Source organism: Ascaphus truei, chromosome 4, assembly GCF_040206685.1.
Source record: "Ascaphus truei isolate aAscTru1 chromosome 4, aAscTru1.hap1, whole genome shotgun sequence".
NCBI lineage: Eukaryota > Metazoa > Chordata > Amphibia > Anura > Ascaphidae > Ascaphus > Ascaphus truei.
In genome coordinates, this window is record NC_134486.1 from 180,934,790 (window position 1) to 181,006,878 (window position 72,089).

Here is a 72,089-nt window from a genome sequence, read left to right on the forward strand (position 1 = left end):
CCCCGGTATAGTCAGGGGTTAATGGGAGTCGTCCCCGTCCCCCCAGTATACGCCCAGAACCATGGACCCGGTACTTGTGGTTCGGACTTTCTCCAAACAGCCATAATGTTGTGAGAGTGAAATTATGTCTAAGTCCAGCTTTGGTACATTAGAAGCAACTCTGAAACTTAACCTAAGCGTTTTTCGAAGCTACTTTTTGGCTAACTTCTTATAGGAAGGTCTAGGAGCTCTGAAAATGAACGTGCGCGTCTTTCACTCTTCCCGAGGTACTTAGAAGAATTTTGTGATATGTTTTATTAAAATGGTGTATAAGGGTATATATATAAATATATTATATAAAAAAAATTTATGCACTGTATATGAGCTGGCGATTTCTAAGACTGTGGTTCCGAGAGGGGGTAACCAGGCTCACTAATAAAGGTCAAGCCACTTGGCTGCCAGAATGCCCTGCTTCAGCACAGACCAGAAAGGCATTGTGATAAGCGTATCCCCGGTATAGTCAGGGGTTAATGGGAGTCGTCCCCGTCCCCCCAGTATACGCCCAGAACCATGGACCCGGTACTTGTGGTTCGGACTGTCTCCAACCAGCCATAATGTTGTGAGAGTGAAATTATGTCTAAGTAAAGCTTTGGTACATTAGAAGCAACTGTGAAACTTAACCTAAGCGTTTTTCGAAGCTACTTTTTGGCTAACTTCTTATAGGAATGTCTAGGAGCTCTGAAAATGAACGTGCGCGTCTTTCACTCTTCCCGAGGGACTTAGAAGAATTTTGTGATATTTTTTATTAAAATGGTGTATAAGGGTATATATATAAATATATTATATAAAAAAAATGTATGCACTGTATATGAGCTGGCGATTTCTAAGTCTGTGGTTCCGAGAGGGGGTAACCAGGCTCACTAATATACAGTAGGTCAAGCCACTTGGATGCCAGAATGCCCTGCTTCAGCACAGACCAGAAAGGCATTGTGATAAGCGTATCCCCGGTATAGTCAGGGGTTAATGGGAGTTGTCCCCGTCCCCCCAGTATACGCCCAGAAGCATGGACCCGGTACTTGTGGTTCGGACTGTCTCCAACCAGCCATAATGTTGTGAGAGTGAAATTATGTCTAAGTCCAGCTTTGGTACATTAGAAGCAACTCTGAAACTTAACCTAAGCGTTTTTCGAAGCTACTTTTTGGCTAACTTCTTATAGGAAGGTCTAGGAGCTCTGAAAATGAACGTGCGCGTCTTTCACTCTTCCCGAGGGACTTAGAAGAATTTTGTGATATTTTTTATTAAAATGGTGTATAAGGGTATATATATAAATATATTATATAAAAAAAATGTATGCACTGTATATGAGCTGGCGATTTCTAAGTCTGTGGTTCCGAGAGGGGGTAACCAGGCTCACTAATATAGGTCAAGCCACTTGGCTGCCAGAATGCCCTGCTTCAGCACAGACCAGAAAGGCATTGTGATAAGTGTATCCCCGGTATAGTCAGGGGTTAATGGGAGTCGTCCCCGTCCCCCCAGTATACGCCCAGAACAATGGACCCGGTACTTGTGGTTCGGACTGTCTCCAACCAGCCATAATGTTGTGAGAGTGAAATTATGTCTAAGTCCAGCTTTGGTACATTAGAAGCAACTCTGAAACTTAACCTAAGCGTTTTTCGAAGCTACTTTTTGGCTAACTTCTTATAGGAAGGTCTAGGAGCTCTGAAAATGAACGTGCGCGTCTTTCACTCTTTCCGAGGGACTTAGAAGAATTTTGTGATATTTTTTATTAAAATGGTGTATAAGGGTATATATATAAATATATTTTATGCACTGTATATGAGCTGGCGATTTCTAAGTCTGTGGTTCCGAGAGGGGGTAACCAGGCTCACTAATAAAGGTCAAGCCACTTGGCTGCCAGAATGCCCTGCTTCAGCACAGACCAGAAAGTCATTGTGATAAGCGTATCCCCGGTATAGTCAGGGGTTAATGGGAGTCGTCCCCGTCCCCCCAGTATACGCCCAGAACAATGGACCCGGTACTTGTGGTTCGGACTGTCTCCAACCAGCCATAATGTTGTGAGAGTGAAATTATGTCTAAGTCCAGCTTTGGTACATTAGAAGCAACTCTGAAACTTAACCTAAGCGTTTTTCGAAGCTACTTTTTGCTAACTTCTTATAGGAAGGTCTAGGATCTCTCAAAATGAACGTGCGCGTCTTTCACTCTTCCCGAGGTACTTAGAAGAATTTTGTGATATGTTTTATTAAAATGGTGTATAAGGGTATATATATAAATATATTATATAAAAAAAATTTATGCACTGTATATGAGCTGGCGATTTCTAAGACTGTGGTTCCGAGAGGGGGTAACCAGGCTCACTAATAAAGGTCAAGCCACTTGGCTGCCAGAATGCCCTGCTTCAGCACAGACCAGAAAGGCATTGTGATAAGCGTATCCCCGGTATAGTCAGGGGTTAATGGGAGTCGTCCCCGTCCCCCCAGTATACGCCCAGAACCATGGACCCGGTACTTGTGGTTCGGACTGTCTCCAACCAGCCATAATGTTGTGAGAGTGAAATTATGTCTAAGTAAAGCTTTGGTACATTAGAAGCAACTGTGAAACTTAACCTAAGCGTTTTTCGAAGCTACTTTTTGGCTAACTTCTTATAGGAATGTCTAGGAGCTCTGAAAATGAACGTGCGCGTCTTTCACTCTTCCCGAGGGACTTAGAAGAATTTTGTGATATTTTTTATTAAAATGGTGTATAAGGGTATATATATAAATATATTATATAAAAAAAATGTATGCACTGTATATGAGCTGGCGATTTCTAAGTCTGTGGTTCCGAGAGGGGGTAACCAGGCTCACTAATATACAGTAGGTCAAGCCACTTGGATGCCAGAATGCCCTGCTTCAGCACAGACCAGAAAGGCATTGTGATAAGCGTATCCCCGGTATAGTCAGGGGTTAATGGGAGTTGTCCCCGTCCCCCCAGTATACGCCCAGAAGCATGGACCCGGTACTTGTGGTTCGGACTGTCTCCAACCAGCCATAATGTTGTGAGAGTGAAATTATGTCTAAGTCCAACTTTGGTACATTAGAAGCAACTCTGAAACTTAACCTAAGCGTTTTTCGAAGCTACTTTTTGGCTAACTTCTTATAGGAAGGTCTAGGAGCTCTGAAAATGAACGTGCGCGTCTTTCACTCTTCCCGAGGGACTTAGAAGAATTTTGTGATATTTTTTATTAAAATGGTGTATAAGGGTATATATATAAATATATTATATAAATATATTTTATGCACTGTACAGTATATGAGCTGGCGATTTCTAAGTCTGTGGTTCCGAGAGGGGGTAACCAGGCTCACTAATAAAGGTCAAGCCACTTGGCTGCCAGAATGCCCTGCTTCAGCACAGACCAGAAAGGCATTGTGATAAGTGTATCCCCGGTATAGTCAGGGGTTAATGGGAGTCGTCCCCGTCCCCCCAGTATACGCCCAGAACAATGGACCCGGTACTTGTGGTTCGGACTGTCTCCAACCAGCCATAATTTTGTGAGAGTGAAATTTTGTCTAAGTCCAGCTTTGGTACATTAGAAGCAACTCTGAAACTTAACCTAAGCGTTTTTCGAAGCTACATTTTGGCTAACTTCTTATACTGTAGGAAGGTCTAGGAGCTCTGAAAATGAACGTGCGCGTCTTTCACTCTTCCCGAGGGACTTAGAAGAATTTTGTGATATTTTTATTAAAATGGTGTATAAGGGTATATATATAAATATATTTTATGCACTGTATATGAGCTGGCGATTTCTAAGTCTGTGGTTCCGAGAGGGGGTAACCAGGCTCACTAATAAAGGTCAAGCCACTTGGCTGCCAGAATGCCCTGCTTCAGCACAGACCAGAAAGGCATTGTGATAAGCGTATCCCCGGTATAGTCAGGGGTTAATGGGAGTCGTCCCCGTCCCCCCAGAATACGCCGAGAACCATGGACCCGGTATTTGTGGTTCGTACTGTCTCCAACCAGCCATAATGTTGTGAGAGTGAAATTATGTCTAAGTCCAGCTTTGGTACATAAGAAGCAACTGTGAAACTTAACCTAAGCGTTTTTCGAAGCTACTTTTTGGCTAACTTCTTATAGGAAGGTCTAGGAGCTCTCAAAATGAACGTGCGCGTCTTTCACTCTTCCCGAGGGACTTACAAGAATTTTGTGATATTTTTTATTAAAATGGTGTATAAGGGTATATATATAAATATATTATATAAATATATTTTATGCACTGTATATGAGCTGGCGATTTCTAAGTCTGTGGTTCCGAGAGGGGGTAACCAGGCTCACTAATAAAGGTCAAGCCACTTGGCTGCCAGAATGCCCTGCTTCAGCACAGACCAGAAAGGCATTGTGATAAGCGTATCCCCGGTATAGTCAGGGGTTAATGGGAGTCGTCCCCGTCCCCCCAGTATACGCCCAGAACCATGGACCCGGTACTTGTGGTTCGGACTTTCTCCAAACAGCCATAATGTTGTGAGAGTGAAATTATGTCTAAGTCCAGCTTTGGTACATTAGAAGCAACTCTGAAACTTAACCTAAGCGTTTTTCGAAGCTACTTTTTGGCTAACTTCTTATACAGTAGGAAGGTCTAGGAGCTCTGAAAATGAACGTGCGCGTCTTTCACTCTTCCCGAGGGACTTAGAAGAATTTTGTGATATTTTTTATTAAAATGGTGTATAAGGGTATATATATAAATATATTATATAAATATATTTTATGCACTGTATATGAGCTGGCGATTTCTAAGTCTGTGGTTCCGAGAGGGGGTAACCAGGCTCACTAATAAAGGTCAAGCCACTTGGCTGCCAGAATGCCCTGCTTCAGCACAGACCAGAAAGGCATTGTGATAAGCGTATCCCCGGTATAGTCAGGGGTTAATGGGAGTCGTCCCCGTCCCCCCAGTATACGCCCAGAACCATGGACCCGGTACTTGTGGTTCGGACTTTCTCCAAACAGCCATAATGTTGTGAGAGTGAAATTATGTCTAAGTCCAGCTTTGGTACATTAGAAGCAACTCTGAAACTTAACCTAAGCGTTTTTCGAAGCTACTTTTTGGCTAACTTCTTATAGGAAGGTCTAGGAGCTCTGAAAATTAACGTGCGCGTCTTTCACTCTTCCCGAGGTACTTAGAAGAATTTTGTGATATGTTTTATTAAAATGGTGTATAAGGGTATATATATAAATATATTATATAAAAAAAATTTATGCACTGTATATGAGCTGGCGATTTCTAAGACTGTGGTTCCGAGAGGGGGTAACCAGGCTCACTAATAAAGGTCAAGCCACTTGGCTGCCAGAATGCCCTGCTTCAGCACAGACCAGAAAGGCATTGTGATAAGCGTATCCCCGGTATAGTCAGGGGTTAATGGGAGTCGTCCCCGTCCCCCCAGTATACGCCCAGAACCATGGACCCGGTACTTGTGGTTCGGACTGTCTCCAACCAGCCATAATGTTGTGAGAGTGAAATTATGTCTAAGTAAAGCTTTGGTACATTAGAAGCAACTGTGAAACTTAACCTAAGCGTTTTTCGAAGCTACTTTTTGGCTAACTTCTTATAGGAATGTCTAGGAGCTCTGAAAATGAACGTGCGCGTCTTTCACTCTTCCCGAGGGACTTACTGTAGAAGAATTTTGTGATATTTTTTATTAAAATGGTGTATAAGGGTATATATATAAATATATTATATAAAAAAAATGTATGCACTGTATATGAGCTGGCGATTTCTAAGTCTGTGGTTCCGAGAGGGGGTAACCAGGCTCACTAATATACAGTAGGTCAAGCCACTTGGATGCCAGAATGCCCTGCTTCAGCACAGACCAGAAAGGCATTGTGATAAGCGTATCCCCGGTATAGTCAGGGGTTAATGGGAGTTGTCCCCGTCCCCCCAGTATACGCCCAGAAGCATGGACCCGGTACTTGTGGTTCGGACTGTCTCCAACCAGCCATAATGTTGTGAGAGTGAAATTATGTCTAAGTCCAACTTTGGTACATTAGAAGCAACTCTGAAACTTAACCTAAGCGTTTTTCGAAGCTACTTTTTGGCTAACTTCTTATAGGAAGGTCTAGGAGCTCTGAAAATGAACGTGCGCGTCTTTCACTCTTCCCGAGGTACTTAGAAGAATTTTGTGATATGTTTTATTAAAATGGTGTATAAGGGTATATATATAAATATATTATATAAAAAAAATGTATGCACTGTATATGAGCTGGCGATTTCTAAGACTGTGGTTCCGAGAGGGGGTAACCAGGCTCACTAATAAAGGTCAAGCCACTTGGCTGCCAGAATGCTCATCTTCAGCACAGACCAGAAAGGCATTGTGATAAGCGTATCCCCGGTATAGTCAGGGGTTAATGGGAGTCGTCCCCGTCCCCCCAGTATACGCCCAGAACCATGGACCCGGTACTTGTGGTTCGGACTGTCTCCAACCAGCCATAATATTGTGAGAGTGAAATTATGTCTAAGTCCAGCTTTGGTACATTAGAAGCAACTCTGAAACTTAACCTAAGCGTTTTTCGAAGCTACTTTTTGGCTAACTTCTTATAGGAAGGTCTAGGAGCTCTGAAAATGAACGTGCGCGTCTTTCACTCTTCCCGAGGGACTTAGAAGAATTTTGTGATATGTTTTATTAAAATGGTGTATAAGGGTATATATATAAATATATTATATAAATATATTTTATGCACTGTATATGAGCTGGCGATTTCTAAGTCTGTGGTTCCGAGAGGGGGTAACCAGGCTCACTAATAAAGGTCAAGCCACTTGGCTGCCAGAATGCCCTGCTTCAGCACAGACCAGAAAGGCATTGTGATAAGCGTATCCCCGGTATAGTCAGGGGTTAATGGGAGTCGTCCCCGTCCCCCCAGTATACGCCCAGAACCATGGACCCGGTACTTGTGGTTCGGACTTTCTCCAAACAGCCATAATGTTGTGAGAGTGAAATTATGTCTAAGTCCAGCTTTGGTACATTAGAAGCAACTCTGAAACTTAACCTAAGCGTTTTTCGAAGCTACTTTTTGGCTAACTTCTTATACAGTAGGAAGGTCTAGGAGCTCTGAAAATGAACGTGCGCGTCTTTCACTCTTCCCGAGGGACTTAGAAGAATTTTGTGATATTTTTTATTAAAATGGTGTATAAGGGTATATATATAAATATATTATATAAATATATTTTATGCACTTTATATGAGCTGGCGATTTCTAAGTCTGTGGTTCCGAGAGGGGGTAACCAGGCTCACTAATAAAGGTCAAGCCACTTGGCTGCCAGAATGCCCTGCTTCAGCACAGACCAGAAAGGCATTGTGATAAGCGTATCCCCGGTATAGTCAGGGGTTAATGGGAGTCGTCCCCGTCCCCCCAGTATACGCCCAGAACCATGGACCCGGTACTTGTGGTTCGGACTTTCTCCAAACAGCCATAATGTTGTGAGAGTGAAATTATGTCTAAGTCCAGCTTTGGTACATTAGAAGCAACTCTGAAACGTAACCTAAGCGTTTTTCGAAGCAACTTTTTGGCTAACTTCTTATAGGAAGGTCTAGGAGCTCTGAAAATGAACGTGCGCGTCTTTCACTCTTCCCGAGGTACTTAGAAGAATTTTGTGATATGTTTTATTAAAATGGTGTATAAGGGTATATATATAAATATATTATATAAAAAAAAATTATGCACTGTATATGAGCTGGCGATTTCTAAGACTGTGGTTCCGAGAGGGGGTAACCAGGCTCTCTAATAAAGGACAAGCCACTTGGCTGCCAGAATGCCCTGCTTCAGCACAGACCAGAAAGGCATTGTGATAAGCGTATCCCCGGTATAGTCAGGGGTTAATGGGAGTCGTCCCCGTCCCCCCAGTATACGCCCAGAACCATGGAACCGGTACTTGTGGTTCGGACTGTCTCCAACCAGCCATAATGTTGTGAGAGTGAAATTATGTCTAAGTAAAGCTTTGGTACATTAGAAGCAACTGTGAAACTTAACCTAAGCGTTTTTCGAAGTTACTTTTTGGCTAACTTCTTATAGGAAGGTCTAGGAGCTCTGAAAATGAACGTGCGCGTCTTTCACTCTTCCCGAGGGACTTAGAAGAATTTTGTGATATTTTTTATTAAAATGGTGTATAAGGGTATATATATAAATATATTATATAAAAAAAATGTATGCACTGTATATGAGCTGGCGATTTCTAAGTCTGTGGTTCCGAGAGGGGGTAACCAGGCTCACTAATATAGGTCAAGCCACTTGGCTGCCAGAATGCCCTGCTTCAGCACAGACCAGAAAGGCATTGTGATAAGCGTATCCCCGGTATAGTCAGGGGTTAATGGGAGTTGTCCCCGTCCCCCCAGTATACGCCCAGAAGCATGGACCCGGTACTTGTGGTTCGGACTGTCTCCAACCAGCCATAATGTTGTGAGAGTGAAATTATGTCTAAGTCCAACTTTGGTACATTAGAAGCAACTCTGAAACTTAACCTAAGCGTTTTTCGAAGCTACTTTTTGGCTAACTTCTTATAGGAAGGTCTAGGAGCTCTGAAAATGAACGTGCGCGTCTTTCACTCTTCCCGAGGGACTTAGAAGAATTTTGTGATATTTTTTATTAAAATGGTGTATAAGGGTATATATATAAATATATTATATAAATATATTTTATGCACTGTATATGAGCTGGCGATTTCTAAGTCTGTGGTTCCGAGAGGGGGTAACCAGGCTCACTAATATAGGTCAAGCCACTTGGCTGCCAGAATGCCCTGCTTCAGCACAGACCAGAAAGGCATTGTGATAAGCGTATCCCCGGTATAGTCAGGGGTTAATGGGAGTTGTCCCCGTCCCCCCAGTATACGCCCAGAAGCATGGACCCGGTACTTGTGGTTCGGACTGTCTCCAACCAGCCATAATGTTGTGAGAGTGAAATTATGTCTAAGTCCAGCTTTGGTACATTAGAAGCAACTCTGAAACTTAACCTAAGCGTTTTTCGAAGCTACTTTTTGGCTAACTTCTTATAGGAAGGTCTAGGAGCTCTGAAAATGAACGTGCGCGTCTTTCACTCTTCCCGAGGTACTTAGAAGAATTTTGTGATATGTTTTATTAAAATGGTGTATAAGGGTATATATATAAATATATTATATAAAAAAAAATTATGCACTGTATATGAGCTGGCGATTTCTAAGACTGTGGTTCCGAGAGGGGGTAACCAGGCTCACTAATAAAGGTCAAGCCACTTGGCTGCCAGAATGCCCTGCTTCAGCACAGACCAGAAAGGCATTGTGATAAGCGTATCCCCGGTATAGTCAGGGGTTAATGGGAGTCGTCCCCGTCCCCCCAGTATACGCCCAGAACCATGGACCCGGTACTTGTGGTTCGGACTGTCTCCAACCAGCCATAATGTTGTGAGAGTGAAATTATGTCTAAGTAAAGCTTTGGTACATTAGAAGCAACTGTGAAACTTAACCTAAGCGTTTTTCGAAGCTACTTTTTGGCTAACTTCTTATAGGAAGGTCTAGGAGCTCTGAAAATGAACTTGCGCGGGATTCACTCTTCCCGAGGGACTTAGAAGAATTTTGTGATATTTTTTATTAAAATGGTGTATAAGGGTATATATATAAATATATTATATAAAAAAAATGTATGCACTGTATATGAGCTGGCGATTTCTAAGTCTGTGGTTCCGAGAGGGGGTAACCAGGCTCACTAATATAGGTCAAGCCACTTGGCTGCCAGAATGCCCTGCTTCAGCACAGACCAGAAAGGCATTGTGATAAGCGTATCCCCGGTATAGTCAGGGGTTAATGGGAGTTGTCCCCGTCCCCCCAGTATACGCCCAGAAGCATGGACCCGGTACTTGTGGTTCGGACTGTCTCCAACCAGCCATAATGTTGTGAGAGTGAAATTATGTCTAAGTCCAACTTTGGTACATTAGAAGCAACTCTGAAACTTAACCTAAGCGTTTTTCGAAGATACTTTTTGGCTAACTTCTTATAGGAAGGTCTAGGAGCTCTGAAAATGAACGTGCGCGTCTTTCACTCTTCCCGAGGGACTTAGAAGAATTTTGTGATATTTTTTATTAAAATGGTGTATAAGGGTATATATATAAATATATTTTATGCACTTTATATGAGCTGGCGATTTCTAAGTCTGTGGTTCCGAGAGGGGGTAACCAGGCTCACTAATAAAGGTCAAGCCACTTGGCTGCCAGAATGCCCTGCTTCAGCACAGACCAGAAAGTCATTGTGATAAGCGTATCCCCGGTATAGTCAGGGGTTAATGGGAGTCGTCCCCGTCCCCCCAGTATACGCCCAGAACCATGGACCCGGTACTTGTGGTTCGGACTGTCTCCAACCAGCCATAATGTTGTGAGAGTGAAATTATGTCTAAGTAAAGCTTTGGTACATTAGAAGCAACTGTGAAACTTAACCTAAGCGTTTTTCGAAGCTACTTTTTGGCTAACTTCTTATAGGAAGGTCTAGGAGCTCTGAAAATGAACGTGCGCGTCTTTCACTCTTCCCGAGGGACTTAGAAGAATTTTGTGATATTTTTTATTAAAATGGTGTATAAGGGTATATATATAAATATATTATATAAAAAAAATGTATGCACTGTATATGAGCTGGCGATTTCTAAGTCTGTGGTTCCGAGAGGGGGTAACCAGGCTCACTAATATAGGTCAAGCCACTTGGCTGCCAGAATGCCCTGCTTCAGCACAGACCAGAAAGGCATTGTGATAAGCGTATCCCCGGTATAGTCAGGGGTTAATGGGAGTTGTCCCCGTCCCCCCAGTATACGCCCAGAAGCATGGACCCGGTACTTGTGGTTCGGACTGTCTCCAACCAGCCATAATGTTGTGAGAGTGAAATTATGTCTACAGTAAGTCCAACTTTGGTACATTAGAAGCAACTCTGAAACTTAACCTAAGCGTTTTTCGAAGCTACTTTTTGGCTAACTTCTTATAGGAAGGTCTAGGAGCTCTGAAAATGAACGTGCGCGTCTTTCACTCTTCCCGAGGGACTTAGAAGAATTTTGTGATATTTTTTATTAAAATGGTGTATAAGGGTATATATATAAATATATTATATAAATATATTTTATGCACTGTAAATGAGCTGGCGATTTCTAAGTCTGTGGTTCCGAGAGGGGGTAACCAGGCTCACTAATAAAGGTCAAGCCACTTGGCTGCCAGAATGCCCTGCTTCAGCACAGACCAGAAAGGCATTGTGATAAGCGTATCCCCGGTATAGTCAGGGGTTAATGGGAGTCGTCCCCGTCCCCCCAGTATACGCCCAGAACCATGGACCCGGTACTTGTGGTTCGGACTTTCTCCAAACAGCCATAATGTTGTGAGAGTGAAATTATGTCTAAGTCCAGCTTTGGTACATTAGAAGCAACTCTGAAACTTAACCTAAGCGTTTTTTGAAGCTACTTTTTGGCTAACTTCTTATAGGAAGGTCTAGGAGCTCTGAAAATGAACGTGCGCGTCTTTCACTCTTCCCGAGGTACTTAGAAGAATTTTGTGATATGTTTTATTAAAATGGTGTATAAGGGTATATATATAAATATATTATATAAAAAAAATTTATGCACTGTATATGAGCTGGCGATTTCTAAGACTGTGGTTCCGAGAGGGGGTAACCAGGCTCACTAATAAAGGTCAAGCCACTTGGCTGCCAGAATGCCCTGCTTCAGCACAGACCAGAAAGGCATTGTGATAAGCGTATCCCCGGTATAGTCAGGGGTTAATGGGAGTCGTCCCCGTCCCCCCAGTATACGCCCAGAACCATGGACCCGGTACTTGTGGTTCGGACTGTCTCCAACCAGCCATAATGTTGTGAGAGTGAAATTATGTCTAAGTAAAGCTTTGGTACATTAGAAGCAACTGTGAAACTTAACCTAAGCGTTTTTCGAAGCTACTTTTTGGCTAACTTCTTATAGGAAGGTCTAGGAGCTCTGAAAATGAACGTGCGCGTCTTTCACTCTTCCCGAGGGACTTAGAAGAATTTTGTGATATTTTTTATTAAAATGGTGTATAAGGGTATATATATAAATATATTATATTAAAAAAATGTATGCACTGTATATGAGCTGGCGATTTCTAAGTCTGTGGTTCCGAGAGGGGGTAACCAGGCTCACTAATATAGGTCAAGCCACTTGGCTGCCAGAATGCCCTGCTTCAGCACAGACCAGAAAGGCATTGTGATAAGCGTATCCCCGGTATAGTCAGGGGTTAATGGGAGTTGTCCCCGTCCCCCCAGTATACGCCCAGAAGCATGGACCCGGTACTTGTGGTTCGGACTGTCTCCAACCAGCCATAATGTTGTGAGAGTGAAATTATGTCTAAGTCCAGCTTTGGTACATTAGAAGCAACTGTGAAACTTAACCTAAGCGTTTTTCGAAGCTACTTTTTGGCTAACTTCTTATAGGAAGGTCTAGGAGCTCTGAAAATGAACGTGCGCGTCTTTCACTCTTCCCGAGGGACTTAGAAGAATTTTGTGATATTTTTTATTAAAATGGTGTATAAGGGTATATATATAAATATATTATATAAAAAAAATGTATGCACTGTATATGAGCTGGCGATTTCTAAGTCTGTGGTTCCGAGAGGGGGTAACCAGGCTCACTAATAAAGGTCAAGCCACTTGGCTGCCAGAATGCCCTGCTTCAGCACAGACCAGAAAGTCATTGTGATAAGCGTATCCCCGGTATAGTCAGGGGTTAATGGGAGTCGTCCCCGTCCCCCCAGTATACGCCCAGAACAATGGACCCGGTACTTGTGGTTCGGACTGTCTCCAACCAGCCATAATGTTGTGAGAGTGAAATTATGTCTAAGTCCAGCTTTGGTACATTAGAAGCAACTCTGAAACTTAACCTAAGCGTTTTTAGAAACTACTTTTTGGCTAACTTCTTATAGGAAGGTCTAGGAGCTCTCAAAATGAACGTGCGCGTCTTTCACTCTTCCGAGGGACTTACAAGAATTTTGTGATATTTTTTATTAAAATGGTGTATAAGGGTATATATATAAATATATTATATAAATATATTTTATGCACTGTATATGAGCTGGCGATTTCTAAGTCTGTGGTTCCGAGAGGGGGTAACCAGGCTCACTAATAAAGGTCAAGCCACTTGGCTGCCAGAATGCCCTGCTTCAGCACAGACCAGAAAGGCATTGTGATAAGCGTATCCCCGGTATAGTCAGGGGTTAATGGGAGTCGTCCCCGTCCCCCCAGAATACGCCGAGAACCATGGACCCGGTATTTGTGGTTCGTACTGTCTCCAACCAGCCATAATGTTGTGAGAGTGAAATTATGTCTAAGTCCAGCTTTGGTACATTAGAAGCAACTCTGAAACTTAACCTAAGCGTTTTTCGAAGCTACTTTTTGGCTAACTTCTTATAGGAAGGTCTAGGAGCTCTGAAAATGAACGTGCGCGTCTTTCACTCTTCCCTAGGGACTTAGAAGAATTTTGTGATATTTTTTATTAAAATGGTGTATAAGGGTATATATATAAATATATTTTATGCACTGTATATGAGCTGGCGATTTCTAAGTCTGTGGTTCCGAGAGGGGGTAACCAGGCTCACTAATAAAGGTCAAGCCACTTGGCTGCCAGAATGCCCTGCTTCAGCACAGAGCAGAAAGTCATTGTGATAAGCGTATCCCCGGTATAGTCAGGGGTTAATGGGAGTTGTCCCCGTCCCCCCAGTATATGCCCAGAACCATGGACCTGGTACTTGTGGTTCGGACTGTCTCCAACGAGCCATAATGTTGTGAGAGTGAAATTATGTCTAAGTCCAGCTTTGGTACATTAGAAGCAACTCTGAAACTTAACCTAAGCGTTTTTCGAAGCTACTTTTTGGCTAACTTCTTATAGGAAGGTCTAGGAGCTCTCAAAATGAACGTGCGCGTCTTTCACTCTTCCCGAGGGACTTACAAGAATTTTGTGATATTTTTTATTAAAATGGTGTATAAGGGTATATATATAAATATATTATATAAATATATTTTATGCACTGTATATGAGCTGGCGATTTCTATGTCTGTGGTTCCGAGAGGGGGTAACCAGGCTCACTAATAAAGGTCAAGCCACTTGGCTGCCAGAATGCCCTGCTTCAGCACAGACCAGAAAGGCATTGTGATAAGTGTATCCCCGGTATAGTCAGGGGTTAATGGGAGTCGTCCCCGTCCCCCCAGTATACGCCCAGAACAATGGACCCGGTACTTGTGGTTCGGACTGTCTCCAACCAGCCATAATGTTGTGAGAGTGAAATTTTGTCTAAGTACAGCTTTGGTACATTAGAAGCAACTCTGAAACTTAACCTAAGCGTTTTTCGAAGCTACTTTTTGGCTAACTTCTTATAGGAAGGTCTAGGAGCTCTCAAAATGAACGTGCGCGTCTTTCACTCTTCCCGAGGGACTTACAAGAATTTTGTGATATTTTTTATTAAAATGGTGTATAAGGGTATATATATAAATATATTATATAAATATATTTTATGCACTGTATATGAGCTGGCGATTTCTAAGTCTGTGGTTCCGAGAGGGGGTAACCAGGCTCACTAATAAAGGTCAAGCCACTTGGCTGCCAGAATGCCCTGCTTCAGCACAGACCAGAAAGTCATTGTGATAAGCGTATCCCCGGTATAGTCAGGGGTTAATGGGAGTCATCCCCGTCCCCCCAGTATATGCCCAGAACCATGGACCCGGTACTTGTGGTTCGGACTGTCTCCAACCAGCCATAATGTTGTGAGAGTGAAATTATGTCTAAGTCCAGCTTTGGTACATTAGAAGCAACTCTGAAACTTAACCTAAGCGTTTTTCGAAGCTACTTTTTGGCTAACTTCTTATAGGAAGGTCTAGGAGCTCTCAAAATGAACGTGCGCGTCTTTCACTCTTCCCGAGGGACTTACAAGAATTTTGAGATATTTTTTATTAAAATGGTGTATAAGGGTATATATATAAATATATTATATAAATATATTTTATGCACTGTATATGAGCTGGCGATTTCTATGACTGTGGTTCCGAGAGGGGGTAACCAGGCTCACTAATAAAGGTCAAGCCACTTGGCTGCCAGAATGCCCTGCTTCAGCACAGACCAGAAAGGCATTGTGATAAGTGTATCCCCGGTATAGTCAGGGGTTAATGGGAGTCGTCCCCGTCCCCCCAGTATACGCCCAGAACAATGGACCCGGTACTTGTGGTTCGGACTGTCTCCAACCAGCCATAATGTTGTGAGAGTGAAATTTTGTCTAAGTACAGCTTTGGTACATTAGAAGCAACTCTGAAACTTAACCTAAGCGTTTTTCGAAGCTACTTTTTGGCTAACTTCTTATAGGAAGGTCTAGGAGCTCTGAAAATGAACGTGCGCGTCTTTCACTCTTCCCGAGGGACTTAGAAGAATTTTGTGATTTTTTTTATTAAAATGGTGTATAAGGGTATATATATAAATATATTTTATGCACTGTATATGAGCTGGTGATTTCTAAGTCTGTGGTTCCGAGAGGGGGTAACCAGGCTCACTAATAAAGGTCAAGCCACTTGGCTGCCAGAATGCCCTGCTTCAGCACAGACCAGAAAGTCATTGTGATAAGCGTATCCCCGGTATAGTCAGGGGTTAATGGGAGTCATCCCCGTCCCCCCAGTATATGCCCAGAACCATGGACCCGGTACTTGTGGTTCGGACTGTCTCCAACCAGCCATAATGTTGTGAGAGTGAAATTATGTCTAAGTCCAGCTTTGGTACATTAGAAGCAACTCTGAAACTTAACCTAAGCGTTTTTCGAAGCTACTTTTTGGCTAACTTCTTATAGGAAGGTCTAGGAGCTCTCAAAATGAACGTGCGCGTCTTTCACTCTTCCCGAGGGACTTACAAGAATTTTGTGATATTTTTTATTAAAATGGTGTATAAGGGTATATATATAAATATATTATATAAATATATTTTATGCACTGTATATGAGCTGGCGATTTCTATGTCTGTGGTTCCGAGAGGGGGTAACCAGGCTCACTAATAAAGGTCAAGCCACTTGGCTGCCAGAATGCCCTGCTTCAGCACAGACCAGAAAGGCATTGTGATAAGTGTATCCCCGGTATAGTCAGGGGTTAATGGGAGTCGTCCCCGTCCCCCCAGTATACGCCCAGAACAATGGACCCGGTACTTGTGGTTCGGACTGTCTCCAACCAGCCATAATGTTGTGAGAGTGAAATTTTGTCTAAGTACAGCTTTGGTACATTAGAAGCAACTCTGAAACTTCACCTAAGCGTTTTTCGAAGCTACTTTTTGGCTAACTTCTTATAGGAAGGTCTAGGAGCTCTGAAAATGAACGTGCGCGTCTTTCACTCTTCCCGAGGGACTTAGAAGAATTTTGTGATTTTTTTTATTAAAATGGTGTATAAGGGTATATATATAAATATATTTTATGCACTGTATATGAGCTGGTGATTTCTAAGTCTGTGGTTCCGAGAGGGGGTAACCAGGCTCACTAATAAAGGTCAAGCCACTTGGCTGCCAGAATGCCCTGCTTCAGCACAGACCAGAAAGTCATTGTGATAAGCGTATCCCCGGTATAGTCAGGGGTTAATGGGAGTCATCCCCGTCCCCCCAGTATATGCCCAGAACCATGGACCCGGTACTTGTGGTTCGGACTGTCTCCAACCAGCCATAATGTTGTGAGAGTGAAATTATGTCTAAGTCCAGCTTTGGTACATTAGAAGCAACTCTGAAACTTAACCTAAGCGTTTTTCGAAGCTACTTTTTGGCTAACTTCTTATAGGAAGGTCTAGGAGCTCTCAAAATGAACGTGCGCGTCTTTCACTCTTCCCGAGGGACTTACAAGAATTTTGTGATATTTTTTATTAAAATGGTGTATAAGGGTATATATATAAATATATTATATAAATATATTTTATACACTGTATATGAGCTGGCGATTTCTATGTCTGTGGTTCCGAGAGGGGGTAACCAGGCTCACTAATAAAGGTCAAGCCACTTGGCTGCCAGAATGCCCTGCTTCAGCACAGTCCAGAAAGGCATTGTGATAAGTGTATCCCCGGTATAGTCAGGGGTTAATGGGAGTCGTCCCCGTCCCCCCAGTATACGCCCAGAACCATGGACCCGGTACTTGTGGTTCGGACTGTCTCCAACCAGCCATAATGTTGTGAGAGTGAAATTTTGTCTAAGTACAGCTTTGGTACATTAGAAGCAACTCTGAAACTTAACCTAAGCGTTTTTCGAAGCTACTTTTTGGCTAACTTCTTATAGGAAGGTCTAGGAGCTCTGAAAATGAACGTGCGCGTCTTTCACTCTTCCCGAGGGACTTAGAAGAATTTTGTGATTTTTTTTATTAAAATGGTGTATAAGGGTATATATATAAATATATTTTATGCACTGTATATGAGCTGGCGATTTCTAAGTCTGTGGTTCCGAGAGGGGGTAACCAGGCTCACTAATAAAGGTCAAGCCACTTGGCTGCCAGAATGCCCTGCTTCAGCACAGACCAGAAAGTCATTGTGATAAGCGTATCCCCGGTATAGTCAGGGGTTAATGGGAGTCATCCCCGTCCCCCCAGTATATGCCCAGAGCCATGGACCCGGTACTTGTGGTTCGGACTGTCTCCAACCAGCCATAATGTTGTGAGAGTGAAATTATGTCTAAGTCCAGCTTTGGTACATTAGAAGCAACTCTGAAACTTAACCTAAGCGTTTTTCGAAGCTACTTTTTGGCTAACTTCTTATAGGAAGGTCTAGGAGCTCTCAAAATGAACGTGCGCGTCTTTCACTCTTCCCGAGGGACTTACAAGAATTTTGTGATATTTTTTATTAAAATGGTGTATAAGGGTATATATATAAATATATTATATAAATATATTTTATGCACTGTATATGAGCTGGCGATTTCTAAGTCTGTGGTTCCGAGAGGGGGTAACCAGGCTCACTAATAAAGGTCAAGCCACTTGGCTGCCAGAATGCCCTGCTTCAGCACAGACCAGAAAGGCATTGTGATAAGTGTATCCCCGGTATAGTCAGGGGTTAATGGGAGTCGTCCCTGTCCCCCCAGTATACGCCCAGAACCATGGACCCGGTACTTGTGGTTCGGACTTTCTCCAAACAGCCATAATGTTGTGAGAGTGAAATTATGTCTAAGTCCAGCTTTGGTACATTAGAAGCAACTCTGAAACTTAACCTAAGAGTTTTTCGAAGCGACTTTTTGGCTAACTTCTTATAGGAAGGTCTAGGAGCTCTGAAAATGAACGTGCGCGTCTTTCACTCTTCCCGAGGTACTTAGAAGAATTTTGTGATATGTTTTATTAAAATGGTGGATAAGGGTATATATATAAATATATTATATAAAAAAAATTTATGCACTGTATATGAGCTGGCGATTTCTAAGACTGTGGTTCCGAGAGGGGGTAACCAGGCTCACTAATAAAGGTCAAGCCACTTGGCTGCCAGAATGCCCTGCTTCAGCACAGACCAGAAAGGCATTGTGATAAGCGTATCCCCGGTATAGTCAGGGGTTAATGGGAGTCGTCCCCGTCCCCCCAGTATACGCCCAGAACCATGGACCCGGTACTTGTGGTTCGGACTGTCTCCAACCAGCCATAATGTTGTGAGAGTGAAATTATGTCTAAGTAAAGCTTTGGTACATTAGAAGCAACTGTGAAACTTAACCTAAGCGTTTTTCGAAGCTACTTTTTGGCTAACTTCTTATAGGAAGGTCTAGGAGCTCTGAAAATGAACGTGCGCGTCTTTCACTCTTCCCGAGGGACTTAGAAGAATTTTGTGATATTTTTTATTAAAATGGTGTATAAGGGTATATATATAAATATATTATATAAAAAAAATGTATGCACTGTATATGAGCTGGCGATTTCTAAGTCTGTGGTTCCGAGAGGGGGTAACCAGGCTCACTAATATAGGTCAAGCCACTTGGCTGCCAGAATGCCCTGCTTCAGCACAGACCAGAAAGGCATTGTGATAAGCGTATCCCCGGTATAGTCAGGGGTTAATGGGAGTTGTCCCCGTCCCCCCAGTATACGCCCAGAAGCATGGACCCGGTACTTGTGGTTCGGACTGTCTCCAACCAGCCATAATGTTGTGAGAGTGAAATTATGTCTAAGTCCAGCTTTGGTACATTAGAAGCAACTCTGAAACTTAACCTAAGCGTTTTTAGAAACTACTTTTTGGCTAACTTCTTAAAGGAAGGTCTAGGAGCTCTCAAAATGAACGTGCGCGTCTTTCACTCTTCCCGAGGGACTTACAAGAATTTTGTGATATTTTTTATTAAAATGGTGTATAAGGGTATATATATAAATATATTATATAAATATATTTTATGCACTGTATATGAGCTGGCGATTTCTAAGTCTGTGGTTCCGAGAGGGGGTAACCAGGCTCACTAATAAAGGTCAAGCCACTTGGCTGCCAGAATGCCCTGCTTCAGCACAGACCAGAAAGGCATTGTGATAAGCGTATCCCCGGTATAGTCAGGGGTTAATGGGAGTCGTCCCCGTCCCCCCAGAATACGCCGAGAACCATGGACCCGGTATTTGTGGTTCGTACTGTCTCCAACCAGCCATAATGTTGTGAGAGTGAAATTATGTCTAAGTACAGCTTTGGTACATTAGAAGCAACTCTGAAACTTAACCTAAGCGTTTTTCGAAGCTACTTTTTGGCTAACTTCTTATAGGAAGGTCTAGGAGCTCTGAAAATGAACGTGCGCGTCTTTCACTCTTCCCGAGGTACTTAGAAGAATTTTGTGATATGTTTTATTAAAATGGTGTATAAGGGTATATATATAAATATATTATATAAAAAAAATGTATGCACTGTATATGAGCTGGCGATTTCTAAGACTGTGGTTCCGAGAGGGGGTAACCAGGCTCACTAATAAAGGTCAAGCCACTTGGTTGCCAGAATGCCCTGCTTCAGCACAGACCAGAAAGGCATTGTGATAAGCGTATCCCCGGTATAGTCAGGGGTTAATGGGAGTCGTCCCCGTCCCCCCAGTATACGCCCAGAACCATGGACCCGGTACTTGTGGTTCGGACTGTCTCCAACCAGCCATAATGTTGTGAGAGTGAAATTATGTCTAAGTCCAGCTTTGGTACATTAGAAGCAACTCTGAAACTTAACCTAAGCGTTTTTCGAAGCTACTTTTTGGCTAACTTCTTATAGGAAGGTCTAGGAGCTTTGAAAATGAACGTGCGCGTCTTTCACTCTTCCCGAGGGACTTAGAAGAATTTTGTGATATTTTTTATTAAAATGGTGTATAAGGGTATATATATAAATATATTATATAAATATATTTTATGCACTGTATATGAGCTGGCGATTTCTAAGTCTGTGGTTCCGAGAGGGGGTAACCAGGCTCACTAATAAAGGTCAAGCCACTTGGCTGCCAGAATGCCCTGCTTCAGCACAGACCAGAAAGGCATTGTGATAAGCGTATCTACGGTATAGTCAGGGGATAATGGGAGTCGTCCCCGTCCCCCCAGTATACGCCCAGAACCATGGACCCGGTACTTGTGGTTCGGACTGTCTCCAACCAGCCATAATGTTGTGAGAGTGAAATTATGTCTAAGTCCAGCTTTGGTACATTAGAAGCAACTCTGAAACTTAACCTAAGCGTTTTTAGAAACTACTTTTTGGCTAACTTCTTATAGGAAGGTCTAGGAGCTCTCAAAATGAACGTGCGCGTCTTTCACTCTTCCCGAGGGACTTACAAGAATTTTGTGATATTTTTTATTAAAATGGTGTATAAGGGTATATATATAAATATATTATATAAATATATTTTATGCACTGTATATGAGCTGGCGATTTCTAAGTCTGTGGTTCCGAGAGGGGGTAACCAGGCTCACTAATAAAGGTCAAGCCACTTGGCTGCCAGAATGCCCTGCTTCAGCACAGACCAGAAAGGCATTGTGATAAGCGTATCCCCGGTATAGTCAGGGGTTAATGGGAGTCGTCCCCGTCCCCCCAGAATACGCCGAGAACCATGGACCCGGTATTTGTGGTTCGTACTGTCTCCAACCAGCCATAATGTTGTGAGAGTGAAATTATGTCTAAGTACAGCTTTGGTACATTAGAAGCAACTCTGAAACTTAACCTAAGCGTTTTTCGAAGCTACTTTTTGGCTAACTTCTTATAGGAAGGTCTAGGAGCTCTGAAAATGAACGTGCGCGTCTTTCACTCTTCCCGAGGTACTTAGAAGAATTTTGTGATATGTTTTATTAAAATGGTGTATAAGGGTATATATATAAATATATTATATAAAAAAAATGTATGCACTGTATATGAGCTGGCGATTTCTAAGACTGTGGTTCCGAGAGGGGGTAACCAGGCTCACTAATAAAGGTCAAGCCACTTGGTTGCCAGAATGCCCTGCTTCAGCACAGACCAGAAAGGCATTGTGATAAGCGTATCCCCGGTATAGTCAGGGGTTAATGGGAGTCGTCCCCGTCCCCCCAGTATACGCCCAGAACCATGGACCCGGTACTTGTGGTTCGGACTGTCTCCAACCAGCCATAATGTTGTGAGAGTGAAATTATGTCTAAGTCCAGCTTTGGTACATTAGAAGCAACTCTGAAACTTAACCTAAGCGTTTTTCGAAGCTACTTTTTGGCTAACTTCTTATAGGAAGGTCTAGGAGCTTTGAAAATGAACGTGCGCGTCTTTCACTCTTCCCGAGGGACTTAGAAGAATTTTGTGATATTTTTTATTAAAATGGTGTATAAGGGTATATATATAAATATATTATATAAATATATTTTATGCACTGTATATGAGCTGGCGATTTCTAAGTCTGTGGTTCCGAGAGGGGGTAACCAGGCTCACTAATAAAGGTCAAGCCACTTGGCTGCCAGAATGCCCTGCTTCAGCACAGACCAGAAAGGCATTGTGATAAGCGTATCTACGGTATAGTCAGGGGATAATGGGAGTCGTCCCCGTCCCCCCAGTATACGCCCAGAACCATGGACCCGGTACTTGTGGTTCGGACTTTCTCCAAACAGCCATAATGTTGTGAGAGTGAAATTATGTCTAAGTCCAGCTTTGGTACATTAGAAGCAACTCTGAAACTTAACCTAAGCGTTTTTCGAAGCTACTTTTTGGCTAACTTCTTATACAGTAGGAAGGTCTAGGAGCTCTGAAAATGAACGTGCGCGTCTTTCACTCTTCCCGAGGGACTTAGAAGAATTTTGTGAAATTTTTTATTAAAATGGTGTATAAGGGTATATATATAAATATATTATATAAATATATTTTATGCACTGTATATGAGCTGGCGATTTCTAAGTCTGTGGTTCCGAGAGGGGGTAACCAGGCTCACTAATAAAGGTCAAGCCACTTGGCTGCCAGAATGCCCTGCTTCAGCACAGACCAGAAAGGCATTGTGATAAGCGTATCCCCGGTATAGTCAGGGGTTAATGGGAGTCGTCCCCGTCCCCCCAGTATACGCCCAGAACCATGGACCCGGTACTTGTGGTTCGGACTTTCTCCAAACAGCCATAATGTTGTGAGAGTGAAATTATGTCTAAGTCCAGCTTTGGTACATTAGAAGCAACTCTGAAACTTAACCTAAGCGTTTTTCGAAGCTACTTTTTGGCTAACTTCTTATAGGAAGGTCTAGGAGCTCTGAAAATGAACGTGCGCGTCTTTCACTCTTCCCGAGGGACTTAGAAGAATTTTGTGATATTTTTTATTAAAATGGTGTATAAGGGTATATATATAAATATATTATATAAAAAAAATGTATGCACTGTATATGAGCTGGCGATTTCTAAGTCTGTGGTTCCGAGAGGGGGTAACCAGGCTCACTAATATAGGTCAAGCCACTTGGCTGCCAGAATGCCCTGCTTCAGCACAGACCAGAAAGGCATTGTGATAAGCGTATCCCCGGTATAGTCAGGGGTTAAGGGTAGTCGTCCCCGTCCCCCCAGTATACGCCCAGAAGCATGGACCCGGTACTTGTGGTTCGGACTGTCTCCAACCAGCCATAATGTTGTGAGAGTGAAATTATGTCTAAGTCCAGCTTTGGTACATTAGAAGCAACTCTGAAACTTAACCTAAGCGTTTTTCGAAGCTACTTTTTGGCTAACTTCTTATAGGAAGGTCTAGGAGCTCTGAAAATGAACGTGCGCGTCTTTCACTCTTCCCGAGGGACTTAGAAGAATTTTGTGATATTTTTTATTAAAATGGTGTATAAGGGTATATATAAGTATATTTTATGCACTGTATATGAGCTGGCGATTTCTAAGTCTGTGGTTCCGAGAGGGGGTAACCAGGCTCACTAATAAAGGTCAAGCCACTTGGCTGCCAGAATGCCCTGCTTCAGCACAGACCAGAAAGTCATTGTGATAAGCGTATCCCCGGTATAGTCAGGGGTTAATGGGAGTCGTCCCCGTCCCCCCAGTATACGCCCAGAACCATGGACCCGGTACTTGTGGTTCGGACTGTCTCCAACCAGCCATAATGTTGTGAGAGTGAAATTATGTCTAAGTCCAGCTTTGGTACATTAGAAGCAACTCTGAAACTTAACCTAAGCGTTTTTCGAAGCTACTTTTTGGCTAACTTCTTATAGGAAGGTCTAGGAGCTCTGAAAATGAACGTGTGCGTCTTTCACTCTTCCCGAGGGACTTAAAAGAATTTTGTGATATGTTTTATTAAAATGGTGTATAAGGGTATATATATAAATATATTATATAAAAAAAATGTATGCACTGTATATGAGCTGGCGATTTCTAAGACTGTGGTTCCGAGAGGGGGTAACCAGGCTCACTAATAAAGGTCAAGCCACTTGGTTGCCAGAATGCCCTGCTTCAGCACAGACCAGAAAGGCATTGTGATAAGCGTATCCCCGGTATAGTCAGGGGTTAATGGGAGTCGTCCCCGTCCCCCCAGTATACGCCCAGAACCATGGACCCGGTACTTGTGGTTCGGACTGTCTCCAACCAGCATATAATGTTGTGAGAGTGAAATTATGTCTAAGTCCAGCTTTGGTACATTAGAAGCAACTCTGAAACTTAACCTAAGCGTTTTTCGAAGCTACTTTTTGGCTAACTTCTTATAGGAAGGTCTAGGAGCTTTGAAAATGAACGTGCGCGTCTTTCACTCTTCCCGAGGGACTTAGAAGAATTTTGTGATATTTTTTATTAAAATGGTGTATAAGGGTATATATATAAATATATTATATAAATATATTTTATGCACTGTATATGAGCTGGCGATTTCTAAGTCTGTGGTTCCGAGAGGGCGTAACCAGGCTCACTAATAAAGGTCAAGCCACTTGGCTGCCAGAATGCCCTGCTTCAGCACAGACCAGAAAGGCATTGTGATAAGCGTATCTACGGTATAGTCAGGGGATAATGGGAGTCGTCCCCGTCCCCCCAGTATACGCCCAGAACCATGGACCCGGTACTTGTGGTTCGGACTTTCTCCAAACAGCCATAATGTTGTGAGAGTGAAATTATGTCTAAGTCCAGCTTTGGTACATTAGAAGCAACTCTGAAACTTAACCTAAGCGTTTTTCGAAGCTACTTTTTGGCTAACTTCTTATACAGTAGGAAGGTCTAGGAGCTCTGAAAATGAACGTGCGCGTCTTTCACTCTTCCCGAGGGACTTAGAAGAATTTTGTGATATTTTTTATTAAAATGGTGTATAAGGGTATATATATAAATATATTATATAAAAAAAATGTATGCACTGTATATGAGCTGGCGATTTCTAAGTCTGTGGTTCCGAGAGGGGGTAACCAGGCTCACTAATATAGGTCAAGCCACTTGGCTGCCAGAATGCCCTGCTTCAGCACAGACCAGAAAGGCATTGTGATAAGCGTATCCCCGGTATAGTCAGGGGTTAATGGGAGTCGTCCCCGTTCCCCCAGTATACGCCCAGAACCATGGACCCGGTACTTGTGGTTCGGACTGTCTCCAACCAGCCATAATGTTGTGAGAGTGAAATTATGTCTAAGTCCAACTTTAGTACATTAGAAGCAACTCTGAAACTTAACCTAAGCGTTTTTCGAAGCTACTTTTTGGCTAACTTCTTATAGGAAGGTCTAGGAGCTCTGAAAATGAACGTGCGCGTCTTTCACTCTTCCCGAGGGACTTAGAAGAATTTTGTGATATTTTTTATTAAAATGGTGTATAAGGGTATATATATAAATATATTATATAAATATATTTTATGCACTGTACAGTATATGAGCTGGCGATTTCTAAGTCTGTGGTTCCGAGAGGGGGTAACCAGGCTCACTAATAAAGGTCAAGCCACTTGGCTGCCAGAATGCCCTGCTTCAGCACAGACCAGAAAGGCATTGTGATAAGTGTATCCCCGGTATAGTCAGGGTTTAATGGGAGTCGTCCCCGTCCCCCCAGTATACGCCCAGAACAATGGACCCGGTACTTGTGGTTCGGACTATCTCCAACCAGCCATAATGTTGTGAGAGTGAAATTATGTCTAAGTCCAGCTTTGGTACATTAGAAGCAACTCTGAAACTTAACCTAAGCGTTTTTCGAAGCTACTTTTTGGCTAACTTCTTATAGGAAGGTCTAGGAGCTCTGAAAATGAACGTGCGCGTCTTTCACTCTTCCCGAGGGACTTAGAAGAATTTTGTGATATTTTTTATTAAAATGGTGTATAAGGGTATATATATAAGTATATTTTATGCACTGTATATGAGCTGGCGATTTCTAAGTCTGTGGTTCCGAGAGGGGGTAACCAGGCTCACTAATATAGGTCAAGCCACTTGGCAGCCAGAATGCCCTGCTTCAGCACAGACCAGAAAGGCATTGTGATAAGCGTATCCCCGGTATAGTCAGGGGTTAATGGGAGTCGTCCCCGTCCCCCCAGTATACGCCCAGAACCATGGACCCGGTACTTGTGGTTCGGACTGTCTCCAACCAGCCATAATGTTGTGAGTGAAATTATGTCTAAGTCCAACTTTGGTACATTAGAAGCAACTCTGAAACTTAACCTAAGCGTTTTTCGAAGCTACTTTTTGGCTAACTTCTTATAGGAAGGTCTAGGAGCGCTGAAAATGAACGTGCGCGTCTTTCACTCTTCCCGAGGGACTTAGAAGAATTTTGTGATATTTTTTATTAAAATGGTGTATAAGGGTATATATATAAATATATTATATAAATTTATTTTATGCACTGTATATGAGCTGGCGATTTCTAAGTCTGTGGTTCCGAGAGGGGGTAACCAGGCTCACTAATAAAGGTCAAGCCACTTGGCTGCCAGAATGCCCTGCTTCAGCACAGACCAGAAAGGCATTGTGATAAGTGTATCCCCGGTATAGTCAGGGGTTAATGGGAGTCGTCCCCGTCCCCCCAGTATACGCCCAGAACAATGGACCCGGTACATGTGGTTCGGACTGTCTCCAAACAGCCATAATGTTGTGAGAGTGAAATTTTGTCTAAGTACAGCTTTGGTACATTAGAAGCAACTCTGAAACTTAACCTAAGCGTTTTTCGAAGCTACTTTTTGGCTAACTTCTTATAGGAAGGTCTAGGAGCTCTGAAAATGAACGTGCGCGTCTTTCACTCTTCCCTAGGGACTTAGAAGAATTTTGTGATATTTTTTATTAAAATGGTGTATAAGGGTATATATATAAATATATTTTATGCACTGTATATGAGCTGGCGATTTCTAAGTCTGTGGTTCCGAGAGGGGGTAACCAGGCTCACTAATAAAGGTCAAGCCACTTGGCTGCCAGAATGCCCTGCTTCAGCACAGACCAGAAAGTCATTGTGATAAGCGTATCCCCGGTATAGTCAGGGGTTAATGGGAGTTGTCCCCGTCCCCCCAGTATATGCCCAGAACCATGGACCTGGTACTTGTGGTTCGGACTGTCTCCAACCAGCCATAATGTTGTGAGAGTGAAATTATGTCTAAGTCCAGCTTTGGTACATTAGAAGCAACTCTGAAACTTAACCTAAGCGTTTTTCGAAGCTACTTTTTGGCTAACTTCTTATAGGAAGGTCTAGGAGCTCTCAAAATGAACGTGCGCGTCTTTCACTCTTCCCGAGGGACTTACAAGAATTTTGTGATATTTTTTATTAAAATGGTGTATAAGGGTATATATATAAATATATTATATAAATATATTTTATGCACTGTATATGAGCTGGCGATTTCTATGTCTGTGGTTCCGAGAGGGGGTAACCAGGCTCACTAATAAAGGTCAAGCCACTTGGCTGCCAGAATGCCCTGCTTCAGCACAGACCAGAAAGGCATTGTGATAAGTGTATCCCCGGTATAGTCAGGGGTTAATGGGAGTCGTCCCCGTCCCCCCAGTATACGCCCAGAACAATGGACCCGGTACTTGTGGTTCGGACTGTCTCCAACCAGCCATAATGTTGTGAGAGTGAAATTTTGTCTAAGTACAGCTTTGGTACATTAGAAGCAACTCTGAAACTTAACCTAAGCGTTTTTCGAAGCTACTTTTTGGCTAACTTCTTATAGGAAGGTCTAGGAGCTCTGAAAATGAACGTGCGCGTCTTTCACTCTTCCCGAGGGACTTAGAAGAATTTTGTGATTTTTTTTATTAAAATGGTGTATAAGGGTATATATATAAATATATTTTATGCACTGTATATGAGCTGGCGATTTCTAAGTCTGTGGTTCCGAGAGGGGGTAACCAGGCTCACTAATAAAGGTCAAGCCACTTGGCTGCCAGAATGCCCTGCTTCAGCACAGACCAGAAAGTCATTGTGATAAGCGTATCCCCGGTATAGTCAGGGGTTAATGGGAGTCATCCCCGTCCCCCCAGTATATGCCCAGAACCATGGACCCGGTACTTGTGGTTCGGACTGTCTCCAACCAGCCATAATGTTGTGAGAGTGAAATTATGTCTAAGTCCAGCTTTGGTACATTAGAAGCAACTCTGAAACTTAACCTAAGCGTTTTTCGAAGCTACTTTTTGGCTAACTTCTTATAGGAAGGTCTAGGAGCTCTCAAAATGAACGTGCGCGTCTTTCACTCTTCCCGAGGGACTTACAAGAATTTTGTGATATTTTTTATTAAAATGGTGTATAAGGGTATATATATAAATATATTATATAAATATATTTTATGCACTGTATATGAGCTGGCGATTTCTATGTCTGTGGTTCCGAGAGGGGGTAACCAGGCTCACTAATAAAGGTCAAGCCACTTGGCTGCCAGAATGCCCTGCTTCAGCACAGACCAGAAAGGCATTGTGATAAGTGTATCCCCGGTATAGTCAGGGGTTAATGGGAGTCGTCCCCGTCCCCCCAGTATACGCCCAGAACAATGGACCCGGTACTTGTGGTTCGGACTGTCTCCAACCAGCCATAATGTTGTGAGAGTGAAATTTTGTCTAAGTACAGCTTTGGTACATTAGAAGCAACTCTGAAACTTAACCTAAGCGTTTTTCGAAGCTACTTTTTGGCTAACTTCTTATAGGAAGGTCTAGGAGCTCTGAAAATGAACGTGCGCGTCTTTCACTCTTCCCGAGGGACTTAGAAGAATTTTGTGATTTTTTTTATTAAAATGGTGTATAAGGGTATATATATAAATATATTTTATGCACTGTATATGAGCTGGTGATTTCTAAGTCTGTGGTTCCGAGAGGGGGTAACCAGGCTCACTAATAAAGGTCAAGCCACTTGGCTGCCAGAATGCCCTGCTTCAGCACAGACCAGAAAGTCATTGTGATAAGCGTATCCCCGGTATAGTCAGGGGTTAATGGGAGTCATCCCCGTCCCCCCAGTATATGCCCAGAACCATGGACCCGGTACTTGTGGTTCGGACTGTCTCCAACCAGCCATAATGTTGTGAGAGTGAAATTATGTCTAAGTCCAGCTTTGGTACATTAGAAGCAACTCTGAAACTTAACCTAAGCGTTTTTCGAAGCTACTTTTTGGCTAACTTCTTATAGGAAGGTCTAGGAGCTCTCAAAATGAACGTGCGCGTCTTTCACTCTTCCCGAGGGACTTACAAGAATTTTGTGATATTTTTTATTAAAATGGTGTATAAGGGTATATATATAAATATATTATATAAATATATTTTATGCACTGTATATGAGCTGGCGATTTCTATGTCTGTGGTTCCGAGAGGGGGTAACCAGGCTCACTAATAAAGGTCAAGCCACTTGGCTGCCAGAATGCCCTGCTTCAGCACAGACCAGAAAGGCATTGTGATAAGTGTATCCCCGGTATAGTCAGGGGTTAATGGGAGTCGTCCCCGTCCCCCCAGTATACGCCCAGAACAATGGACCCGGTACTTGTGGTTCGGACTGTCTCCAACCAGCCATAATGTTGTGAGAGTGAAATTTTGTCTAAGTACAGCTTTGGTACATTAGAAGCAACTCTGAAACTTAACCTAAGCGTTTTTCGAAGCTACTTTTTGGCTAACTTCTTATAGGAAGGTCTAGGAGCTCTGAAAATGAACGTGCGCGTCTTTCACTCTTCCCGAGGGACTTAGAAGAATTTTGTGATTTTTTTTATTAAAATGGTGTATAAGGGTATATATATAAATATATTTTATGCACTGTATATGAGCTGGTGATTTCTAAGTCTGTGGTTCCGAGAGGGGGTAACCAGGCTCACTAATAAAGGTCAAGCCACTTGGCTGCCAGAATGCCCTGCTTCAGCACAGACCAGAAAGTCATTGTGATAAGCGTATCCCCGGTATAGTCAGGGGTTAATGGGAGTCATCCCCGTCCCCCCAGTATATGCCCAGAGCCATGGACCCGGTACTTGTGGTTCGGACTGTCTCCAACCAGCCATAATGTTGTGAGAGTGAAATTATGTCTAAGTCCAGCTTTGGTACATTAGAAGCAACTCTGAAACTTAACCTAAGCGTTTTTCGAAGCTACTTTTTGGCTAACTTCTTATAGGAAGGTCTAGGAGCTCTCAAAATGAACGTGCGCGTCTTTCACTCTTCCCGAGGGACTTACAAGAATTTTGTGATATTTTTTATTAAAATGGTGTATAAGGGTATATATATAAATATATTATATAAATATATTTTATGCACTGTATATGAGCTGGCGATTTCTAAGTCTGTGGTTCCGAGAGGGGGTAACCAGGCTCACTAATAAAGGTCAAGCCACTTGGCTGCCAGAATGCCCTGCTTCAGCACAGACCAGAAAGGCATTGTGATAAGTGTATCCCCGGTATAGTCAGGGGTTAATGGGAGTCGTCCCTGTCCCCCCAGTATACGCCCAGAACCATGGACCCGGTACTTGTGGTTCGGACTTTCTCCAAACAGCCATAATGTTGTGAGAGTGAAATTATGTCTAAGTCCAGCTTTGGTACATTAGAAGCAACTCTGAAACTTAACCTAAGAGTTTTTCGAAGCGACTTTTTGGCTAACTTCTTATAGGAAGGTCTAGGAGCTCTGAAAATGAACGTGCGCGTCTTTCACTCTTCCCGAGGTACTTAGAAGAATTTTGTGATATGTTTTATTAAAATGGTGTATAAGGGTATATATATAAATATATTATATAAAAAAAATTTATGCACTGTATATGAGCTGGCGATTTCTAAGACTGTGGTTCCGAGAGGGGGTAACCAGGCTCACTAATAAAGGTCAAGCCACTTGGCTGCCAGAATGCCCTGCTTCAGCACAGACCAGGAAGGCATTGTGATAAGCGTATCCCCGGTATAGTCAGGGGTTAATGGGAGTCGTCCCCGTCCCCCCAGTATACGCCCAGAACCATGGACCCGGTACTTGTGGTTCGGACTGTCTCCAACCAGCCATAATGTTGTGAGAGTGAAATTATGTCTAAGTAAAGCTTTGGTACATTAGAAGCAACTGTGAAACTTAACCTAAGCGTTTTTCGAAGCTACTTTTTGGCTAACTTCTTATAGGAAGGTCTAGGAGCTCTGAAAATGAACGTGCGCGTCTTTCACTCTTCCCGAGGGACTTAGAAGAATTTTGTGATATTTTTTATTAAAATGGTGTATAAGGGTATATATATAAATATATTATATAAAAAAAATGTATGCACTGTATATGAGCTGGCGATTTCTAAGTCTGTGGTTCCGAGAGGGGGTAACCAGGCTCACTAATATAGGTCAAGCCACTTGGCTGCCAGAATGCCCTGCTTCAGCACAGACCAGAAAGGCATTGTGATAAGCGTATCCCCGGTATAGTCAGGGGTTAATGGGAGTTGTCCCCGTCCCCCCAGTATACGCCCAGAAGCATGGACCCGGTACTTGTGGTTCGGACTGTCTCCAACCAGCCATAATGTTGTGAGAGTGAAATTATGTCTAAGTCCAGCTTTGGTACATTAGAAGCAACTGTGAAACTTAACCTAAGCGTTTTTCGAAGCTACTTTTTGGCTAACTTCTTATAGGAAGGTCTAGGAGCTCTGAAAATGAACGTGCGCGTCTTTCACTCTTCCCGAGGGACTTAGAAGAATTTTGTGATATTTTTTATTAAAATGGTGTATAAGGGTATATATATAAATATATTATATAAAAAAAATGTATGCACTGTATATGAGCTGGCGATTTCTAAGTCTGTGGTTCCGAGAGGGGGTAACCAGGCTCACTAATAAAGGTCAAGCCACTTGGCTGCCAGAATGCCCTGCTTCAGCACAGACCAGAAAGTCATTGTGATAAGCGTATCCCCGGTATAGTCAGGGGTTAATGGGAGTCGTCCCCGTCCCCCCAGTATACGCCCAGAACAATGGACCCGGTACTTGTGGTTCGGACTGTCTCCAACCAGCCATAATGTTGTGAGAGTGAAATTATGTCTAAGTCCAGCTTTGGTACATTAGAAGCAACTCTGAAACTTAACCTAAGCGTTTTTAGAAACTACTTTTTGGCTAACTTCTTATAGGAAGGTCTAGGAGCTCTCAAAATGAACGTGCGCGTCTTTCACTCTTCCCGAGGGACTTACAAGAATTTTGTGATATTTTTTATTAAAATGGTGTATAAGGGTATATATATAAATATATTATATAAATATATTTTATGCACTGTATATGAGCTGGCGATTTCTAAGTCTGTGGTTCCGAGAGGGGGTAACCAGGCTCACTAATAAAGGTCAAGCCACTTGGCTGCCAGAATGCCCTGCTTCAGCACAGACCAGAAAGGCATTGTGATAAGCGTATCCCCGGTATAGTCAGGGGTTAATGGGAGTCGTCCCCGTCCCCCCAGAATACGCCGAGAACCATGGACCCGGTATTTGTGGTTCGTACTGTCTCCAACCAGCCATAATGTTGTGAGAGTGAAATTATGTCTAAGTACAGCTTTGGTACATTAGAAGCAACTCTGAAACTTAACCTAAGCGTTTTTCGAAGCTACTTTTTGGCTAACTTCTTATAGGAAGGTCTAGGAGCTCTGAAAATGAACGTGCGCGTCTTTCACTCTTCCCGAGGTACTTAGAAGAATTTTGTGATATGTTTTATTAAAATGGTGTATAAGGGTATATATATAAATATATTATATAAAAAAAATGTATGCACTGTATATGAGCTGGCGATTTCTAAGACTGTGGTTCCGAGAGGGGGTAACCAGGCTCACTAATAAAGGTCAAGCCACTTGGTTGCCAGAATGCCCTGCTTCAGCACAGACCAGAAAGGCATTGTGATAAGCGTATCCCCGGTATAGTCAGGGGTTAATGGGAGTCGTCCCCGTCCCCCCAGTATACGCCCAGAACCATGGACCCGGTACTTGTGGTTCGGACTGTCTCCAACCAGCCATAATGTTGTGAGAGTGAAATTATGTCTAAGTCCAGCTTTGGTACATTAGAAGCAACTCTGAAACTTAACCTAAGCGTTTTTCGAAGCTACTTTTTGGCTAACTTCTTATAGGAAGGTCTAGGAGCTTTGAAAATGAACGTGCGCGTCTTTCACTCTTCCCGAGGGACTTAGAAGAATTTTGTGATATTTTTTATTAAAATGGTGTATAAGGGTATATATATAAATATATTATATAAATATATTTTATGCACTGTATATGAGCTGGCGATTTCTAAGTCTGTGGTTCCGAGAGGGGGTAACCAGGCTCACTAATAAAGGTCAAGCCACTTCGCTGCCAGAATGCCCTGCTTCAGCACAGACCAGAAAGGCATTGTGATAAGCGTATCTACGGTATAGTCAGGGGATAATGGGAGTCGTCCCCGTCCCCCCAGTATACGCCCAGAACCATGGACCCGGTACTTGTGGTTCGGACTTTCTCCAAACAGCCATAATGTTGTGAGAGTGAAATTATGTCTAAGTCCAGCTTTGGTACATTAGAAGCAACTCTGAAACTTAACCTAAGCGTTTTTCGAAGCTACTTTTTGGCTAACTTCTTATACAGTAGGAAGGTCTAGGAGCTCTGAAAATGAACGTGCGCGTCTTTCACTCTTCCCGAGGGACTTAGAAGAATTTTGTGATATTTTTTATTAAAATGGTGTATAAGGGTATATATATAAATATATTATATAAATATATTTTATGCACTGTATATGAGCTGGCGATTTCTAAGTCTGTGGTTCCGAGAGGGGGTAACCAGGCTCACTAATAAAGGTCAAGCCACTTGGCTGCCAGAATGCCCTGCTTCAGCACAGACCAGAAAGGCATTGTGATAAGCGTATCCCCGGTATAGTCAGGGGTTTATGGGAGTCGTCCCCGTCCCCCCAGTATACGCCCAGAACCATGGACCCGGTACTTGTGGTTCGGACTTTCTCCAAACAGCCATAATGTTGTGAGAGTGAAATTATGTCTAAGTCCAGCTTTGGTACATTAGAAGCAACTCTGAAACTTAACCTAAGCGTTTTTCGAAGCTACTTTTTGGCTAACTTCTTATAGGAAGGTCTAGGAGCTCTGAAAATGAACGTGCGCGTCTTTCACTCTTCCCGAGGGACTTAGAAGAATTTTGTGATATTTTTTATTAAAATGGTGTATAAGGGTATATATATAAATATATTATATAAAAAAAATGTATGCACTGTATATGAGCTGGCGATTTCTAAGTCTGTGGTTCCGAGAGGGGGTAACCAGGCTCACTAATATAGGTCAAGCCACTTGGCTGCCAGAATGCCCTGCTTCAGCACAGACCAGAAAGGCATTGTGATAAGCGTATCCCCGGTATAGTCAGGGGTTAAGGGTAGTCGTCCCCGTCCCCCCAGTATACGCCCAGAAGCATGGACCCGGTACTTGTGGTTCGGACTGTCTCCAACCAGCCATAATGTTGTGAGAGTGAAATTATGTCTAAGTCCAACTTTGGTACATTAGAAGCAACTCTGAAACTTAACCTAAGCGTTTTTCGAAGCTACTTTTTGGCTAACTTCTTATAGGAAGGTCTAGGAGCTCTGAAAATGAACGTGCGCGTCTTTCACTCTTCCCGAGGGACTTAGAAGAATTTTGTGATATTTTTTATTAAAATGGTGTATAAGGGTATATATATAAATATATTATATAAATATATTTTATGCACTGTACAGTATATGAGCTGGCGATTTCTAAGTCTGTGGTTCCGAGAGGGGGTAACCAGGCTCACTAATAAAGGTCAAGCCACTTGGCTGCCAGAATGCCCTGCTTCAGCACAGACCAGAAAGTCATTGTGATAAGCGTATCCCCGGTATAGTCAGGGGTTAATGGGAGTCGTCCCCGTCCCCCCAGTATACGCCCAGAACCATGGACCCGGTACTTGTGGTTCGGACTGTCTCCAACCAGCCATAATGTTGTGAGAGTGAAATTATGTCTAAGTCCAGCTTTGGTACATTAGAAGCAACTCTGAAACTTAACCTAAGCGTTTTTCGAAGCTACTTTTTGGCTAACTTCTTATAGGAAGGTCTAGGAGCTCTGAAAATGAACGTGCGCGTCTTTCACTCTTCCCGAGGGACTTAGAAGAATTTTGTGATATGTTTTATTAAAATGGTGTATAAGGGTATATATATAAATATATTATATAAAAAAAATGTATGCACTGTATATGAGCTGGCGATTTCTAAGACTGTGGTTCCGAGAGGGGGTAACCAGGCTCACTAATAAAGGTCAAGCCACTTGGTTGCCAGAATGCCCTGCTTCAGCACAGACCAGAAAGGCATTGTGATAAGCGTATCCCCGGTATAGTCAGGGGTTAATGGGAGTCGTCCCCGTCCCCCCAGTATACGCCCAGAACCATGGACCCGGTACTTGTGGTTCGGACTGTCTCCAACCAGCCATAATGTTGTGAGAGTGAAATTATGTCTAAGTCCAGCTTTGGTACATTAGAAGCAACTCTGAAACTTAACCTAAGCGTTTTTCGAAGCTACTTTTTGGCTAACTTCTTATAGGAAGGTCTAGGAGCTCTGAAAATGAACGTGCGCGTCTTTCACTCTTCCCGAGGGACTTAGAAGAATTTTGTGATATTTTTTATTAAAATGGTGTATAAGGGTATATATAAGTATATTTTATGCACTGTATATGAGCTGGCGATTTCTAAGTCTGTGGTTCCGAGAGGGGGTAACCAGGCTCACTAATAAAGGTCAAGCCACTTGGCTGCCAGAATGCCCTGCTTCAGCACAGACCAGAAAGTCATTGTGATAAGCGTATCCCCGGTATAGTCAGGGGTTAATGGGAGTCGTCCCCGTCCCCCCAGTATACGCCCAGAACCATGGACCCGGTACTTGTGGTTCGGACTGTCTCCAACCAGCCATAATGTTGTGAGAGTGAAATTATGTCTAAGTCCAGCTTTGGTACATTAGAAGCAACTCTGAAACTTAACCTAAGCGTTTTTCGAAGCTACTTTTTGGCTAACTTCTTATAGGAAGGTCTAGGAGCTCTGAAAATGAACGTGCGCGTCTTTCACTCTTCCCGAGGGACTTAGAAGAATTTTGTGATATGTTTTATTAAAATGGTGTATAAGGGTATATATATAAATATATTATATAAAAAAAATGTATGCACTGTATATGAGCTGGCGATTTCTAAGACTGTGGTTCCGAGAGGGGGTAACCAGGCTCACTAATAAAGGTCAAGCCACTTGGTTGCCAGAATGCCCTGCTTCAGCACAGACCAGAAAGGCATTGTGATAAGCGTATCCCCGGTATAGTCAGGGGTTAATGGGAGTCGTCCCCGTCCCCCCAGTATACGCCCAGAACCATGGACCCGGTACTTGTGGTTCGGACTGTCTCCAACCAGCCATAATGTTGTGAGAGTGAAATTATGTCTAAGTCCAGCTTTGGTACATTAGAAGCAACTCTGAAACTTAACCTAAGCGTTTTTCGAAGCTACTTTTTGGCTAACTTCTTATAGGAAGGTCTAGGAGCTCTGAAAATGAACGTGCGCGTCTTTCACTCTTCCCGAGGGACTTAGAAGAATTTTGTGATATTTTTTATTAAAATGGTGTATAAGGGTATATATAAGTATATTTTATGCACTGTATATGAGCTGGCGATTTCTAAGTCTGTGGTTCCGAGAGGGGGTAACCAGGCTCACTAATAAAGGTCAAGCCACTTGGCTGCCAGAATGCCCTGCTTCAGCACAGACCAGAAAGTCATTGTGATAAGCGTATCCCCGGTATAGTCAGGGGTTAATGGGAGTCGTCCCCGTCCCCCCAGTATACGCCCAGAACCATGGACCCGGTACTTGTGGTTCGGACTGTCTCCAACCAGCCATAATGTTGTGAGAGTGAAATTATGTCTAAGTCCAGCTTTGGTACATTAGAAGCAACTCTGAAACTTAACCTAAGCGTTTTTCGAAGCTACTTTTTGGCTAACTTCTTATAGGAAGGTCTAGGAGCTCTGAAAATGAACGTGCGCGTCTTTCACTCTTCCCGAGGGACTTAAAAGAATTTTGTGATATGTTTTATTAAAATGGTGTATAAGGGTATATATATAAATATATTATATAAAAAAAATGTATGCACTGTATATGAGCTGGCGATTTCTAAGACTGTGGTTCCGAGAGGGGGTAACCAGGCTCACTAATAAAGGTCAAGCCACTTGGTTGCCAGAATGCCCTGCTTCAGCACAGACCAGAAAGGCATTGTGATAAGCGTATCCCCGGTATAGTCAGGGGTTAATGGGAGTCGTCCCCGTCCCCCCAGTATACGCCCAGAACCATGGACCCGGTACTTGTGGTTCGGACTGTCTCCAACCAGCATATAATGTTGTGAGAGTGAAATTATGTCTAAGTCCAGCTTTGGTACATTAGAAGCAACTCTGAAACTTAACCTAAGCGTTTTTCGAAGCTACTTTTTGGCTAACTTCTTATAGGAAGGTCTAGGAGCTTTGAAAATGAACGTGCGCGTCTTTCACTCTTCCCGAGGGACTTAGAAGAATTTTGTGATATTTTTTATTAAAATGGTGTATAAGGGTATATATATAAATATATTATATAAATATATTTTATGCACTGTATATGAGCTGGCGATTTCTAAGTCTGTGGTTCCGAGAGGGCGTAACCAGGCTCACTAATAAAGGTCAAGCCACTTGGCTGCCAGAATGCCCTGCTTCAGCACAGACCAGAAAGGCATTGTGATAAGCGTATCTACGGTATAGTCAGGGGATAATGGGAGTCGTCCCCGTCCCCCCAGTATACGCCCAGAACCATGGACCCGGTACTTGTGGTTCGGACTTTCTCCAAACAGCCATAATGTTGTGAGAGTGAAATTATGTCTAAGTCCAGCTTTGGTACATTAGAAGCAACTCTGAAACTTAACCTAAGCGTTTTTCGAAGCTACTTTTTGGCTAACTTCTTATACAGTAGGAAGGTCTAGGAGCTCTGAAAATGATCGTGCGCGTCTTTCACTCTTCCCGAGGGACTTAGAAGAATTTTGTGATATTTTTTATTAAAATGGTGTATAAGGGTATATATATAAATATATTATATAAAAAAAATGTATGCACTGTATATGAGCTGGCGATTTCTAAGTCTGTGGTTCCGAGAGGGGGTAACCAGGCTCACTAATATAGGTCAAGCCACTTGGCTGCCAGAATGCCCTGCTTCAGCACAGACCAGAAAGGCATTGTGATAAGCGTATCCCCGGTATAGTCAGGGGTTAATGGGAGTCGTCCCCGTTCCCCCAGTATACGCCCAGAACCATGGACCCGGTACTTGTGGTTCGGACTGTCTCCAACCAGCCATAATGTTGTGAGAGTGAAATTATGTCTAAGTCCAACTTTAGTACATTAGAAGCAACTCTGAAACTTAACCTAAGCGTTTTTCGAAGCTACTTTTTGGCTAACTTCTTATAGGAAGGTCTAGGAGCTCTGAAAATGAACGTGCGCGTCTTTCACTCTTCCCGAGGGACTTAGAAGAATTTTGTGATATTTTTTATTAAAATGGTGTATAAGGGTATATATATAAATATATTATATAAATATATTTTATGCACTGTACAGTATATGAGCTGGCGATTTCTAAGTCTGTGGTTCCGAGAGGGGGTAACCAGGCTCACTAATAAAGGTCAAGCCACTTGGCTGCCAGAATGCCCTGCTTCAGCACAGACCAGAAAGGCATTGTGATAAGTGTATCCCCGGTATAGTCAGGGTTTAATGGGAGTCGTCCCCGTCCCCCCAGTATACGCCCAGAACAATGGACCCGGTACTTGTGGTTCGGACTATCTCCAACCAGCCATAATGTTGTGAGAGTGAAATTATGTCTAAGTCCAGCTTTGGTACATTAGAAGCAACTCTGAAACTTAACCTAAGCGTTTTTCGAAGCTACTTTTTGGCTAACTTCTTATAGGAAGGTCTAGGAGCTCTGAAAATGAACGTGCGCGTCTTTCACTCTTCCCGAGGGACTTAGAAGAATTTTGTGATATTTTTTATTAAAATGGTGTATAAGGGTATATATATAAGTATATTTTATGCACTGTATATGAGCTGGCGATTTCTAAGTCTGTGGTTCCGAGAGGGGGTAACCAGGCTCACTAATATAGGTCAAGCCACTTGGCAGCCAGAATGCCCTGCTTCAGCACAGACCAGAAAGGCATTGTGATAAGCGTATCCCCGGTATAGTCAGGGGTTAATGGGAGTCGTCCCCGTCCCCCCAGTATACGCCCAGAACCATGGACCCGGTACTTGTGGTTCGGACTGTCTCCAACCAGCCATAATGTTGTGAGTGAAATTATGTCTAAGTCCAACTTTGGTACATTAGAAGCAACTCTGAAACTTAACCTAAGCGTTTTTCGAAGCTACTTTTTGGCTAACTTCTTATAGGAAGGTCTAGGAGCGCTGAAAATGAACGTGCGCGTCTTTCACTCTTCCCGAGGGACTTAGAAGAATTTTGTGATATTTTTTATTAAAATGGTGTATAAGGGTATATATATAAATATATTATATAAATATATTTTATGCACTGTATATGAGCTGGCGATTTCTAAGTCTGTGGTTCCGAGAGGGGGTAACCAGGCTCACTAATAAAGGTCAAGCCACTTGGCTGCCAGAATGCCCTGCTTCAGCACAGACCAGAAAGGCATTGTGATAAGTGTATCCCCGGTATAGTCAGGGGTTAATGGGAGTCGTCCCCGTCCCCCCAGTATACGCCCAGAACAATGGACCCGGTACATGTGGTTCGGACTGTCTCCAAACAGCCATAATGTTGTGAGAGTGAAATTTTGTCTAAGTCCAGCTTTGGTACATTAGAAGCAACTCTGAAACTTAACCTAAGCGTTTTTCGAAGCTACTTTTTGGCTAACTTCTTATAGGAAGGTCTAGGAGCTCTGAAAATGAACGTGCGCGTCTTTCACTCTTCCCGAGGGACTTAGAAGAATTTTGTGATATTTTTTATTAAAATGGTGTATAAGGGTATATATATAAATATATTATATAAAAAAAATGTATGCACTGTATATGAGCTGGCGATTTCTAAGTCTGTGGTTCCGAGAGGGGGTAACCAGGCTCACTAATATAGGTCAAGCCACTTGGCTGCCAGAATGCCCTGCTTCAGCACAGACCAGAAAGGCATTGTGATAAGCGTATCCCCGGTATAGTCAGGGGTTAATGGGAGTCGTCCCCGTCCCCCCAGTATACGCCCAGAAGCATGGACCCGGTACTTGTGGTTCGGACTGTCTCCAACCAGCCATAATGTTGTGAGAGTGAAATTATGTCTAAGTCCAACTTTGGTACATTAGAAGCAACTCTGAAACTTAACCTAAGCGTTTTTCGAAGCTACTTTTTGGCTAACTTCTTATAGGAAGGTCTAGGAGCTCTGAAAATGAACGTGCGCGTCTTTCACTCTTCCCGAGGGACTTAGAAGAATTTTGTGATATTTTTTATTAAAATTGTGTATAAGGGTATATATATATAAATATATTATATAAATATATTTTATGCACTGTACAGTATATGAGCTGGCGATTTCTAAGTCTGTGGTTCCGAGAGGGGGTAACCAGGCTCACTAATAAAGGTCAATCCACTTGGCTGCCAGAATGCCCTGCTTCAGCACAGACCAGAAAGGCATTGTGATAAGTGTATCCCCAGTATAGTCAGGGGTTAATGGGAGTCGTCCCCGTCCCCCCAGTATACGCCCAGAACAATGGACCCGGTACTTGTGGTTCGGACTGTCTCCAACCAGCCATAATGTTGTGAGAGTGAAATTATGTATAAGTCCAGCTTTGGTACATTAGAAGCAACTCTGAAACTTAACCTAAGCGTTTTTCGAAGCTACTTTTTGGCTAACTTCTTATAGGAAGGTCTAGGAGCTCTGAAAATAAACGTGCGCGTCTTTCACTCTTCCCGAGGGACTTAGAAGAATTTTGTGATATTTTTTATTAAAATGGTGTATAAGGGTATATATATAAATATATTTTATGCACTGTATATGAGCTGGCGATTTCTAAGTCTGTGGTTCCGAGAGGGGGTAACCAGGCTCACTAATAAAGGTCAAGCCACTTGGCTGCCAGAATGCCCTGCTTCAGCACAGACCAGAAAGTCATTGTGATAAGCGTATCCCCGGTATAGTCAGGGGTTAATGGGAGTCGTCCCCGTCCCCCCAGTATACGCCCAGAACCATGGACCCGGTACTTGTGGTTCGGACTGTCTCCAACCAGCCATAATGTTGTGAGAGTGAAATTATGTCTAAGTCCAGCTTTGGTACATTAGAAGCAACTCTGAAACTTAACCTAAGCGTTTTTCGAAGCTACTTTTTGGCTAACTTCTTATAGGAAGGTCTAGGAGCTCTGAAAATGAACGTGCGCGTCTTTCACTCTTCCCGAGGGACTTAGAAGAATTTTGTGATATTTTTTATTAAAATGGTGTATAAGGGTATATATATAAATATATTATATAAATATATTTTATGCACTGTATATGAGCTGGCGATTTCTAAGTCTGTGGTTCCGAGAGGGGGTAACCAGGCTCACTAATAAAGGTCAAGCTACTTGGCTGCCAGAATGCCCTGCTTCAGCACAGACCAGAAAGGCATTGTGATAAGCGTATCCCCGGTATAGTCAGGGGTTAATGGGAGTCGTCCCCGTCCCCCCAGTATACGCCCAGAACCATGGACCCGGTACTTGTGGTTCGGACTGTCTCCAACCAGCCATAATGTTGTGAGAGTGAAATTATGTCTAAGTCCAGCTTTGGTACATTAGAAGCAACTCTGAAACTTAACCTAAGCGTTTTTCGAAGCTACTTTTTGGCTAACTTCTTATAGGAAGGTCTAGGAGCTCTGAAAATGAACGTGCGCGTCTTTCACTCTTCCCGAGGGACTTAGAAGAATTTTGTGATATTTTTTATTAAAATGGTGTATAAGGGTATATATATAAATATATTTTATGCACTGTATATGAGCTGGCGATTTCTAAGTCTGTGGTTCCGAGAGGGGGTAACCAGGCTCACTAATAAAGGTCAAGCCACTTGGCTGCCAGAATGCCCTGCTTCAGCACAGACCAGAAAGTCATTGTGATAAGCGTATCCCCGGTATAGTCAGGGGTTAATGGGAGTCGTCCCCGTCCCCCCAGTATACGCCCAGAACCATGGACCCGGTACTTGTGGTTCGGACTATCTCCAACCAGCCATAATGTTGTGAGAGTGAAATTATGTCTAAGTCCAGCTTTGGTACATTAGAAGCAACTCTGAAACTTAACCTAAGCGTTTTTCGAAGCTACTTTTTGGCTAACTTCTTATAGGAAGGTCTAGGAGCTCTGAAAATGAACGTGCGCGTCTTTCACTCTTCCCGAGGGACTTAGAAGAATTTTGTGATATTTTTTTATTAAAATGGTGTATAAGGGTATATATATAAGTATATATTATGCACTGTATATGAGCTGGCGATTTCTAAGTCTGTGGTTCCGAGAGGGGGTAACCAGGCTCACTAATATAGGTCAAGCCACTTGGCAGCCAGAATGCCCTGCTTCAGCACAGACCAGAAAGGCATTGTGATAAGCGTATCCCCGGTATAGTCAGGGGTTAATGGGAGTCGTCCCCGTCCCCCCAGTATACGCCCAGAACCATGGACCCGGTACTTGTGGTTTGGACTGTCTCCAACCAGCCATAATGTTGTGAGTGAAATTATGTCTAAGTCCAACTTTGGTACATTAGAAGCAACTCTGAAACTTAACCTAAGCGTTTTTCGAAGCTACTTTTTGGCTAACTTCTTATAGGAAGGTCTAGGAGCGCTGAAAATGAACGTGCGCGTCTTTCACTCTTCCCGAGGGACTTAGAAGAATTTTGTGATATTTTTTATTAAAATGGTGTATAAGGGTATATATATAAATATATTATATAAATATATTTTATGCACTGTATATGAGCTGGCGATTTCTAAGTCTGTGGTTCCGAGAGGGGGTAACCAGGCTCACTAATAAAGGTCAAGCCACTTGGCTGCCAGAATGCCCTGCTTCAGCACAGACCAGAAAGGCATTGTGATAAGTGTATCCCCGGTATAGTCAGGGGTTAATGGGAGTCGTCCCCGTCCCCCCAGTATACGCCCAGAACAATGGACCCGGTACATGTGGTTCGGACTGTCTCCAACCAGCCATAATGTTGTGAGAGTGAAATTATGTCTAAGTCCAACTTTGGTACATTAGAAGCAACTCTGAAACTTAACCTAAGCGTTTTTCGAAGCTACTTTTTGGCTAACTTCTTATAGGAAGGTCTAGGAGCTCTGAAAATGAACGTGCGCGTCTTTCACTCTTCCCGAGGGACTTAGAAGAATTTTGTGATATTTTTTATTAAAATGGTGTATAAGGGTATATATATAAATATATTATATAAAAAAAATGTATGCACTGTATATGAGCTGGCGATTTCTAAGTCTGTGGTTCCGAGAGGGGGTAACCAGGCTCACTAATATAGGTCAAGCCACTTGGCTGCCAGAATGCCCTGCTTCAGCACAGACCAGAAAGGCATTGTGATAAGCGTATCCCCGGTATAGTCAGGGGTTAATGGGAGTCGTCCCCGTCCCCCCAGTATACGCCCAGAAGCATGGACCCGGTACTTGTGGTTCGGACTGTCTCCAACCAGCCATAATGTTGTGAGAGTGAAATTATGTCTAAGTCCAGCTTTGGTACATTAGAAGCAACTCTGAAACTTAACCTAAGCGTTTTTCGAAGCTACTTTTTGGCTAACTTCTTATAGGAAGGTCTAGGAGCTCTGAAAATGAACGTGCGCGTCTTTCACTCTTCCCGAGGGACTTAGAAGAATTTTGTGATATTTTTTATTAAAATGGTGTATAAGGGTATATATATAAGTATATATTATGCACTGTATATGAGCTGGCGATTTCTAAGTCTGTGGTTCCGAGAGGGGGTAACCAGGCTCACTAATATAGGTCAAGCCACTTGGCAGCCAGAATGCCCTGCTTCAGCACAGACCAGAAAGGCATTGTGATAAGCGTATCCCCGGTATAGTCAGGGGTTAATGGGAGTCGTCCCCGTCCCCCCAGTATACGCCCAGAACCATGGACCCGGTACTTGTGGTTTGGACTGTCTCCAACCAGCCATAATGTTGTGAGTGAAATTATGTCTAAGTCCAACTTTGGTACATTAGAAGCAACTCTGAAACTTAACCTAAGCGTTTTTCGAAGCTACTTTTTGGCTAACTTCTTATAGGAAGGTCTAGGAGCGCTGAAAATGAACGTGCGCGTCTTTCACTCTTCCCGAGGGACTTAGAAGAATTTTGTGATATTTTTTATTAAAATGGTGTATAAGGGTATATATATAAATATATTATATAAATATATTTTATGCACTGTATATGAGCTGGCGATTTCTAAGTCTGTGGTTCCGAGAGGGGGTAACCAGGCTCACTAATAAAGGTCAAGCCACTTGGCTGCCAGAATGCCCTGCTTCAGCACAGACCAGAAAGGCATTGTGATAAGTGTATCCCCGGTATAGTCAGGGGTTAATGGGAGTCGTCCCCGTCCCCCCAGTATACGCCCAGAACAATGGACCCGGTACATGTGGTTCGGACTGTCTCCAACCAGCCATAATGTTGTGAGAGTGAAATTATGTCTAAGTCCAACTTTGGTACATTAGAAGCAACTCTGAAACTTAACCTAAGCGTTTTTCGAAGCTACTTTTTGGCTAACTTCTTATAGGAAGGTCTAGGAGCTCTGAAAATGAACGTGCGCGTCTTTCACTCTTCCCGAGGGACTTAGAAGAATTTTGTGATATTTTTTATTAAAATGGTGTATAAGGGTATATATATAAATATATTATATAAAAAAAATGTATGCACTGTATATGAGCTGGCGATTTCTAAGTCTGTGGTTCCGAGAGGGGGTAACCAGGCTCACTAATATAGGTCAAGCCACTTGGCTGCCAGAATGCCCTGCTTCAGCACAGACCAGAAAGGCATTGTGATAAGCGTATCCCCGGTATAGTCAGGGGTTAATGGGAGTCGTCCCCGTCCCCCCAGTATACGCCCAGAAGCATGGACCCGGAACTTGTGGTTCGGACTGTCTCCAACCAGCCATAATGTTGTGAGAGTGAAATTATGTCTAAGTCCAACTTTGGTACATTAGAAGCAACTCTGAAACTTAACCTAAGCGTTTTTCGAAGCTACTTTTTGGCTAACTTCTTATAGGAAGGTCTAGGAGCTCTGAAAATGAACGTGCGCGTCTTTCACTCTTCCCGAGGGACTTAGAAGAATTTTGTGATATTTTTTATTAAAATTGTGTATAAGGGTATATATATAAATATATTATATAAATATATTTTATGCACTGTACAGTATATGAGCTGGCGATTTCTAAGTCTGTGGTTCCGAGAGGGGGTAACCAGGCTCACTAATAAAGGTCAATCCACTTGGCTGCCAGAATGCCCTGCTTCAGCACAGACCAGAAAGGCATTGTGATAAGTGTATCCCCAGTATAGTCAGGGGTTAATGGGAGTCGTCCCCGTCCCCCCAGTATACGCCCAGAACAATGGACCCGGTACTTGTGGTTCGGACTGTCTCCAACCAGCCATAATGTTGTGAGAGTGAAATTATGTCTAAGTCCAGCTTTGGTACATTAGAAGCAACTCTGAAACTTAACCTAAGCGTTTTTCGAAGCTACTTTTTGGCTAACTTCTTATAGGAAGGTCTAGGAGCTCTGAAAATAAACGTGCGCGTCTTTCACTCTTCCCGAGGGACTTAGAAGAATTTTGTGATATTTTTTATTAAAATGGTGTATAAGGGTATATATATAAATATATTTTATGCACTGTATATGAGCTGGCGATTTCTAAGTCTGTGGTTCCGAGAAGGGGTAACCAGGCTCACTAATAAAGGTCAAGCCACTTGGCTGCCAGAATGCCCTGCTTCAGCACAGACCAGAAAGTCATTGTGATAAGCGTATCCCCGGTATAGTCAGGGGTTAATGGGAGTCGTCCCCGTCCCCCCAGTATACGCCCAGAACCATGGACCCGGTACTTGTGGTTCGGACTGTCTCCAACCAGCCATAATGTTGTGAGAGTGAAATTATGTCTAAGTCCAGCTTTGGTACATTAGAAGCAACTCTGAAACTTAACCTAAGCGTTTTTCGAACCTACTTTTTGGCTAACTTCTTATAGGAAGGTCTAGGAGCTCTCAAAATGAACGTGCGCGTCTTTCACTCTTCCCGAGGGACTTACAATAATTTTGTGATATTTTTTATTAAAATGGTGTATAAGGGTATATATATAAATATATTATAAATATATTTTATGCACTGTATACGAGCTGGCGATTTCTAAGTCTGTGGTTCCGAGAGGGGGTAACCAGGCTCACTAATAAAGGTCAAGCCACTTGGCTGCCAGAATGCCCTGCTTCAACACAGACCAGAAAGGCATTGTGATAAGCGTATCCCCGGTATAGTCAGGGGTTAATGGGAGTCGTCCCCGTCCCCCCAGAATACGCCGAGAACCATGGACCCGGTATTTGTGGTTCGTACTGTCTCCAACCAGCCATAATGTTGTGAGAGTGAAATTATGTCTAAGTCCAGCTTTGGTACATTAGAAGCAACTCTGAAACTTAACCTAAGCGTTTTTCGAAGCTACTTTTTGGCTAACTTCTTATAGGAAGGTCTAGGAGCTCTGAAAATGAACGTGCGCGTCTTTCACTCTTCCCGAGGTACTTAGAAGAATTTTGTGATATGTTTTATTAAAATGGTGTATAAAGGTATATATATAAATATATTATATAAAAAAAATGTATGCACTGTATATGAGCTGGCGATTTCTAAGACTGTGGTTCCGAGAGGGGGTAACCAGGCTCACTAATAAAGGTCAAGCCACTTGGCTGCCAGAATGCCCTGCTTCAGCACAGACCAGAAAGGCATTGTGATAAGCGTATCCCCGGTATAGTCAGGGGTTAATGGGAGTCGTCCCCGTCCCCCCAGTTGCCCAGAACCATGGACCCGGTACTTGTGGTTCGGACTGTCTCCAACCAGCCATAATGTTGTGAGAGTGAAATTATGTCTAAGTCCAGCTTTGGTACATTAGAAGCAACTCTGAAACTTAACCTAAGCGTTTTTCGAAGCTACTTTTTGGCTAACTTCTTATAGGAAGGTTTAGGAGCTCTGAAAATGAACGTGCGCGTCTTTCACTCTTCCCGAGGGACTTAGAAGAATTTTGTGATATTTTTTATTAAAATGGTGTATAAGGGTATATATATAAATATATTTTATGCACTGTATATGAGCTGGCGATTTCTAAGTCTGTGGTTCCGAGAGGGGGTAACCAGGCTCACTAATATAGGTCAAGCCACTTGGCTGCCAGAATGCCCTGCTTCAGCACAGACCAGAAAGGCATTGTGATAAGCGTATCCCCGGTATAGTCAGGGGTTAATGGGAGTCGTTCCCGTCCCCCCAGTATACGCCCAGAACCATGGACCCGGTACTTGTGGTTCGGACTGTCTCCAACCAGCCATAATGTTGTGAGAGTGAAATTATGTCTAAGTCCAGCTTTGGTACATTAGAAGCAACTCTGAAACTTAACCTACGCGTTTTTCGAAGCTACGTTTTGGCTAACATCTTATAGGAAGGTCTAGGAGCTCTGAAAATGAACGTGCGCGTCTTTCACTCTTCCCGAGGGACTTACAAGAATTTTGTGATATTTTTTATTAAAATGGTGTGTAAGGGTATATATATAAATATGTTTTATGCACTGTATATGAGTTGGCGATTTCTAAGTCTGTGGTTCCGAGAGGGGGTAACCAGGCTCACTAATAAAGGTCAAGCCACTTGGCTGCCAGAATGCCCTGCTTCAGCACAGACCAGAAAGGCATTGTGATAAGCGTATCCCCGGTATAGTCAGGGGTTAATGGGAGTCGTCCCCGTCCCCCCAGTATACGCCCAGAACCATGGACCCGGTACTTGTGGTTCGGACTGTCTCCAACCAGCCATAATGTTGTGAGAGTGAAATTATGTCTAAGTCCAGCTTTGGTACATTAGAAGCAACTCTGAAACTTAACCTAAGCGTTTTTCGAAGCTACTTTTTGGCTAACTTCTTATAGGAAGGTCTAGGAGCTCTGAAAATGAACGTGCGCGTCTTTCTCTCTTCCCGAGGGACTTAGAAGAATTTTGTGATATTTTTTATTAAAATGGTGTATAAGGGTATATATATAAATATATTTTATGCACTGTATATGAGCTGGCGATTTCTAAGTCTGTGGTTCCGAGAGGGGGTAACCAGGCTCACTAATAAAGGTCAAGCCACTTGGCTGCCAGAATGCCCTGCTTCAGCACAGACCAGAAAGGCATTGTGATAAGCGTATCCCCGGTATAGTCAGGGGTTAATGGGAGTCGTTCCCGTCCCCCCAGTATACGCCCAGAACCATGGACCCGGTACTTGTGGTTCGGACTGTCTCCAACCAGCCATAATGTTGTGAGAGTGAAATTATGTCTAAGTCCAGCTTTGGTACATTAGAAGCAACTCTGAAACTTAACCTACGCGTTTTTCGAAGCTACGTTTTGGCTAACATCTTATAGGAAGGTCTAGGAGCTCTGAAAATGAACGTGCGCGTCTTTCACTCTTCCCGAGGGACTTACAAGAATTTTGTGATATTTTTTATTAAAATGGTGTATAAGGGTATATATATAAATATGTTTTATGCACTGTATATGAGCTGGCGATTTATAAGTCTGTGGTTCCGAGAAGGGGTAACCAGGCTCACTAATAAAGGTCAAGCCACTTGGCTGCCAGAATGCCCTGCTTCAGCACAGACCAGAAAGGCATTGTGATAAGCGTATCCCCGGTATAGTCAGGGGTTAATGGGAGTCGTCCCCGTCCCCCCAGTATACGCCCAGAACCATGGACCCGGTACTTGTGGTTCGGACTGTCTCCAACCAGCCATAATGTTGTGAGAGTGAAATTATGTCTAAGTCCAGCTTTGGTACATTAGAAGCAACTCTGAAACTTAACCTAAGCGTTTTTCGAAGCTACTTTTTGGCTAACTTCTTATAGGAAGGTCTAGGAGCTCTCAAAATGAACGTGCGCGTCTTTCACTCTTCCCGAGGGACTTACAAGAATTTTGTGATATTTTTTATTAAAATGGTGTATAAGGGTATATATATAAATATATTATATAAATATATTTTATGCACTGTATACGAGCTGGCGATTTCTAAGTCTGTGGTTCCGAGAAGGGGTATCCAGGCTCACTAATAAAGGTCAAGCCACTTGGCTGCCAGAATGCCCTGCTTCAGCACAGACCAGAAAGGCATTGTGATAAGCGTATCCCCGGTATAGTCAGGGGTTAATGGGAGTCGTCCCGTCCCCCCAGAATACGCCGAGAACCATGGACCCGGTATTTGTGGTTCGTACTGTCTCCAACCAGCCATAATGTTGTGAGAGTGAAATTATGTCTAAGTCCAGCTTTGGTACATTAGAAGCAACTCTGAAACTTAACCTAAGCGTTTTTCGAAGCTACTTTTTGGCTAACTTCTTATAGGAAGGTCTAGGAGCTCTGAAAATGAACGTGCGCGTCTTTCACTCTTCCCGAGGGACTTACAAGAATTTTGTGATATGTTTTATTAAAATGGTGTATAAGGGTATATATATATAAATATATTATATAAAAAAAATGTATGCACTGTATATGAGCTGGCGATTTCTAAGACTGTGGTTCCGAGAGGGGGTAACCAGGCTCACTAATAAAGGTCAAGCCACTTGGCTGCCAGAATGCCCTGCTTCAGCACAGACCAGAAAGGCATTGTGATAAGCGTATCCCCGGTATAGTCAGGGGTTAATGGGAGTCGTCCCCGTCCCCCGAGTATACGCCCAGAACCATGGACCCGGTACTTGTGGTTCGGACTGTCTCCAACCAGCCATAATGTTGTGAGAGTGAAATTATGTCTAAGTCCAGCTTTGGTACATTAGAAGCAACTCTGAAACTTAACCTAAGCGTTTTTCGAAGCTACTTTTTGGCTAACTTCTTATAGGAAGGTCTAGGAGCTCTGAAAATGAACGTGCGCGTCTTTCACTCTTCCCGAGGGACTTAGAAGAATTTTGTGATATTTTTTATTAAAATGGTGTATAAGGGTATATATATAAATATATTTTATGCACTGTATATGAGCTGGCGATTTCTAAGTCTGTGGTTCCGAGAGGGGGTAACCAGGCTCACTAATAAAGGTCAAGCCACTTGGCTGCCAGAATGCCCTGCTTCAGCACAGACCAGAAAGTCATTGTGATAAGCGTATCCCCGGTATAGTCAGGGGTTAATGGGAGTCGTCCCCGTCCCCCCAGTATACGCCCAGAACCATGGACCCGGTACTTGTGGTTCGGACTGTCTCCAACCAGCCATAATGTTGTGAGAGTGAAATTATTTCTAAGTCCAGCTTTGGTACATTAGAAGCAACTCTGAAACTTAACCTAAGCGTTTTTCGAAGCTACTTTTTGGCTAACTTCTTATAGGAAGGTCTAGGAGCGCTGAAAATGAACGTGCGCGTCTTTCACTCTTCCCGAGGGACTTAGAAGAATTTTGTGATTTTTTTTATTAAAATGGTGTATAAGGGTATATATATAAATATATTATATAAATATATTTTATGCACTGTATATGAGCTGGCGATTTCTAAGTCTGTGGTTCCGAGAGGGGGTAACCAGGCTCACTAATATAGGTCAAGCCACTTGGCTGCCAGAATGCCCTGCTTCGGCACAGACCAGAAAGGCATTGTGATAAGCGTATCCCCGGTATAGTCAGGGGTTAATGGGAGTCGTCCCCGTCCCCCCAGTATACGCCCAGAACAATGGACCCGGTACTTGTGGTTCGGACTCTCTCCAACCAGCCATAATGTTGTGAGAGTGAAATTATGTCTAAGTCCAGCTTTGGTACATTAGAAGCAGCTCTGAAACTTAACCTAAGCGTTTTTCGAAGCTACTTTTTGTGTAACTTCTTATAGGAAGGTCTAGGAGCTCTGAAAATGAACGTGCGCGTCTTTCACTCTTCCCGAGGGACTTAGAAGAATTTTGTGATATTTTTTATTAAAATGGTGTATAAGGGTATATATATAAATATATTATATAAATATATTTTATGCACTGTATATGAGCTGGCGATTTCTAAGTCTGTGGTTCCGAGAGGGGGTAACCAGGCTCACTAATATAGGTCAAGCCACTTGGCTGCCAGAATGCCCTGCTTCAGCACAGACCAGAAAGGCATTGTGATAAGCGTATCCCCGGTATAGTCAGGGGTTAATGGGAGTCGTCCCCGTCCCCCCAGTATACGCCCAGAACCATGGACCCGGTACTTGTGGTTCGGACTGTCTCCAACCAGCCATAATGTTGTGAGAGTGAAATTATGTCTAAGTCCAACTTTGGTACATTAGAAGCAACTCTGAAACTTAACCTAAGCGTTTTTCGAAGCAACTTTTTGGCTAACTTCTTATAGGAAGGTCTAGGAGCGCTGAAAATGAACGTGCGCGTCTTTCACTCTTCCCGAGGGACTTAGAAGAATTTTGTGATATTTTTTATTAAAATGGTGTATAAGGGTATACTGTATATATAAATATATTATATAAAAAAAGTATGCACTGTATATGAGCTGGCGATTTCTAAGTCTGTGGTTCCGAGAGGGGGTAACCAGGCTCACTAATATAGGTCAAGCCACTTGGCTGCCAGAATGCCCTGCTTCAGCACAGACCAGAAAGGCATTGTGATAAGCGTATCCCCGGTATAGTCAGGGGTTAATGGGAGTCGTCCCCGTTCCCCCAGTATACGCCCAGAACCATGGACCCGGTACTTGTGGTTCGGACTGTCTCCAACCAGCCATAATGTTGTGAGAGTGAAATTATGTCTAAGTCCAGCTTTGGTACATTAGAAGCAGCTCTGAAACTTAACCTAAGCGTTTTTCGAAGCTACTTTTTGTGTAACTTCTTATAGGAAGGTCTAGGAGCTCTGAAAATGAACGTGCGCGTCTTTCACTTTTCCCGAGGGACTTAGAAGAATTTTGTGATATTTTTTATTAAAATGGTGTATAAGGGTATATATATAAATATATTATATAAAAAAAAGTATGCACTGTATATGAGCTGGCGATTTCTAAGTCTGTGGTTCCGAGAGGGGGTAACCAGGCTCACTAATATAGGTCAAGCCACTTGGCTGCCAGAATGCCCTGCTTCAGCACAGACCAGAAAGGCATTGTGATAAGCGTATCCCCGGTATAGTCAGGGGTTAATGGGAGTCGTCCCCGTTCCCCCAGTATACGCCCAGAACCATGGACCCGGTACTTGTGGTTCGGACTGTCTCCAACCAGCCATAATGTTGTGAGAGTGAAATTATGTCTAAGTCCAACTTTGGTACATTAGAAGCAACTCTGAAACTTAACCTAAGCGTTTTTCGAAGCTACTTTTTGGCTAACTTCTTATAGGAAGGTCTAGGAGCTCTGAAAATGAACGTGCGCGTCTTTCACTCTTCTCGAGGGACTTAGAAGAATTTTGTGATATTTTTTATTAAAATGGTGTATAAGGGTATATATATAAATATATTAAATAAAAAAAAATTATGCACTGTATATGAGGTGGCGATTTCTAAGTCTGTGGTTCCGAGAGGGGGTAACCAGGCTCACTAATAAAGGTCAAGCCACTTGGCTGCCAGAATGCCCTGCTTCAGCACATACCAGAAAGGCATTGTGATAAGCGTATCCCCGGTATAGTCAGGGGTTAATGGGAGTCGTCCCCGTCCCCCCAGTATACGCCCAGAACCATGGACCCGGTACTTGTGGTTCGGACTGTCTCCAACCAGCCATAATGTTGTGAGAGTGAAATTATGTCTAAGTCCAGCTTTGGTACATTAGAAGCAACTCTGAAACTTAACCTAAGCGTTTTTCGAAGCTACTTTTTGGCTAACTTCTTATAGGAAGGTCTAGGAGCTCTGAAAATGAACGTGCGCGTCTTTCACTCTTCCCGAGGGACTTAGAAGAATTTTGTGATATTTTTTATTTAAATGGTGTATAAGGGTATATATATAAATATATTATATAAAAAAAAAGTATGCACTGTATATGAGCTGGCGATTTCTAAGTCTGTGGTTCCGAGAGGGGGTAATTAGGCTCACTAATATAGGTCAAGCCACTTGGCTGCCAGAATGCCCTGCTTCAGCACAGACCAGAAAGGCATTGTGATAAGCGTATCCCCGGTATAGTCAGGGGTTAATGGGAGTCGTTCCCGTCCCCCCAGTATACGCCCAGAACCATGGACCCGGTACTTGTGGTTCGGACTGTCTCCAACCAGCCATAATGTTGTGAGAGTGAAATTATGTCTAAGTCCAACTTTGGTACATTAGAAGCAACTCTGAAACTTAACCTAAGCGTTTTTCGAAGCTACTTTTTGGCTAACTTCTTATAGGAAGGTCTAGGAGCGCTGAAAATGAACGTGCGCGTCTTTTACTCTTCCCGAGGGACTTAGAAGAATTTTGTGATATTTTTTATTAAAATGGTGTATAAGGGTATATATATAAATATATTATATAAAAAAAAGTATGCACTGTATATGAGCTGGCGATTTCTAAGTCTGTGGTTCCGAGAGGGGGTAACCAGGCTCACTAATATAGGTCAAGCCACTTGGCTGCCAGAATGCCCTGCTTCAGCACAGACCAGAAAGGCATTGTGATAAGCGTATCCCCGGTATAGTCAGGGGTTAATGGGAGTCGTCCCCGTCCCCCCAGTATACGCCCAGAACAATGGACCCGGTACTTGTTGTTCGGACTGTCTCCAACCAGCCATAATGTTGTGAGAGTGAAATTATGTCTAAGTCCAGCTTTGGTGCATTAGAAGCAGCTCTGAAACTTAACCTAAGCGTTTTTCGAAGCTACTTTTTGTGTAACTTCTTATAGGAAGGTCTAGGAGCTCTGAAAATGAACGTGCGCGTCTTTCACTCTTCCCGAGGGACTTAGAAGAATTTTGTGATATTTTTTATTAAAATGGTGTATAAGGGTATATATATAAATATATTAAATAAAAAAAAATTATGCACTGTATATGAGCTGGCGATTTCTAAGTCTGTGGTTCCGAGAGGGGGTAACCAGGCTCACTAATAAAGGTCAAGCCACTTGGCTGCCAGAATGCCCTGCTTCAGCACAGACCAGAAAGGCATTGTGATAAGCGTATCCCCGGTATAGTCAGGGGTTAATGGGAGTCGTCCCCGTCCCCCCAGTATACGCCCAGAACCATGGACCCGGTACTTGTGGTTCGGACTGTCTCCAACCAGCCATAATGTTGTGAGAGTGAAATTATGTCTAAGTCCAGCTTTGGTACATTAGAAGCAACTCTGAAACTTAACCTAAGCGTTTTTCGAAGCTACTTTTTGGCTAACTTCTTATAGGAAGGTCTAGGAGCTCTGAAAATGAACGTGCGCGTCTTTCACTCATCCCGAGGGACTTAGAAGAATTTTGTGATATTTTTTATTTAAATGGTGTACTGTAAGGGTATATATATAAATATATTATATAAAAAAAAGTATGCACTGTATATGAGCTGGCGATTTCTAAGTCTGTGGTTCCGAGAGGGGGTAATTAGGCTCACTAATATAGGTCAAGCCACTTGGCTGCCAGAATGCCCTGCTTCAGCACAGACCAGAAAGGCATTGTGATAAGCGTATCCCCGGTATAGTCAGGGGTTAATGGGAGTCGTCCCCGTCCCCCCAGTATACGCCCAGAACCATGGACCCGGTACTTGTGGTTCGGACTGTCTCCAACCAGCCATAATGTTGTGAGAGTGAAATTATGTCTAAGTCCAACTTTGGTACATTAGAAGCAACTCTGAAACTTAACCTAAGCGTTTTTCGAAGCTACTTTTTGGCTAACTTCTTATAGGAAGGTCTAGGAGCGCTGAAAATGAACGTGCGCGTCTTTCACTCTTCCCGAGGGACTTAGAAGAATTTTGTGATATTTTTTATTAAAATGGTGTATAAGGGTATATATATAAATATATTATATAAAAAAAAGTATGCACTGTATATGAGCTGGCGATTTCTAAGTCTGTGGTTCCGAGAGGGGGTAACCAGGCTCACTAATATAGGTCAAGCCACTTGGCTGCCAGAATGCCCTGCTTCAGCACAGACCAGAAAGGCATTGTGATAAGCGTATCCCCGGTATAGTCAGGGGTTAATGGGAGTCGTCCCCGTTCCCCCAGTATACGCCCAGAACCATGGACCCGGTACTTGTGGTTCGGACTGTCTCCAACCAGCCATAATGTTGTGAGAGTGAAATTATGTCTAAGTCCAACTTTGGTACATTAGAAGCAACTCTGAAACTTAACCTAAGCGTTTTTCGAAGCTACTTTTTGGCTAACTTCTTATAGGAAGGTCTAGGAGCTCTGAAAATGAACGTGCGCGTCTTTCACTCTTCCCGAGGGACTTACAATAATTTTGTGATATTTTTTATTAAAATGGTGTATAAGGGTATATATATAAATATATTATATAAATATATTTTATGCACTGTATATGAGCTGGCGATTTCTAAGTCTGTGGTTCCGAGAGGGGGTAACCAGGCTCACTAATATAGGTCAAGCCACTTGGCTGCCAGAATGCCCTGCTTCAGCACAGACCAGAAAGGCATTGTGATAAGCGTATCCCCGGTATAGTCAGGGGTTAATGGGAGTCGTCCCCGTCCCCCCAGTATACGCCCAGAACAATGGACCCGGTACTTGTGGTTCGGACTGTCTCCAACCAGCCATAATGTTGTGAGAGTGAAATTATGTCTAAGTCCAGCTTTGGTACATTAGAAGCAGCTCTGAAACTTAACCTAAGCGTTTTTCGAAGCTACTTTTTGGCTAACTTCTTATAGGAAGGTCTAGGAGCTCTGAAAATGAACGTGCGCGTCTTTCACTCTTCCCGAGGGACTTAGAAGAATTTTGTGATATTTTTTATTAAAATGGTGTATAAGGGTATATATATAAATATATTAAATAAAAAAAAATTATGCACTGTATATGAGCTGGCGATTTCTAAGTCTGTGGTTCCGAGAGGGGGTAACCAGGCTCACTAATAAAGGTCAAGCCACTTGGCTGCCAGAATGCCCTGCTTCAGCACAGACCAGAAAGGCATTGTGATAAGCGTATCCCCGGTATAGTCAGGGGTTAATGGGAGTCGTCCCCGTCCCCCCAGTATACGCCCAGAACCATGGACCCGGTACTTGTGGTTCGGACTGTCTCCAACCAGCCATAATGTTGTGAGAGTGAAATTATGTCTAAGTCCAGCTTTGGTACATTAGAAGCAACTGTGAAACTTAACCTAAGCGTTTTTCGAAGCTACTTTTTGGCTAACTTCTTATAGGAAGGTCTAGGAGCTCTGAAAATGAACGTGCGCGTCTTTCACTCTTCCCAAAGGACTTAGAAGAATTTTGTGATATTTTTTATTAAAATGGTGTATAAGGGTATATATATAAATATATTATATAAAAAAAAGTATGCACTGTATATGAGCTGGCGATTTCTAAGTCTGTGGTTCCGAGAGGGGGTAACCAGGCTCACTAATATAGGTCAAGCCACTTGGCTGCCAGAATGCCCTGCTTCAGCACAGACCAGAAAGGCATTGTGATAAGCGTATCCCCGGTATAGTCAGGTGTTAATGGGAGTCGTCCCCGTTCCCCCAGTATACGCCCAGAACCATGGACCCGGTACTTGTGGTTCGGACTGTCTCCAACCAGCCATAATGTTGTGAGAGTGAAATTATGTCTAAGTCCAACTTTGGTACATTAGAAGCAACTCTGAAACTTAACCTAAGCGTTTTTCGAAGCTACTTTTTGGCTAACTTCTTATAGGAAGGTCTAGGAGCTCTGAAAATGAACGTGCGCGTCTTTCACTCTTCCCAAAGGACTTAGAAGAATTTTGTGATATTTTTTATTTAAATGGTGTATAAGGGTATATATATAAATATATTATATAAAAAAAAGTATGCACTGTATATGAGCTGGCGATTTCTAAGTCTGTGGTTCCGAGAGGGGGTAACCAGGCTCACTAATATAGGTCAAGCCACTTGGCTGCCAGAATGCCCTGCTTCAGCACAGACCAGAAAGGCATTGTGATAAGCGTATCCCCGGTATAGTCAGGGGTTAATGGGAGTCGTCCCCGTCCCCCCAGTATACGCCCAGAACCATGGACCCGGTACTTGTGGTTCGGACTGTCTCCAACCAGCCATAATGTTGTGAGAGTGAAATTATGTCTAAGTCCAACTTTGGTACATTAGAAGCAACTCTGAAACTTAACCTAAGCGTTTTTCGAAGCTACTTTTTGGCTAACTTCTTATAGGAAGGTCTAGGAGCGCTTAAAATGAACGTGCGCGTCTTTCACTCTTCCCGAGGGACTTAGAAGAATTTTGTGATATTTTTTATTAAAATGGTGTATAAGGGTATATATATAAATATATTATATAAAAAAAAGTATGCACTGTATATGAGCTGGCGATTTCTAAGTCTGTGGTTCCGAGAGGGGGTAACCAGGCTCACTAATATAGGTCAAGCCACTTGGCTGCCAGAATGCCCTGCTTCAGCACAGACCAGAAAGGCATTGTGATAAGCGTATCCCCGGTATAGTCAGGGGTTAATGGGAGTCGTCCCCGTTCCCCCAGTATACGCCCAGAACCATGGACCCGGTACTTGTGGTTCGGACTGTCTCCAACCAGCCATAATGTTGTGAGAGTGAAATTATGTCTAAGTCCAACTTTGGTACATTAGAAGCAACTCTGAAACTTAACCTAAGCGTTTTTCGAAGCTACTTTTTGGCTAACTTCTTATAGGAAGGTCTAGGAGCTCTGAAAATGAACGTGCGCGTCTTTCACTCTTCCCGAGGGACTTAGAAGAATTTTGTGATATTTTTTATTAAAATGGTGTATAAGGGTATATATATAAATATATTATATAAATATATTTTATGCACTGTATATGAGCTGGCGATTTCTAAGTCTGTGGTTCCGAGAGGGGGTAACCAGGCTCACTAATATAGGTCAAGCCACTTGGCTGCCAGAATGCCCTGCTTCAGCACAGACCAGAAAGGCATTGTGATAAGCGTATCCCCGGTATAGTCAGGGGTTAATGGGAGTCGTCCCCGTTCCCCCAGTATACGCCCAGAACCATGGACCCGGTACTTGTGGTTCGGACTGTCTCCAACCAGCCATAATGTTGTGAGAGTGAAATTATGTCTAAGTCCAACTTTGGTACATTAGAAGCAACTCTGAAACTTAACCTAAGCGTTTTTCGAAGCTACTTTTTGGCTAACTTCTTATAGGAAGGTCTAGGAGCTCTGAAAATGAACGTGCGCGTCTTTCACTCTTCCCGAGGGACTTAGAAGAATTTTGTGATATTTTTTATTAAAATGGTGTATAAGGGTATATATATAAATATATTATATAAATATATTTTATGCACTGTATATGAGCTGGCGATTTCTTAGTCTGTGGTTCCGAGAGGGGGTAACCAGGCTCACTAATATAGGTCAAGCCACTTGGCTGCCAGAATGCCCTGCTTCAGCACAGACCAGAAAGGCATTGTGATAAGCGTATCCCCGGTATAGTCAGGGGTTAATGGGAGTCGTCCCCGTCCCCCCAGTATACGCCCAGAACAATGGACCCGGTACTTGTGGTTCGGACTGTCTCCAACCAGCCATAATGTTGTGAGAGTGAAATTATGTCTAAGTCCAGCTTTGGTACATTAGAAGCAGCTCTGAAACTTAACCTAAGCGTTTTTCGAAGCTACTTTTTGGCTAACTTCTTATAGGAAGGTCTAGGAGCTCTGAAAATGAACGTGCGCGTCTTTCACTCTTCCCGAGGGACTTAGAAGAATTTTGTGATATTTTTTATTAAAATGGTGTATAAGGGTATATATATAAATATATTATATAAAAAAAAGTATGCACTGTATATGAGCTGGCGATTTCTAAGTCTGTGGTTCCGAGAGGGGGTAACCAGGCTCACTAATATAGGTCAAGCCACTTGGCTGCCAGAATGCCCTGCTTCAGCACAGACCAGAAAGGCATTGTGATAAGCGTATCCCCGGTATAGTCAGGGGTTAATGGGAGTCGTCCCCGTTCCCCCAGTATACGCCCAGAACCATGGACCCGGTACTTGTGGTTCGGACTGTCTCCAACCAGCCATAATGTTGTGAGAGTGAAATTATGTCTAAGTCCAACTTTGGTACATTAGAAGCAACTCTGAAACTTAACCTAAGCGTTTTTCGAAGCTACTTTTTGGCTAACTTCTTATAGGAAGGTCTAGGAGCTCTGAAAATGAACGTGCGCGTCTTTCACTCTTCCCGAGGGACTTACAATAATTTTGTGATATTTTTTATTAAAATGGTGTATAAGGGTATATATATAAATATATTATATAAATATATTTTATGCACTGTATATGAGCTGGCGATTTCTAAGTCTGTGGTTCCGAGAGGGGGTAACCAGGCTCACTAATATAGGTCAAGCCACTTGGCTGCCAGAATGCCCTGCTTCAGCACAGACCAGAAAGGCATTGTGATAAGCGTATCCCCGGTATAGTCAGGGGTTAATGGGAGTCGTCCCCGTCCCCCCAGTATACGCCCAGAACAATGGACCCGGTACTTGTGGTTCGGACTGTCTCCAACCAGCCATAATGTTGTGAGAGTGAAATTATGTCTAAGTCCAGCTTTGGAACATTAGAAGCAGCTCTGAAACTTAACCTAAGCGTTTTTCGAAGCTACTTTTTGTGTAACTTCTTATAGGAAGGTCTAGGAGCTCTGAAAATGAACGTGCGCGTCTTTCACTCTTCCCGAGGGACTTAGAAGAATTTTGTGATATTTTTTATTAAAATGGTGTATAAGGGTATATATATAAATATATTAAATAAAAAAAAATTATGCACTGTATATGAGCTGGCGATTTCTAAGTCTGTGGTTCCGAGAGGGGGTAACCAGGCTCACTAATAAAGGTCAAGCCACTTGGCTGCCAGAATGCCCTGCTTCAGCACAGACCAGAAAGGCATTGTGATAAGCGTATCCCCGGTATAGTCAGGGGTTAATGGGAGTCGTCCCCGTCCCCCCAGTATACGCCCAGAACCATGGACCCGGTACTTGTGGTTCGGACTGTCTCCAACCAGCCATAATGTTGTGAGAGTGAAATTATGTCTAAGTCCAGCTTTGGTACATTAGAAGCAACTCTGAAACTTAACCTAAGCGTTTTTCGAAGCTACTTTTTGGCTAACTTCTTATAGGAAGGTCTAGGAGCTCTGAAAATGAACGTGCGCGTCTTTCACTCATCCCGAGGGACTTAGAAGAATTTTGTGATATTTTTTATTTAAATGGTGTATACTGTAAGGGTATATATATAAATATATTATATAAAAAAAAGTATGCACTGTATATGAGCTGGCGATTTCTAAGTCTGTGGTTCCGAGAGGGGGTAATTAGGCTCACTAATATAGGTCAAGCCACTTGGCTGCCAGAATGCCCTGCTTCAGCACAGACCAGAAAGGCATTGTGATAAGCGTATCCCCGGTATAGTCAGGGGTTAATGGGAGTCGTCCCCGTCCCCCCAGTATACGCCCAGAACCATGGACCCGGTACTTGTGGTTCGGACTGTCTCCAACCAGCCATAATGTTGTGAGAGTGAAATTATGTCTAAGTCCAACTTTGGTACATTAGAAGCAACTCTGAAACTTAACCTAAGCGTTTTTCGAAGCTACTTTTTGGCTAACTTCTTATAGGAAGGTCTAGGAGCTCTGAAAATGAACGTGCGCGTCTTTCACTCTTCCCGAGGGACTTACAATAATTTTGTGATATTTTTTATTAAAATGGTGTATAAGGGTATATATATAAATATATTATATAAATATATTTTATGCACTGTATATGAGCTGGCGATTTCTAAGTCTGTGGTTCCGAGAGGGGGTAACCAGGCTCACTAATATAGGTCAAGCCACTTGGCTGCCAGAATGCCCTGCTTCAGCACAGACCAGAAAGGCATTGTGATAAGCGTATCCCCGGTATAGTCAGGGGTTAATGGGAGTCGTCCCCGTCCCCCCAGTATACGCCCAGAACAATGGACCCGGTACTTGTGGTTCGGACTGTCTCCAACCAGCCATAATGTTGTGAGAGTGAAATTATGTCTAAGTCCAGCTTTGGAACATTAGAAGCAGCTCTGAAACTTAACCTAAGCGTTTTTCGAAGCTACTTTTTGGCTAACTTCTTATAGGAAGGTCTAGGAGCTCTGAAAATGAACGTGCGCGTCTTTCACTCTTCCCGAGGGACTTAGAAGAATTTTGTGATATTTTTTATTAAAATGGTGTATAAGGGTATATATATAAATATATTAAATAAAAAAAAATTATGCACTGTATATGAGCTGGCGATTTCTAAGTCTGTGGTTCCGAGAGGGGGTAACCAGGCTCACTAATAAAGGTCAAGCCACTTGGCTGCCAGAATGCCCTGCTTCAGCACAGACCAGAAAGGCATTGTGATAAGCGTATCCCCGGTATAGTCAGGGGTTAATGGGAGTCGTCCCCGTCCCCCCAGTATACGCCCAGAACCATGGACCCGGTACTTGTGGTTCGGACTGTCTCCAACCAGCCATAATGTTGTGAGAGTGAAATTATGTCTAAGTCCAGCTTTGGTACATTAGAAGCAACTCTGAAACTTAACCTAAGCGTTTTTCGAAGCTACTTTTTGGCTAACTTCTTATAGGAAGGTCTAGGAGCTCTGAAAATGAACGTGCGCGTCTTTCACTCTTCCCAAAGGACTTAGAAGAATTTTGAGATATTTTTTATTTAAATGGTGTATAAGGGTATATATATAAATATATATATATAAAAAAAAGTATGCACTGTATATGAGCTGGCGATTTCTAAGTCTGTGGTTCCGAGAGGGGGTAACCAGGCTCACTAATATAGGTCAAGCCACTTGGCTGCCAGAATGCCCTGCTTCAGCACAGACCAGAAAGGCATTGTGATAAGCGTATCCCCGGTATAGTCAGGGGTTAATGGGAGTCGTCCCCGTCCCCCCAGTATACGCCCAGAACCATGGACCCGGTACTTGTGGTTCGGACTGTCTCCAACCAGCCATAATGTTGTGAGAGTGAAATTATGTCTAAGTCCAACTTTGGTACATTAGAAGCAACTCTGAAACTTAACCTAAGCGTTTTTCGAAGCTACTTTTTGGCTAACTTCTTATAGGAAGGTCTAGGAGCGCTGAAAATGAACGTGCGCGTCTTTCACTCTTCCCGAGGGACTTAGAAGAATTTTGTGATATTTTTTATTAAAATGGTGTATAAGGGTATATATATAAATATATTATATAAAAAAAAGTATGCACTGTATATGAGCTGGCGATTTCTAAGTCTGTGGTTCCGAGAGGGGGTAACCAGGCTCACTAATATAGGTCAAGCCACTTGGCTGCCAGAATGCCCTGCTTCAGCACAGACCAGAAAGGCATTGTGATAAGCGTATCCCCGGTATAGTCAGGGGTTAATGGGAGTCGTCCCCGTTCCCCCAGTATACGCCCAGAACCATGGACCCGGTACTTGTGGTTCGGACTGTCTCCAACCAGCCATAATGTTGTGAGAGTGAAATTATGTCTAAGTCCAACTTTGGTACATTAGAAGCAACTCTGAAACTTAACCTAAGCGTTTTTCGAAGCTACTTTTTGGCTAACTTCTTATAGGAAGGTCTAGGAGCTCTGAAAATGAACGTGCGCGTCTTTCACTCTTCCCGAGGGACTTACAATAATTTTGTGATATTTTTTATTAAAATGGTGTATAAGGGTATATATATAAATATATTATATAAATATATTTTATGCACTGTATATGAGCTGGCGATTTCTAAGTCTGTGGTTCCGAGAGGGGGTAACCAGGCTCACTAATATAGGTCAAGCCACTTGGCTGCCAGAATGCCCTGCTTCAGCACAGACCAGAAAGGCATTGTGATAAGCGTATCCCCGGTATAGTCAGGGGTTAATGGGAGTCGTCCCCGTCCCCCCAGTATACGCCCAGAACAATGGACCCGGTACTTGTGGTTCGGACTGTCTCCAACCAGCCATAATGTTGTGAGAGTGAAATTATGTCTAAGTCCAGCTTTGGTACATTAGAAGCAGCTCTGAAACTTAACCTAAGCGTTTTTCGAAGCTACTTTTTGGCTAACTTCTTATAGGAAGGTCTAGGAGCTCTGAAAATGAACGTGCGCGTCTTTCACTCTTCCCGAGGGACTTAGAAGAATTTTGTGATATTTTTTATTAAAATGGTGTATAAGGGTATATATATAAATATATTAAATAAAAAAAAATTATGCACTGTATATGAGCTGGCGATTTCTAAGTCTGTGGTTCCGAGAGGGGGTAACCAGGCTCACTAATAAAGGTCAAGCCACTTGGCTGCCAGAATGCCCTGCTTCAGCACAGACCAGAAAGGCATTGTGATAAGCGTATCCCCGGTATAGTCAGGGGTTAATGGGAGTCGTCCCCGTCCCCCCAGTATACGCCCAGAACCATGGACCCGGTACTTGTGGTTCGGACTGTCTCCAACCAGCCATAATGTTGTGAGAGTGAAATTATGTCTAAGTCCAGCTTTGGTACATTAGAAGCAACTCTGAAACTTAACCTAAGCGTTTTTCGAAGCTACTTTTTGGCTAACTTCTTATAGGAAGGTCTAGGAGCTCTGAAAATGAACGTGCGCGTCTTTCACTCTTCCCAAAGGACTTAGAAGAATTTTGAGATATTTTTTATTTAAATGGTGTATAAGGGTATATATATAAATATATATATATAAAAAAAAGTATGCACTGTATATGAGCTGGCGATTTCTAAGTCTGTGGTTCCGAGAGGGGGTAACCAGGCTCACTAATATAGGTCAAGCCACTTGGCTGCCAGAATGCCCTGCTTCAGCACAGACCAGAAAGGCATTGTGATAAGCGTATCCCCGGTATAGTCAGGGGTTAATGGGAGTCGTCCCCGTCCCCCCAGTATACGCCCAGAACCATGGACCCGGTACTTGTGGTTCGGACTGTCTCCAACCAGCCATAATGTTGTGAGAGTGAAATTATGTCTAAGTCCAACTTTGGTACATTAGAAGCAACTCTGAAACTTAACCTAAGCGTTTTTCGAAGCTACTTTTTGGCTAACTTCTTATAGGAAGGCCTAGGAGCGCTGAAAATGAACGTGCGCGTCTTTCACTCTTCCCGAGGGACTTAGAAGAATTTTGTGATATTTTTTATTAAAATGGTGAATAAGGGTATATATATAAATATATTATATAAAAAAAAGTATGCACTGTATATGAGCTGGCGATTTCTAAGTCTGTGGTTCCGAGAGGGGGTAACCAGGCTCACTAATATAGGTCAAGCCACTTGGCTGCCAGAATGCCCTGCTTCAGCACAGACCAGAAAGGCATTGTGATAAGCGTATCCCCGGTATAGTCAGGGGTTAATGGGAGTCGTCCCCGTCCCCCCAGTATACGCCCAGAACCATGGACCCGGTTCTTGTGGTTCGGACTGTCTCCAACCAGCCATAATGTTGTGAGAGTGAAATTATGTCTAAGTCCAACTTTGGTACATTAGAAGCAACTCTGAAACTTAACCTAAGCGTTTTTCGAAGCTACTTTTTGGCTAACTTCTTATAGGAAGGTCTAGGAGCTCTGAAAATGAACGTGCGCGTCTTTCACTCTTCCCGAGGGACTTAGAAGAATTTTGTGATATTTTTTATTAAAATGGTGTATAAGGGTATATATATAAATATATTATATAAATATATTTTATGCACTGTATATGAGCTTGCGATTTCTAAGTCTGTGGTTCCGAGAGGGGGTAACCAGGCTCACTAATATAGGTCAAGCCACTTGGCTGCCAGAATGCCCTGCTTCAGCACAGACCAGAAAGGCATTGTGATAAGCGTATCCCCGGTATAGTCAGGGGTTAATGGGAGTCGTCCCCGTTCCCCCAGTATACGCCCAGAACCATGGACCCGGTACTTGTGGTTCGGACTGTCTCCAACCAGCCATAATGTTGTGAGAGTGAAATTATGTCTAAGTCCAGCTTTGGTACATTAGAAGCAGCTCTGAAACTTAACCTAAGCGTTTTTCGAAGCTACTTTTTGGCTAACTTCTTATAGGAAGGTCTAGGAGCTCTGAAAATGAACGTGCGCGTCTTTCACTCTTCCCGAGGGACTTAGAAGAATTTTGTGATATTTTTTATTAAAATGGTGTATAAGGGTATATATATAAATATATTAAATAAAAAAAATTATGCACTGTATATGAGCTGGCGATTTCTAAGTCTGTGGTTCCGAGAGGGGGTAACCAGGCTCACTAATAAAGGTCAAGCCACTTGGCTGCCAGAATGCCCTGCTTCAGCACAGACCAGAAAGGCATTGTGATAAGCGTATCCCCGGTATAGTCAGGGGTTAATGGGAGTCGTCCCCGTCCCCCCAGTATACGCCCAGAACCATGGACCCGGTACTTGTGGTTCGGACTGTCTCCAACCAGCCATAATGTTGTGAGAGTGAAATTATGTCTAAGTCCAGCTTTGGTACATTAGAAGCAACTCTGAAACTTAACCTAAGCGTTTTTCGAAGCTACTTTTTGGCTAACTTCTTATAGGAAGGTCTAGGAGCTCTGAAAATGAACGTGCGCGTCTTTCACTCTTCCCGAGGGACTTAGAAGAATTTTGTGATATTTTTTATTGAAATGGTGTATAAGGGTATATATATAAATATATTATATAAATATATTTTATGCACTGTATATGAGCTGGCGATTTCTTAGTCTGTGGTTCCGAGAGGGGGTAACCAGGCTCACTAATATAGGTCAAGCCACTTGGCTGCCAGAATGCCCTGCTTCAGCACAGACCAGAAAGGCATTGTGATAAGCGTATCCCCGGTATAGTCAGGGGTTAATGGGAGTCGTCCCCGTCCCCCCAGTATACGCCCAGAACAATGGACCCGGTACTTGTGGTTCGGACTGTCTCCAACCAGCCATAATGTTGTGAGAGTGAAATTATGTCTAAGTCCAGCTTTGGTACATTAGAAGCAGCTCTGAAACTTAACCTAAGCGTTTTTCGAAGCTACTTTTTGGCTAACTTCTTATAGGAAGGTCTAGGAGCTCTGAAAATGAACGTGCGCGTCTTTCACTCTTCCCGAGGGACTTAGAAGAATTTTGTGATATTTTTTATTAAAATGGTGTATAAGGGTATATATATAAATATATTATATAAAAAAAAGTATGCACTGTATATGAGCTGGCGATTTCTAAGTCTGTGGTTCCGAGAGGGGGTAACCAGGCTCACTAATAAAGGTCAAGCCACTTGGCTGCCAGAATGCCCTGCTTCAGCACAGACCAGAAAGGCATTGTGATAAGCGTATCCCCGGTATAGTCAGGGGTTAATGGGAGTCGTCCCCGTTCCCCCAGTATACGCCCAGAACCATGGACCCGGTACTTGTGGTTTGGACTGTCTCCAACCAGCCATAATGTTGTGAGAGTGAAATTATGTCTAAGTCCAACTTTGGTACATTAGAAGCAACTCTGAAACTTAACCTAAGCGTTTTTCGAAGCTACTTTTTGGCTAACTTCTTATAGGAAGGTCTAGGAGCTCTGAAAATGAACGTGCGCGTCTTTCACTCTTCCCGAGGGACTTACAATAATTTTGTGATATTTTTTATTAAAATGGTGTATAAGGGTATATATATAAATATATTATATAAATATATTTTATGCACTGTATATGAGCTGGCGATTTCTAAGTCTGTGGTTCCGAGAGGGGGTAACCAGGCTCACTAATATAGGTCAAGCCACTTGGCTGCCAGAATGCCCTGCTTCAGCACAGACCAGAAAGGCATTGTGATAAGCGTATCCCCGGTATAGTCAGGGGTTAATGGGAGTCGTCCCCGTCCCCCCAGTATACGCCCAGAACAATGGACCCGGTACTTGTGGTTCGGACTGTCTCCAACCAGCCATAATGTTGTGAGAGTGAAATTATGTCTAAGTCCAGCTTTGGTACATTAGAAGCAACTCTGAAACTTAACCTAAGCGTTTTTCGAAGCTACTTTTTGTGTAACTTCTTATAGGAAGGTCTAGGAGCTCTGAAAATGAACGTGCGCGTCTTTCACTCTTCCCGAGGGACTTAGAAGAATTTTGTGATATTTTTTATTAAAATGGTGTATAAGGGTATATATATAAATATATTAAATAAAAAAAAATTATGCACTGTATATGAGCTGGCGATTTCTAAGTCTGTGGTTCCGAGAGGGGGTAACCAGGCTCACTAATAAAGGTCAAGCCACTTGGCTGCCAGAATGCCCTGCTTCAGCACAGACCAGAAAGGCATTGTGATAAGCGTATCCCCGGTATAGTCAGGGGTTAATGGGAGTCGTCCCCGTCCCCCCAGTATACGCCCAATACCATGGACCCGGTACTTGTGGTTCGGACTGTCTCCAACCAGCCATAATGTTGTGAGAGTGAAATTATGTCTAAGTCCAGCTTTGGTACATTAGAAGCAACTCTGAAACTTAACCTAAGCGTTTTTCGAAGCTACTTTTTGGCTAACTTCTTATAGGAAGGTCTAGGAGCTCTGAAAATGAACGTGCGCGTCTTTTACTCATCCCGAGGGACTTAGAAGAATTTTGTGATATTTTTTATTTAAATGGTGTATACTGTAAGGGTATATATATAAATATATTATATAAAAAAAAGTATGCACTGTATATGAGCTGGCGATTTCTAAGTCTGTGGATCCGAGAGGGGGTAATTAGGCTCACTAATATAGGTCAAGCCACTTGGCTGCCAGAATGCCCTGCTTCAGCACAGACCAGAAAGGCATTGTGATAAGCGTATCCCCGGTATAGTCAGGGGTTAATGGGAGTCGTCCCCGTCCCCCCAGTATACGCCCAGAACCATGGACCCGGTACTTGTGGTTCGGACTGTCTCCAACCAGCCATAATGTTGTGAGAGTGAAATTATGTCTAAGTCCAACTTTGGTACATTAGAAGCAACTCTGAAACTTAACCTAAGCGTTTTTCGAAGCTACTTTTTGGCTAACTTCTTATAGGAAGGTCTAGGAGCGCTGAAAATGAACGTGCGCGTCTTTCACTCTTCCCGAGGGACTTAGAAGAATTTTGTGATATTTTTTATTAAAATGGTGTATAAGGGTATATATATAAATATATTATATAAAAAAAAGTATGCACTGTATATGAGCTGGCGATTTCTAAGTCTGTGGTTCCGAGAGGGGGTAACCAGGCTCACTAATATAGGTCAAGCCACTTGGCTGCCAGAATGCCCTGCTTCAGCACAGACCAGAAAGGCATTGTGATAAGCGTATCCCCGGTATAGTCAGGGGTTAATGGGAGTCGTCCCCGTTCCCCCAGTATACGCCCAGAACCATGGACCCGGTACTTGTGGTTCGGACTGTCTCCAACCAGCCATAATGTTGTGAGAGTGAAATTATGTCTAAGTCCAACTTTGGTACATTAGAAGCAACTCTGAAACTTAACCTAAGCGTTTTTCGAAGCTACTTTTTGGCTAACTTCTTATAGGAAGGTCTAGGAGCTCTGAAAATGAACGTGCGCGTCTTTCACTCTTCCCGAGGGACTTACAATAATTTTGTGATATTTTTTATTAAAATGGTGTATAAGGGTATATATATAAATATATTATATAAATATATTTTATGCACTGTATATGAGCTGGCGATTTCTAAGTCTGTGGTTCCGAGAGGGGGTAACCAGGCTCACTAATATAGGTCAAGCCACTTGGCTGCCAGAATGCCCTGCTTCAGCACAGACCAGAAAGGCATTGTGATAAGCGTATCCCCGGTATAGTCAGGGGTTAATGGGAGTCGTCCCCGTCCCCCCAGTATACGCCCAGAACAATGGACCCGGTACTTGTGGTTCGGACTGTCTCCAACCAGCCATAATGTTGTGAGAGTGAAATTATGTCTAAGTCCAGCTTTGGTACATTAGAAGCAGCTCTGAAACTTAACCTAAGCGTTTTTCGAAGCTACTTTTTGGCTAACTTCTTATAGGAAGGTCTAGGAGCTCTGAAAATGAACGTGCGCGTCTTTCACTCTTCCCGAGGGACTTAGAAGAATTTTGTGATATTTTTTATTAAAATGGTGTATAAGGGTATATATATAAATATATTAAATAAAAAAAAATTATGCACTGTATATGAGCTGGCGATTTCTAAGTCTGTGGTTCCGAGAGGGGGTAACCAGGCTCACTAATAAAGGTCAAGCCACTTGGCTGCCAGAATGCCCTGCTTCAGCACAGACCAGAAAGGCATTGTGATAAGCGTATCCCCGGTATAGTCAGGGGTTAATGGGAGTCGTCCCCGTCCCCCCAGTATACGCCCAGAACCATGGACCCGGTACTTGTGGTTCGGACTGTCTCCAACCAGCCATAATGTTGTGAGAGTGAAATTATGTCTAAGTCCAACTTTGGTACATTAGAAGCAACTCTGAAACTTAACCTAAGCGTTTTTCGAAGCTACTTTTTGGCTAACTTCTTATAGGAAGGTCTAGGAGCGCTGAAAATGAACGTGCGCGTCTTTCACTCTTCCCGAGGGACTTAGAAGAATTTTGTGATATTTTTTATTAAAATGGTGTATAAGGGTATATATATAAATATATTATATAAAAAAAAGTATGCACTGTATATGAGCTGGCGATTTCTAAGTCTGTGGTTCCGAGAGGGGGTAACCAGGCTCACTAATATAGGTCAAGCCACTTGGCTGCCAGAATGCCCTGCTTCAGCACAGACCAGAAAGGCATTGTGATAAGCGTATCCCCGGTATAGTCAGGGGTTAATGGGAGTCGTCCCCGTTCCCCCAGTATACGCCCAGAACCATGGACCCGGTACTTGTGGTTCGGACTGTCTCCAACCAGCCATAATGTTGTGAGAGTGAAATTATGTCTAAGTCCAACTTTGGTACATTAGAAGCAACTCTGAAACTTAACCTAAGCGTTTTTCGAAGCTACTTTTTGGCTAACTTCTTATAGGAAGGTCTAGGAGCTCTGAAAATGAACGTGCGCGTCTTTCACTCTTCCCGAGGGACTTACAATAATTTTGTGATATTTTTTATTAAAATGGTGTATAAGGGTATATATATAAATATATTATATAAATATATTTTATGCACTGTATATGAGCTGGCGATTTCTAAGTCTGTGGTTCCGAGAGGGGGTAACCAGGCTCACTAATATAGGTCAAGCCACTTGGCTGCCAGAATGCCCTGCTTCAGCACAGACCAGAAAGGCATTGTGATAAGCGTATCCCCGGTATAGTCAGGGGTTAATGGGAGTCGTCCCCGTCCCCCCAGTATACGCCCAGAACAATGGACCCGGTACTTGTGGTTCGGACTGTCTCCAACCAGCCATAATGTTGTGAGAGTGAAATTATGTCTAAGTCCAGCTTTGGTACATTAGAAGCAGCTCTGAAACTTAACCTAAGCGTTTTTCGAAGCTACTTTTTGGCTAACTTCTTATAGGAAGGTCTAGGAGCTCTGAAAATGAACGTGCGCGTCTTTCACTCTTCCCGAGGGACTTAGAAGAATTTTGTGATATTTTTTATTAAAATGGTGTATAAGGGTATATATATAAATATATTAAATAAAAAAAAATTATGCACTGTATATGAGCTGGCGATTTCTAAGTCTGTGGTTCCGAGAGGGGGTAACCAGGCTCACTAATAAAGGTCAAGCCACTTGGCTGCCAGAATGCCCTGCTTCAGCACAGACCAGAAAGGCATTGTGATAAGCGTATCCCCGGTATAGTCAGGGGTTAATGGGAGTCGTCCCCGTCCCCCCAGTATACGCCCAGAACCATGGACCCGGTACTTGTGGTTCGGACTGTCTCCAACCAGCCATAATGTTGTGAGAGTGAAATTATGTCTAAGTCCAGCTTTGGTACATTAGAAGCAACTCTGAAACTTAACCTAAGCGTTTTTCGAAGCTACTTTTTGGCTAACTTCTTATAGGAAGGTCTAGGAGCGCTGAAAATGAACGTGCGCGTCTTTCACTCTTCCCGAGGGACTTAGAAGAATTTTGTGATATTTTTTATTTAAATGGTGTATAAGGGTATATATATAAATATATTATATAAAAAAAAGTATGCACTGTATATGAGCTGGCGATTTCTAAGTCTGTGGTTCCGAGAGGGGGTAACCAGGCTCACTAATATAGGTCAAGCCACTTGGCTGCCAGAATGCCCTGCTTCAGCACAGACCAGAAAGGCATTGTGATAAGCGTATCCCCGGTATAGTCAGGGGTTAATGGGAGTCGTCCCCGTCCCCCCAGTATACGCCCAGAACCATGGACCCGGTTCTTGTGGTTCGGACTGTCTCCAACCAGCCATAATGTTGTGAGAGTGAAATTATGTCTAAGTCCAACTTTGGTACATTAGAAGCAACTCTGAAACTTAACCTAAGCGTTTTTCGAAGCTACTTTTTGGCTAACTTCTTATAGGAAGGTCTAGGAGCTCTGAAAATGAACGTGCGCGTCTTTCACTCTTCCCGAGGGACTTAGAAGAATTTTGTGATATTTTTTATTAAAATGGTGTATAAGGGTATATATATAAATATATTATATAAATATATTTTATGCACTGTATATGAGCTTGCGATTTCTAAGTCTGTGGTTCCGAGAGGGGGTAACCAGGCTCACTAATATAGGTCAAGCCACTTGGCTGCCAGAATGCCCTGCTTCAGCACAGACCAGAAAGGCATTGTGATAAGCGTATCCCCGGTATAGTCAGGGGTTAATGGGAGTCGTCCCCGTTCCCCCAGTATACGCCCAGAACCATGGACCCGGTACTTGTGGTTCGGACTGTCTCCAACCAGCCATAATGTTGTGAGAGTGAAATTATGTCTAAGTCCAACTTTGGTACATTAGAAGCAACTCTGAAACTTAACCTAAGCGTTTTTCGAAGCTACTTTTTGGCTAACTTCTTATAGGAAGGTCTAGGAGCTCTGAAAATGAACGTGCGCGTCTTTCACTCTTCCCGAGGGACTTAGAAGAATTTTGTGATATTTTTTATTAAAATGGTGTATAAGGGTATATATATAAATATATTAAATAAAAAAAAATTATGCACTGTATATGAGCTGGCGATTTCTAAGTCTGTGGTTCCGAGAGGGGGTAACCAGGCTCACTAATAAAGGTCAAGCCACTTGGCTGCCAGAATGCCCTGCTTCAGCACAGACCAGAAAGGCATTGTGATAAGCGTATCCCCGGTATAGTCAGGGGTTAATGGGAGTCGTCCCCGTCCCCCCAGTATACGCCCAGAACCATGGACCCGGTACTTGTGGTTCGGACTGTCTCCAACCAGCCATAATGTTGTGAGAGTGAAATTATGTCT